Below are 68927 nucleotides of genomic sequence, written 5' to 3'. Positions count from 1 at the left end.
CCACTGACTGGAATATTGTACCTTATGATAGGAAAGATTCAGTTATATTTAGGAAAACCAAAACAAGCTCTAGAACCTTTAAAACGAGCCAAGTCTATTTTAATAATAACACATGAAGAAAAACATACTTTGGTTAAAGAACATTTAAAACCTCTTCTTCATCAAGCAATTATGGAAGATTTTTGAAGTATTGAAAGTTGATAATTAGTAATTGTAATAATAACTAATTTTATTATTTAAATATATATAACTTCTAATTTTTATATTGAAAACTATATTTTTTTATTTGTTTAAAGCTTATGAAACTTTTGAAATTACCGCTATTACTGTCACAGACGAAAATCGTATGTTAGGAATAGACCCAATAGACCTATATTAACCGAAGAATAGTTGGCACGGAATATTAGTATTTCTTAACAACTTTCATCTTAAAAAATTACTCTCGATTTCCTCCCTCGGAATCTAAAATATCTCTTCGACGTTTAGTCAAATATAGTTGCGTTCAAAAACCTTCCTTTATAACCGAAAAAAAATTGATCAAAGAAAAATCGATTTTCGATTCTCGGAGTAAAGAATCGATTCTCAGAAAAATCGAACAGCAGAGAATCGATTCAACAGATCGATTTTTTAACCAAAAGAATCGATTGTATAGATATATATACCGAACAGTGTTAGAAATGGTTAAATACCAACATTACAAACGGAAAATAAATAGAGCTGCCAAGTGACAGCTGCTTAAGTTTTGTTATATCTGTTATCCATTTGGAATAAGTTTTTATTTTCTACAGAAAATTTAGAATAACATGTGGTAAGCAATGTAATAATCTTCTATTATCTTTGAAATTTGTTATAAATGGTCGAGGCGAGGTATTTAGTTTGCACAACAATTTTTAAATATTCTCAGATATGAATATGGTGTGTAGCAATTAATATTAACATTTCTTTTAATAAAACGTTTCTGCATATTTTTTATATTCGCAGATCTATGTTATTGTCATATTCAGATGTTTGAGTGCCACACTGTTCTATAAGTTTTTTTGTTTGTATTGTTGTCTGAAAAATATAAAAAATCGTTTTTTTTCCTTTATATTCTTACATAATTTACTCTGTATTACTGTGCATTTATTTTACAAATTATGTGACGAATATAAAGAAGTCTAATTTTTACACATTTTTCCACTTTAGATATGTGTTTTAATATTTTTAAGGAAAATACATTTTCCTAAAGTATTATTGGCACAATTGAAAAAAAATAGGTGAACAATGTTATCTGCATTTAAAAGATTAGCTGTAAAGTCTGATGGAGTTGGTAATGTATCTCCTAGACCGGCTCATCAGTCTATGCCAACAACATTACAGAGAAAATTTGCCAAAGGTGTACAATATAATAGTAAGTATATCTTACTAAGTTTACCACAAATATAAGATATTTTTAAAATGAAATATTATTTATTTTCAGTGAAAATTATTATAAAGGGTGATAGAAATGTGGGAAAAACATGCTTATTTCATAGACTTCAAGGCCAAAAGTTTATAGAAGAATACATACCAACGGAAGAAATACAAGTAACCAGTATTCAATGGAATTATAAAGCTACCGATGATATTGTTAAAGTCGAAGTTTGGGATGTTGTAGATAAAGGTCGACGTAGAAAAAAATTTGAAGGTTTAAAAATGGACAATTCACAGTCTGAAAATATAATTGAAGAACCTGCATTGGATGCAGAATTTCTTGATGTGTACAAACGGACCAATGGTGTTATTATTATGATGGATATTACGAAATTTTGGACATTTGATTATGTACAGAGAGAACTTCCAAAAATACCCAGCCATATTCCAGTTATTGTTTTAGGAAATCATTGTGACATGGCTCATCACAGAACTGTTACAGCAGATCACGTGACATACTTTATAGATTCGTTACATGAAAGATCAGCGCAAGTAAATTTAATGCTATTATTTTATCATGACTATTTGAATAAACATGTTCATTACTTTTTGTATACTTTTATGTTCTACAGGTAAGATACGCGGAATCATCTATGAGAAATGGCTTTGGGTTAAAACTTTTGCACAAATTCTTCAATCTTCCATTCCTTCAGTTACAACGGGAAACGTTACTGAAACAACTTGAAACCAATGAGGAGGAAACACGTTTAACAGTACAAGAACTTGATCTCTTTCAGGATAGCGATGATGCCGATTACAATAAATTTTTGGATAATCTTGTCAACAGGAGAAGAGCCATTGCTGACTCTGTCTCTGCCAGTACTCTAGTCCCTACTTCTTTAAGCAATCATCATATATCTTCTAATGGTAACATAAACGCAAACGCGGAAGTTAGAAGATCAATTTCTATGCCTGGTCCCATAGGAGGAGGAATGCCCATTCCAGTTAAAAATATAGATTTGAAATCGCCACTGAAGAAAGAAAATATAAGTACTTTAGAAAATCAAACAGTTCATAGTAAAAACCTGCAGTCTACATCAGCATTATCCATTGCGCAAAATATGTCAAAAGTAGATCCTAAAGTGACTGAATTTTTAAATAGTAATTCTGATAAAAGAGACTCAATTAGCAAACCACAGTCGCTCATGTCCAAGATATTTGGTAATAAGAAAGAAGATGAAATTGACAAAGTAGCACATAATACAAATACAAAGGTACCCTTAACTAGCGTTGAAGATTTCGTACCAGATGACGGACTTTTAGATCGATCATTTTTAGAGGATGGAAATCAAAGTTCACCACAGAAAGTACAACATCAAGAGCTAGATTCTGAAAGGTATATGAAGTTGTGTTAATAAGAAATATTCTGTACAACTTCAACTACTTTTACTTATTCCTTTTTTTTAATAGCGACACTGAAACTGCGAACCCTTTAGTTGCTGATTACGAGGATGATTTATCATCCACCGAAGAAACGACACCACCAATTCAACCGAAATTGGCTGAGAATCCATTATCTAAGCAGAAACACAAACGAGATTCTTTATCAAATACGGAAATGAATCCAGAAAAATTGCGACCGATTGTTAAACGTGATTCCGTATCATCCATAGACCAAGAATTACAAATATCAAACAATTATGATTTAAACGAACAACAGGAGATTAGTTCTGATGCTTCTGATAGTTGGCTTCGACGTGATTTTCAATGGAGACAAAGTCCCGAAGGTGGCGAGGATCTGAGTAGTAGTAGCACAAGAAAAGACAGACTAGAATTGAGCGATAAAAGTTTAGATGTTAGCGTAACTAGTTCTAACGTACATCTAGAACTACTTGACAATGCTAGTGTACGACATAATATGAGTTCTGATGGCAGCAGTCCTGTGTTAAAAGAAAAGAAGAAACACAAAGAAAAGGTATGAGTCAATTATAAAGTATCTTTCGTTAAAGTTTTACTTTATAGTACTATTATATTAAATTGAATTCATTTTAGACTGAAGATAAAGAGAAAAAGAAGAAGAAAAAGCCTAAAGATAAAGAGAAGGATAAAGAGAAAACAGATAAAGCAGAAAAGAAAAAGAAACGTTCTTCACACCGTTCGAGAGACGAAAACAGGGAACGCGATGAACTCGAAGAATTTCTAAATGGTTCTGGACCCAGGATTGGTGTTGATGTCGCCTACGAAGCGATATAGCGATCTACGCGAATAATGTTAAACTTAATTGTGTCACTAATTAATAATGGTGTCTTCTGGCAAGGCATGCAAATGTCCCACAATAATTAATATTTGGAACGGAAAATGAGATTAAAGCTTGCCATTAATTTTGAAGCAAGTTACGAGTGATTTCAGTGTTCTGTTATAAATCTTTGTATGATAAAATGACTACGAACTATGGCAACGGACAATTTCTATCGAAATGAACGTAATCCAATATTTTTAAGTTCAAACTTTTAATAATTTGTTAATATATTATCAAATTAGTATTCCATTACCATCTCATGTAAAACTGTGTACGATATTCATTCAAATATAAATGTATTTCATTGTTGCAGTCTGGAAATATTTATCATCTAATGAATTTATTTTACATTGATACTTACAATTTTCTCCGAGTGAATATTTTTAAAAATATTTTATATATACCTTCATATCAGTCATTCACTGACGTTTATTGTTCTTTATTGTTTAAAGTGATTTTCATGTTAACACTTATGTTAGTTAAGTAATAATACATCATCATTATTTTTTGTCAAATAAAATTATAACATCATCGTTATAGCTTCATGTTAATATGTATATATAATTAAATACAAAATTGTCATACAATCTGACACTTAAGTTTTTCATTGTAACACTTTTCCATTTTTTGTCAAATGAAAATTTCAAACTTCGCACTAAACTACACGCCCTCTTTCGAGCTAAAGAGGTGTATGTCTAAAAAGTTATCAAAAGAGTGTTTAGAAAGAGCCTGAACATTGCCGAAGGTTGTATAGGGTATCATGTTAAGGCCATGCCGACATTTGCGCTTGTCGCACATTATGTTATATTGTGTATAATTGAAGAATATTGAGTATGAATCAGTGAAAGAGAAACATTAAAAGATGTCCCTGTGTTTACGTAATCTTCCAAATAAATTTACACCTTTTGTTAATACACGTAAACGCGTAACGAAGATTGACCGTCACTTACCAAAACATGTTAAATCGTCTCAGTTTTTAGAAGAGGTATATGCCAAATCTTTTTTAAGACAATCATGAAGCATTAGAATTTGAATTTCCATTTTGCCTCTGGACAACTAAGGTCTCCCTGTTATGAACTGTTGTTCCTTTCTATCGTCGCATAAAATCGCCGGACAAAATTAACCTTAAAATACTTATATAATACATTTTTTATTTTAATATGTATATATGTTGTTATTTTATAGTAGTCGTCTAGATTTAACTGAAAATTCTGTTTATTGCCGGTCCTTTTTATTTGTTCATTCTCTGGATTGTATGCAATACATAATTATAATAATTTTAAGTATAAAATCTGAAGAACAGTAATGACAGGTATTTGTTATAAAATTTCAGTTTTTGAGTACACCAGCAGTAACATGCGCAACAACAAGCAGTGGAGACAGAAGTCTCAATTCTGTGTTTCATACGACAAGTCAATCTTCACCAGGAAGTTACTTTGATATTTATGCCGAATGGTCAGATCTATTTAATAAAAAATACAATTGGAATCAACAGCAGCCAGTATGGATGCAACAGCATAAACAAACAGATACTCAGATATTGAACATTAACAATATCGATATTATAAATGAATCTGTATTAAATAATAATGGACAATGGTCAGAACAATATGCAGATTGCAGTTGGTTTTATGCAAAAAACCAATCTTGTTTGTCTCACAGAGTACTACTCTCAGTTGATAGAAATTTAAATATTATCTCACCTAGTGCTGATAAGCAAGGTTTTCTTTATACAAATATTTCTCCTAATGTGCAAACTGTAGAAGAGAGACAAGCATCTGAGAATCGTAAACCATCTCAAGCACAATTGCAATATGTATTTGATACCCTTAGTAAAGAAGTATGTATCTATTTTTGCATATACCTTATTTAATCTTGTATAATGTTTAACAAACTCTTTGTATTAAAACATGTGCTTTTTCCAGTTACCCATGTTGTTTGTTAAAGCACTGGATTATAAATTGTACACACAGGATATATTATTTATAAACAATATTAGGGGAACTGTAACCACGTGAGTATATAATCTAAACTGTTTTTTAAACAAAAATTTATCATTGAAAATGTGTGATACATATTATTGACAATGTTTTGCAGGGGAATTCTTCAATATGTGAAGCAAATAGCATTTTTAAAAATAATAAGTCATTTAAGATTTGCTTATGTCAAACTAGATATTTTAAAAATAACTATGCACCCAGAAGATAATAGTATTAAAGTTCGTTGGCGAATAATAGGTATGTCTGGTACACACGTATTTCTTACATTTTGGAAACTCAGAGTTTGGAATATGAAGAAACATTTAAATGATACAAAAGCGTAAGTAAATTCAGTTACCCTTTTATGTAATAAATCATTTATTGTATTTTGTAATATTATTTTAATTATAAACATTTATTAATAGGTGGTATGATGGTTTCTCTACTTTTTATGTTAATAACGACGGTAAAATATTTAAACATGTTGCCGACAAGATGATGCCTGATCAAGATGAAGTACCAGAAAAAGTGAAGGCTCCTGTCGCGGCTTTATTTATACCGCTATTAGGTTTGGATTATTAGAGCTTACTTAAACATTATTCAAAAATAAAGTTGCAGTGAACTCAAATCAAATAAAATAAGCACATAATTTATTCTGACATAGTGTTCGAATATGTCTATATAGCTACACTTGTAAATGAACACATGCCATGAAATGTTTCTGTAACGAAAATAAACTGATTAATTTGCAAGATATTTTTGTTAAATTGCTACTTTTTGAAAGAACGATGTACAGGAACTTCATCAAAGCTTCGTAGAAAGCTTTATTTTGTATATACAACTCATTGCTATTAACATAAGCATTTAACGAAACAAATAAAGTAAGCATTGTGTATTAAAACTACAGCATTTCATAAATTGTACTTTAGTTGAATGATCTATTATTGTTAAGTAAATAATGTGTCTTAATTATGATTTTCGTACATTACATTTCCTATAATTATGATGCACAGTAATTTGTTTATTTTATGAACCAATTTGACCAGCTAGTTTTGTCGTGTTTGAATTAAATTGCAATTCTGCATGTATGTAAGCAAACTTTGTTTAATTGTTGTGTGCAAAACTAATAGAACGCTTTAACGTCGTAGAATATTAAACCAAAGTTAACGCTTGAGAATATGCACCTAATGCGTTTAATTGTTTTGTATGAGTAAATTGTATCACCGACTAACCTAATCCTAGTTCAATGTAATATAGAACGTGGTTTTATGAGATAGATTCAAAGTTCGCAGCCATTAGCTCGATATTGTCTTCAGTTTACAGTACTTTACCGATGACAATACCGATTGCCCAGGCCTCACCACGAGGAGGTTGCTGCGAGTGGAGGCCCAAGGCAGGTAGATGGAATCACAAGTTCCACATCTACCCACCTTTCACAATAAACCTTATAAATTACTTAAATCTTAACTATCTAATACTACCGATACTAAAATCCCTCGGCGGATGACTTCTTTCTTGAGCCTAAACCTATAAAAAACTAAGTTCCCTCGTCGGTTGTCTTCGTTCTTCAGCTTAGAACTAATATTATCTTAATATTCTAATTAATACGAATTAATGCTAGTAATACGAAATAACAAATTTAACGCAATGTAGTCGCTAATACTCAAACGAAAGAGATAGACGGAATGGAAAAAGTTCCATCGATCATTTCGTTTACGCACCTAATATACCAAGCCAAAAATTAATTCTACGATGAACCACGTTAAACTACAGTATGAACAAGTATCGCGATGAAAGTGTTGTCGCCAGAACCTGGTTTAAGAAAATAGGAAAGACGGGCGCAACCTCGCAAACCCGAATCCATCTCTCACTTTCCAGGCCCTTTGGGCTGGTCACGTACGTACCAGACCCGAGCACAGGTCATGACCAAGTATGGTAGTGCAAGCGAGATCCCCTGTAAAACAGAGTCCTTTTACGGAGCAGACTCCCGTCTACTCCGTAGGCGGGTACGTTGTACCCAGGCGCGCACGAGCCTTTACTCCAAATCCTACTTACCAGGCAAAGACTAAACACGTCCGATATCTGGCTTCTCAATAGAAACCAGAGGGATCGGCAAACAGTCTTAGTGCACAGGCCCACTGCCCGTACCATAATAGGTACAGACCCACTGCCCATACCCCAAGTCTGTGTAGAGAAATCAACGAGCAAAATGAATTAATAATAACTTGGTATGCACAATGGCTGATCACAATTTAAGTCTATTAATAGATAGACTAAAATTAATAATAAACGATGTGATGATGAATATGAATATAACAATGAATATCGAATTATGATTTAAGTTTAACTTACAGTAACTTAACGCAGTGGTAGACGCACGCTTTGAAGATGTAGACGTTGATCGATGTCTTCTTTCGATGGAATAACTGTTTGGAAAAATATTTTTCATTATACAATACACATAGAATACATAATATGCACAGTAAATAAATCACAGTAAATAAGAAAATAAATATCGAAGCCAATGGTTCTCGAACATCTGTAACATACAAGGAATTAGTAACAAGAGAGGGGACACAACAATATGCACAGTATATAGATTAGTAACATGCACAGTAAATAAATAAATAATATGCACAGTAAATAAATCACATTAAATGAATCACAGTACATAAGAAGATAAATATCGAAGCCAATGGTTCTCGAACATCTGTAACATATAAGGGATTAGTAACAAGAGAGGGGACACAACAATATGCACAGTAAATAAATTGATGGTTGTCGAATGCCTGCAACAAACAATGGGTTAGTAACAAGAAAAGACGAGTATGAGACGCGCGACCACCCTCCGCGACGGTTCACGAGAAAGTGAGGAAGCAAGCACAGACCTGCACGGGATGGTACGACCTTGGTACACGACGTACACGGCTAAGTCAATAAACTGGGTGACGCAACTCACTGGCGCGTTGGATCGACGGAGAGCACCGATACTCGGCACGCTCTACCGTACTCTCTCGCTCGCACACCTCCCTCCCATAGACCACCGAAATTCCTCGGCACCCGTCAACACCGACGGAGAGCACCGATACCGCGGCTCGCTCTACCGCTCTCGCTCGCACGCCGTGACGTCACCCGATTCCCGGAATCCCGCGGCCACGAGATGGCTCATTACGGTAAGACATTTCAGTATAAAAATTGCAAAAATAGATCCTCCCCGGCGGGGAATCGAACCCCGGTCTCCCGCGTGACAGGCGGGGATACTGACCACTATACTACCGAGGATCGGACGATAATGTTTCTTAAATTGGCAGTACATTAGGCGTCACATCTTACAATCATTAATATTTTCAAAATTTCGACATATTACGAACATGTATGTCATTAATTATTTTTCCCCCGCTTTGTTTCTGGATTTTTTTTTATAATTCCTTTCGTTTACAGTCTTACTATATTGTTGGAAATACTAAAAACAGATCTGAAGAAATACTCTTCACGGTATGTCATAAACAGGCCCTTTTAGACTGCGACGGTTTAGCAGTTGCGACGCACAGATTTATTTGTGATTGCATCTTCTATAAATTGTATGCAACTGTAAGATAAAAGACTGCAACAAAATAATCGTTCCAACTATACGACAGAATAATTTGTAATATATTTAATAAAAAACATCGCTGATGTGCGATGAATGTCATCCCGGCGTCGCAGTTCTTAACGTGTTTGTCGTCTCGGTCTCGACGCAGTTCCAGGAAAGGTTTAATTTATGACCCACTCAAGTGTCAATCGCGTTCCCTTTGTTAAGTTTCACGGTGACGACGGCTACAAAATTCATTTATTAATGCATAAGACGACGACGCATTAGCCAAGATCGTGTACTCTATATGGGTAATAATATACTGAAAACTATGTTCTCAATTGAACTATTTTAAGTTATGTATGTACAAATATGTACTAAACATCTTGTAAATCAAATAGCCTTATGCTATTTCACTTTTATTATATCCTACAAGATTTAACAATTGTAAGCACTCGGCACTGCATAACCCGAAGAATAAGAATAATGAATGCCTTATAGAAGATGGCAAATATAAGAAAACAAGAAATGACACTGATGTTACGGCACGAAAACTAATACTTTCGATGTACCGTTGTTCATTGTTAAAGTCTGTAGCTTACCCAATTAATGCTTCCTCGTAGGTGTCCGAATTTTGGTTTTGAAAAAACACATGTTCATTAAGAAAAAACGAAAATTATGAAAATGGTACTTTATTTCAAACAATCGTCAGACTACTTTGGCGCAACCGCGCCAACTGCTGAACTGAACAAAAAAAGCGCCTACTAAAAGGTACCTAGGTAGCCTACTCATGGACACCACTGTTTTTCAGCAAAAAATTTTTACCATTTCAAATTGAAGCCCTCTAACATCCACCACGAGAATCAGTAGCTGTTCGCCACCTCCTATCGTCTAATTCGAGAACCATTTTGCTACGACTTATTTGATAAGCAGAGTATAAAAGTCTTTCTGAGTGTATCTTGCCACAGTGTTGTTCGTGGCGAGTCGGCGAAGAAGCAAGGCTCGTTCCGACTTCGCCGGAGCCGCAAAATAGTTGTCAAAATGGCGGGCGAAGGTTCTGCAAGTGCGAATCCGAATTGCGAGGTCGTTCGCGGACAAACGTTCGAGGTCGGCCCGCGGTACACGAATTTGTCGTACATGGGTGAGGGTGCCTATGGGATGGTCGTGTAAGTGTCTTCGAGTCAATTCTGTTGGTTACTGGTGAGAACTTTCGCCCGCGTATCGACTGGCTGACAGGCCGAAAGATAAACAATCAGAAATACAGTTGTCAGCGGAATCGCTTGAACTACGGCTGGATTCTCGTTCTACGACACGTATTTATGGTTTTAATTTTGCCCCGACACCGTGTGCACCCGCTATTAAGCGCTACTCATCGTTATGTGTCGTTGTCTTTTGGCGCCAGTTTTGAACGGAATTGTCACACCCTTTCAGACTCTTGCTCACTTGCGTGTCAGCGTCATGACTTCCTTGTTCCCAGTTCCTTATCGCATGTTTATCGTTCTTATCATTGCGCCGTTAATTATTAACAAAATCACGATTACTTCCAGAAACTCTGTAGCCATAGCGAATTTCTTTTTCCGTCGAATTTATGGTCTCTTTGGGAAATATGTCATTTCTCATTTGACGAGAGTCACATTGTTTTTGACAGCAGAACATTGTAGTATATTTTTAATATGTCATTAAAACGATGACTTTTTCATGTTCTATAATTGTTGCAGTTCTGTTTTTTCTCTATAATATTTAAGATTTGCAATTTATCATTTTGCTACTGTTAGGAATTACATTGAAAAGACTATTACAATTAATGTAATAAGAGTGGTTTTTAATCTTAAGCAACCACTTCCTGTAATGTGGTCATTGTTTGGGGCACATTGTATTTTATGTTAATATTCCTCTATTAAAGTAGGAAAGTCTATCTGACAAATTGATAAAAATTTTGTTTTTACAGATCTGCTTATGATAATGTAACGAAAACAAAGGTAGCTATTAAAAAAATTTCACCTTTTGAACATCAAACGTATAGTCAGAGAACTTTAAGGGAAATAAAAATTCTGACCAGGTTTAAACATGAAAATGTGAGTGTCTAATAATTGATTTGCAATAAGGACTTCTCAATCCACGTTGACTTTTATAACATCTTTTTGCAGATAATAGACATAAGGGATATATTAAGGGCACCTACTATAGATCAAATGAAAGATGTATATATTGTTCAATGTCTGATGGAAACTGATCTCTACAAACTTCTTAAAACACAGGTTAGCGTAATAATATGGTCAGTTGCAACTGTTTGAAATGGTGATACATTTAAATCTCTTTTAATTTTAGGCTATTAGTAACGATCATATATGCTATTTTCTTTACCAAATACTACGAGGGTTAAAGTACATTCACTCTGCGAATGTGTTGCACAGAGACTTGAAACCGAGCAACCTCCTCTTGAATACCACATGTGACCTTAAAATCTGTGATTTTGGTTTAGCCAGAGTCGCCGATCCAGAGCATAATCATGCTGGCTTCCTTACTGAATATGTAGCAACAAGATGGTACAGAGCTCCAGAAATAATGCTTAACTCCAAGGTACAAATTATCTTAAGCATTAACTTACAACTAAGACATATGTAACTCAAGTATTTCATCTTATTGTTCCTCTTCTCAGGGATATACTAAGTCTATAGATATTTGGTCAGTCGGTTGCATACTTGCGGAAATGCTTTCGAGACGAGCAATATTTCCAGGCAAACATTACTTAGACCAACTGAACCATATATTGGGAATTCTTGGATCACCGTCTACTGAGGATCTTGACTGTATTGTTAATGAAAAAGTATATATTGTTTTTTTGTATTCATTTATAAATTCATGGACCATTTTATTAATTGTTATATATCCTTTATTATAGGCACGAAATTACCTTCAGTCATTACCTTATAAGCCAAAGGTTCCATGGACGAGTCTCTTTCCGAATGCTGATTCACGGGCTTTGGATCTTTTAGACAAAATGTTGACATTTAATCCCAACAAGCGAATCGTCGTGGAAGATGCGCTCGCACATCCTTATTTAGAACAATATTATGATCCCTCTGATGAAGTACGTATTTTTCTAAATTAATTTTAACCAAGAAGAACTTAGTGATATAATAAGTGGTAAATTATTCCAGCCTGTCGCGGAAGAGCCATTTAAATTTGACATGGAGTTAGATGATTTGCCGAAAGAAGTTTTGAAACAATACATCTTCGAAGAGACCCTCCTATTTCAGAAGAATCATCAGGAGAACACTATGTAGTCTATTGGTACCTACGCTCAGCTAACTCAAACAATTCCACAGTGATCAGCATTCAAAGGGATAACAATAACACGTTTCAGCTGCAGCAAGTGTGGCAGAACGACCAAAAAGGGGGCGAAGATGTGGCGTCATAATAACAGAAGTGTACTTCATTTACAGTTGTTCACTCGATCGAATGTGTGAAGGAAAGGAGAAGCTCCTCGAACGCGAGACACTGATCGAGAAGACAAGGGTCGATCCAGCGGTTAACGGGCGATAATGGGAGCGGTGAACGAGGTAAAAAAAAACAAACAAAACAGTAACAGAACAAAAAAAATACGAAAAATCGCAGTGTCCGTGCAAACACACTTGTACATTCGCATGTCTCTACCGGAAGGAAACAAAATACAGTGTTTTTTTTTTGTTACATGGAATGCATAATATTAATTTGTACAATATAACTTTTATTTATCCCGAATTTATATAGGTAAACGCTAGTTGACGATTATATATTGTTAATCACCGTCATACATTGTCTGTGATTTAATTGCCGAGTGAGAATGGATGCGGTGGTCGGTGTTCATGTGTAGACTCTGAGCCACGTAGAACTGCGACCGATGAGAAAACCATATGAGCGAGAGAGGGGAGAGAGAGAGAGAAAGAGAGTGCGAGAGTAAGAATATATGCATGAAAAGAGGAAACTCGAAGAAGCGTGTGTTTGTCCATAATACCAAGAATAATACAATGCCTCTCAATGCCTTGTATTGTCATTAGGACTGGTGTTTACATGAAAACTGTAACACCAATTGATCAAATCTGAATCACTTTATACGAGTATTAATATGATCTTTCAAAATAAATAGAGTGCTTCGTGACTGGTAAGACAATTGGATGGAACACTATGTAAAAATAAATTCAAAATTTCGAAGAATATTTTATTTATTCTTACAAACAAGGAATATCTCATGTCTAGAAACACTCTACATACAAGTGAAGTATTAGATTGAGCCGCGAATAACTTCTGTTTGTCTTCTTTGAATTTATTTTGCTTTACAGCACTGTATAATTAACATTAATTTATTATGTATACTCCACTCTTATTATATGTTGCTATAATTATTACGATAATTATTTAATTACTATTTAGTTACGCTTTTGCCACATACGGCGGAAGTTATTTATGACTTAATGGCATCTTCGCACGATCTGCTTAGTAACAAAACATTATTCATTGAGAGACATTGATACAACGTCGAGAGTGTACTGCAAACCAAAACAGCCATTGAAGAAGAGTCACCGAGAAGTATTTGTAAAGATAGTTTCGTTGCGTTATGTAATTCAGTGTCATCATTCTTATTACGGTAGTTGCGTACCTTGCAGAAAATGTTTTTCTGCCTTTTATCGAACTTCATAGCTTGTGGAGGAAGGAGAGAGTGTGAGTGAGTGAGTGTGTGAGAGATAACGCTAGAAGGAAGACGGAAGGAGTGACAAAATGAGAGAGCGCGTGCGCGTGAGAAAGAGCGAGTGAGAGGTGCAGAAAAAAAAGAGGGAAAAAAACACGATAATTCATAGTTAATTGCATTCGATGCAGCTTCCAGTTCTTCTGAGCCGTTTAATTACGTCTTATTTCACAATCTACCGGTATTATTACACTGATAAACTGCCAGTATTGTGCGAAGCGCATGGTGTTTGTTTGAATGATATCTACGTGTATACTTTTCTATACTTTTTTTTTTTACACTTCCAATCCATTATACACAGTAGAATATATATACGTCACACACTCCTTCGTTTTTCTTTTTCATTCTTTTTCTATCGAAAATGTTTGAGGATCGCCGCCGCCGCGCCGTTGCTTCAAGTACGTTCCGTTTTTGATAATCATTTTAAAACCGACGTCCATCTTGCACGCGATTTCCGGGTATTCAAACTCTCACCATGTCGGTTAGATGTATTGTAAAGAAGAAGAAAAAAAAGAAAAAAAAACATTCTTATTTCGACTCGTGTTTCTTCGCTCTAAGTGTACGTGTAAATTCTAACGATTAACTTGTTTGGATATTCGACATGCTCCTGACTAACGCCGTGGAAAATCGGACGAGCGGATACAGTTGATTGCGCTGTACAATACACGAACCTGTCGTCGACGATTAGGAGACAAACCAATCTTATCCGATTGTGATAAAGAAACGTACATGAGAAATCCATTAATCGGGACAGGAAGTGTATAAGATGTGAAAAATTGTACGTAAAACTCGTTAATTTTGTTCGTCTTGAATTAACGGGGTATGAATGCTGCAAAATGAAAAAAAAAAGAACTGGAATCTTACTATATCCGTGTTACACCGGCGACGAAGTATAATCAATCCCAAGATGGCAATGAATCAATGCAAAATTGAACTAACATGGTCGAAATTCGTGGTTTACTTAACGCGTGCGTAATTTTATTTAATTCTTTACACCTAATAACTATAGAATTCTATAATAAAGGTGAACAGATCGATTATATAGATAAGAAATGTTCACTATGAAACGAACGATAAAATATTTCATATTACAATATCGCTTATCTGTGATGATTTTGTTGTTGTCTAAGACGTTTGTAGAGAGCAGAGGTTCATTGTCGGCAACCATAATTAGCGTGGTTCGAAGAACCTTGCTAATCGATGACAATCGGATGACGAGGGTACACGCTTGGAACGGCTAAAGAACGGAAACACTTTATTCTTGTCTTTGAAATACTATGTATCGATGTATTATCGTAAGGAAAAGCGATTGTAGTATCGATAGAAACGGTTCGGAGACCGTGAAAGCTTGTTACATAGCGAGAGAAAGAGAAAGAGTGCAAGGGAGAATGATACAAAGCGGTAGACTAACAGGAGCGCAAAACAAAAACGAAACGATTCGACGAAAAATTCAATGTGAAATACTTTGCATCCCCTCGAACTAATCAGATATCTGACGTTCTTCGATGCAACCAAAATAAAATATTCTTGATAACACGTCGATGATGTGCGTGGATTCGTACTTCTGTTCCAGATGTGGGCAAAATTCATAGCTCGATTCCGAGAGTTTCGAATAACGGATAGACGGTGGAAACTTTTTCTCTTCGTCTGTTACGTACATATACAAATTTATGTACCGGTTTCGATTCGTCGTTTGCTATTCGAATGAAATTGTGCCTATTTCTGTTTTTCTCGAAACGTCGACGCGTTTTCAATGCACATCTCTTGTTATATCCATGGAAACGTTTGGTGACGCACGGTTAACGCTTCGTTTGTCACTGAGATTTCGTATGGTATACTTTTTTTTTGGGGGTGACTATAAATAGAAAATACCGAGACAGAATATTGTACACTTCCCTCGCGGGTGTCCTCTTCAATTTCTCAGCGTTGTTTCGTTTCACCAGAGCCCTTGGAGAGTATTGGATTATTGATTCAATCTTGTTATTGTTTATCACCGGAACGCATCAGAGAGAAAGTTTTTGTAATCTAGTACACCAGAAGAGATTGCGGAATAATAATAATAATAATAATATGGATCGTAGAAGATGGAGAGGAACGTTTTAACGGATTCATCTGTTTCTTTTTCTTTCTATTCTTTTTTTTTTTTTGGAATTTATAAGAGCGAAACTTTACCAATTTCGTAGCAATCGGAAATTCTTAATCCATAATTATGCGAGTAAAGATCGTAGGATTTGACGAAGTGTTCTTAATATGTTTATTTTGTTTTTCCTTGTTTAATTATTAGATAGAAAGAGATTCATTGTTTTTACTTTTCAGAAGAGTACAGACAACGTACGCGTTCCAGCGGCAGCAAAGGATCTTAACTCGTGTGTCTTTTTATACTTAGCGTGTCCTTGTTACTATAATCGTATCGTTGACGTCGTCCGGATTTTTAGACGGTGATTTCACCCATGGAAATTAGTAATCGACCGATTATGTGGAAGAACGACGCGCGTATCATTTCCATAAGATAAAACTCCACGCGAAGACAAGACACCTTTCCCGCGCGGAGCAATTTAAGAGGACGCTCCGCCCATTTCCAAACATTATTTTATGTATACGTGCCATCTCGTTCAATTCTTGATGTACGAAATATCTTCGTTCGTATTTACAAGCTCGATGGTACTGAATGTTTATGAAAAAGAAAAAATGTCCGAAGCATTAAAATTGTTTCCTTTTGTTTCTCGATATATAGTTCTTCGATCTTCTAATCAATTGTAAATTCAATTGAAATTTAATGTATCAGTAATAGTAGCAATTGACAAAAGAAACAATGAAACAGTTCGGTACTTTCGAGTATCTCGAATACGAATTCATTTAAAAAAGAACACAGAAAGAAAGTCTGGAAAGAAAAAACAACCATAAAAACCGTTCAGTTGTGGTAATTCTTCGCTCTATATTTTCAATGCAATGAAATATAATAACGGGGCGCAATAAAATGTTTCAAAGATATATGCTAATACACATTTATCGACACATTCAATTATATACGGGTATTACCGAACTTCAACCAATTCTCCGGTTAATATATAGCTTAAATGTTATTTCGATTCCGTTGTAAGAGCAATAATCTGTGAAGAATTAACGATTAGCGATACTTCTTTCTTCCTCGTATACTTCCACAGTTTCTCTCTTTGGAACCTCTACATCGTATATACGTATATGTATACAACACATAATTCGTGGGAATTTAAAATAACGTTGAACGTTAAGTGGACTGATTTCCAGCGAGGTTTATTAAATGTTCAAATCTTCTTTCTGCGTGTACACTGGCCATGTAAAGCGTCGGATGTTCCGTGAATAATATACACGTGCATATGTGTAATTTAAAGTTAATCCAACAGTCTCCTGGTAGCTTTTTAAATCGCGCCAAAAACCGTCGAGGACGATTAACACTGCGAGACCATGTTTGCCGAATAAATTTTCACGAGCTGCCTCGCCAAACCGAGGAGAGAGATTATCAGGCCAATCGGCGGCTGACTCCACGATATCGGTGTTCCGAAATTGCCTTTTCAAGTTGGAACGAGAAACGTTCGAATATTTTGCAAATATGTGTATCGTATGATATAGGGTGAAACGCTAGAAAAACGAACAATCTGAATATTCATTATGGATTTGAGAATGTAAAAGATTGCACACAGGACGTAATTTCTTCCTTTTTTTCTTCAATTACTATTATTGATTTACAATTACTATTGACTGCAAAAGTATCGAAATTCAATGGTCAATTAATAATTCGAAGACAAGTGTAATCATAGATGAAATTCTACATCTATTGCCGATGAAGATATATCAAATATCGTGTTCTACCGTGAATGTACAAAAACCTCATGGAAGTATATGTCTTATTGCTTAAGGATTGTCTATTTAATTAGACCAATTGGAACACCCTTATCGGGGAAGCAAAAGGGGCAGAGAATACAAGTCGAATGCGAACAACGATAGTTCGTAGTGTTTAAAACATAAATTGATAGAAATCTAATCAATATCATCAGGCCTAATATACTTAACGTTGCGTGTATTTGTTGTTGTTGCTGATTCATATCTTATATATCCAAATATTGAAGAAATATTTCGTCTATGGATTTTCAATGTTATACGTCATTTATGATAAAAACAGTGAAGAAAAAAAAAACAAAAAAAAATAAGAAGTGAGAGAGTAAGCGAGAGAGAGAGAATGAGAGAGATAGCGCACAGTGAAAAACCGCGTCGTTTCGATAAAGACAGAAACAGTAACTAAAGGACAATTTTAACAGTTTTTATGTAAGATAGAAGAAAGACATCCACCGATATCTTGCACGATTGCCTTTTAGCGAACGAGACTGATATTTTTGATCCATAGGCAAAGATGAATAAAAAGTAGTACCTATAACGAAACTAGGTCGCAATCAGGTGTAGTATATAGAACTGTTGCAATTAATGAAATATATGCAAATATAGAGGCGACATTAGAAAATTGATTCACAGTTAGTGATGGTAGTTAGAGGAACTCGTTTTCAATATTCTACGTCGTTTTAAATGAAGCACGTCATATACATATAATATAAAATTGTACGACCGTTCAATGGCATCAAAAATATCGTATCTCGTTTGTTAATGCATTGAAATAACTTCGTGCCTCCAGCTGCATTCATAAAAAAAAAACTTACTATCCTCGACTTGATATTACAATTTGTTTCTAGTCGATAAGCACTTTTATGCATTTTGACATAAATTTCAGACGACAGGAAATTTCATTCAAAGTGTGATGCAGGTCAAATGTTCACGCAAAGATTCGAAGTAATGGTTGCGTAAGGATCTATGAATGCGGCTAAAGAATCATATTCCGATAATCCACTGTGTTCTTCAACGGAAAAATCTTTCATTTTTAAATTAAACTTTAGCTATTTCTCCGAATAATTGTTATTCGTGTAAATGATCGAGTATATATTATACATATATATATCGTAATTATCAATTATTGTATTTTAAAATGACTATTCAAAGTATTATTGTGCTAATATAAAAGCGGCTTTATTGGTCAATTATTCGGAATCGATGTCACAGTTATTCTTATACCCTATTCACTTGATTTCGAATGGTTCGTTGACTATTTTTCAGTCATATTTGGATATGTGATGAATTACATTAACAAAATGTTAGATGTACTTTTGTTATCGAATCGCACCTTCGTTTCATTTTTAAAGTACACGTCTAAGAAATCACAGATCTCGAAATATTTCATTGTTTGCAAAATACATAAGGAAAATATACTCTAAATGCTCTGTACGTATCGTATTAATCGCGTAGAAGTTTATTTTTTATTTACAACTGAGTATCTTAGGGTTTCACTTCTTTTTTTAGTTAGTTATACCAGTGAAATTTTTCCGAAGAAAAAATAAAGACTAAAGTTACTACGCTGTTTCGATGCACAGTTGATTAAATATTCGTTTGTATTGTTTCCTCTACGGCAGGATAAAAATTTATATTTCTTCGGTCTCGAAGTATCCAAAAATATTTTTTTTTTGGACGAAATATTCATTTAATTAAATGTGATTTTTCGTCAAATATTTTGCAATCGTACAAACGAATATTTAAAAATACATTCTATTACATACATTTCCCTGTACCCAATATGTTAACGAAAATTGATTTTTTTTTATTATCTATGCTAGATAATATTTACACACATGTCAGGAAGCACTCATTACTCTTTATAGTATTTCAAGAGCAGGAAGATGATGTTTAATATAAACCTTCAATGTATGGAAATGACGTTAAACTCGTATTATTAGAAAGCCAATTTAAGAGATGTGGGAAGATTTGTTTAATATAAATATGTACATTAATTAAATATTATTTTAGAAGGCGAGTATGTAAGAGCAGTAACATAAAACTTTTAATTCATCTACTGGCGGTAGTATAAGATTATTGAAACATCTCAAGCAATTAACTGAAGCTTGCAAAATTTCGAATTCCATATTTTACAGTAAAGTACAAGCAAACATCTTTATGTTTCATTAGAAAAAATGAATTTCATGCAATCATTATTTACCCAGGCTACTTGAAAATTGTCTGATTAATATTTTCTGGTAATTACGTGAGTAATGAGTGCAATTTCTATGTTTTTATATACCGATTATAAAATTCCGCACCATGCTGTTCATTACTGAAATGTAACATCACAACCGTGTCTCGCGTGTTTATTCGTTTCATTGATCAACAATTATTCCGCCTCACTTCCTTCCTCTGTATATTTATCGTTTTTTACTTCTATCCTTAAAGGAGAACGTCCTCTTGTGTGACTACCGATACGAGATCGAAGATCACCGCTTTTTAGAGTACTTCTTAGGTCCCGTACTCTTGATTGCCTTTAAAAACGTTATTGTATTTAGAACTCGGACAGTAATTCTTTTGGAATTTTAGTAAGACGAATTAAGCAGAGTTAAAACAAACATGCAATACACTCATAGAAAACTAAATTGAAGCTTTCTTGACTCGATCTTCAATATTTAAATATTAATTTGTTAAAATTATTACCTGTCTTTGACAGAGCTGTCGGTGACTTCGCTTTTTACTACATTGTTTAATCTTGCCCATACCGTAGAAGCAACGCGGGGTTTATTCTGAACCACTTTTATTACACTGCCTTTAGGGCCTTGAACTTCTTTTGCTGGTCTATCGCTATCTTCATCGCTATAATCTTCCTCTTCGTCTTCTTCTTCTTGTTCTTCCTCATCGGATTCTTGCCACTCACCTTCCTCCTTTTCTTGACTTTCGTCCTCCTCTATAATCTCACCATCTTCTTCCTGTGTAATGAAAAGGTATTGTTAATATTCCACCTTTGCTACTTATTATTTGAAGGATAAGTGAATTGCAATGACTACCTCTGAGTCGTTAGCTTTTATCGAATTCATCTTCGTTGCATTCGTATTCGTCACAACCACTTGGATCGCATCACGGAACTGCGTTGCTTTCCTTGATCTACCAAGCCTCGACCGTAAATCATTACCCTTGTCGAAATTATTCAACAATGTCTAGGAGTAAATGTGAATATTTAAACACATTATCTGTGCACGTGAACAGTTTCATTGATTGAATGTGGTAATGAAAAATCTACTCACTTGCTGTCGAATTTTCGCGCGTCTTTTGTGGATCTTTTCTTCCTCGTCATCCGCATGCATCCGCATCCTCAGTACTTTACTTCTTTTGCACCAGTCATTTTCACTATCGCTGCTTTCACTGGTTTCTTTTTCCTGTACAGGCGTCGGATCTTTTGAAGGATACTTTACACCCAGTCTCTCTTTAACACTGGGTCCTTGATCTTTGTGATCATTTGTCGTCCCAAAATCATCTTCTACAAAATCATTCATACCCCAACTTTCTGACAATGCACCCCATGGATTCTTTGCCCGTTTCTGATTTTTCGAATCTTCTTGATCCTCCTCTTTGAATCTTTTCTTAGTCTGTCTAATTTGTTTGTACATTCTTTTACGAGATTCAGTTAAGATTCCTTTGATACCTGCAAAGATGGACTTTTTAGGTTTCCTGTGTTTAGTATGTAATTAATGCAGTCTACAAAACTCTTGTAGTGTTTAGTATTACCTCCAAAGTTAGGATTCCCGTATTTCTTATAATATTCACTCATCTTCTCTGCATTATGCTGCTTCTTATCAGCTCTACTAGCAAACCTAAGAAATATTGCTTTTGACTTGGGATAATCGATACCCTTCCTCCATGAACCAGGCGGCAATGGACAATTAATATTTTTGATGTTAATACAATCTGTTTGTGATGTATCGTTTGTACTATCATTCTCATCCTCCATTTCTACTGTAGAGTCCTCATTAGTTACATTATTTTCCTCATCTGGATTATCGTGTGTTTTAGTACTTTTCTGACTTGCTTTTTCTAAACCCACAATCCTTTTCGACAATCCTAACATAGCTCTAGCTGCTGATACATTATCTAACCATACAACATTGCCTACAATACATTATACATTAGTGTTGGAAATTGATGTACATCATAAGTTATTCTTACATGAAATATCATTGATCCATTCAATGGATGCCGGAGCATAGTCCTCAAAGTATTTGAACACATCTTTGGTGCTCATATCTTCAGTTCCTCTCATGTGTATCACATTTAGTCTGACATGCTTTGTATTCTCATTGTCTTCTATAATACCCATACTAAAAATCAAGACATCTTACACTATACCGTAATTAATGAATCATTGTATCCTATCTATCAAATAAATATCAAACAAGATCTTCACCTGGAATACAAGTCTTGCTCTTGATTAGACAAGCTATTATTTATCTTCTCTGTCAACCCAAAACGTTTAGCTCTCTCTTCCATTTTCAACTTCTCCTCTTTGCTGAATATATCTATGCCTGTGGTGAATGTACCACCACGATTCTCATAACGAGTCTCCACTTTCTGTATTTATAAGATACATATTATTATGAAACTGCAGCACTTGTTGCAGTTTCAAAGTTTTAGTTAGCAATTAGTTAAGAAATGATATTAACATTAGAAGCACAGGTATTAATATTAAATATATAGAAACAGTAATATTAAAATTTTAGATGCTATCGTGATTTCATCGAACCGAGGATTCAGGCACGAAATACAATGATCGGTGCTATATCTTTACCTCAGGAACTTGATTGTTTTTCATGTTAAATGCTTTCTCAATGGTTTGGTCCGAGTCAACAGCTTTGCTGTCATCCTCAATAGGGACCATTTCCACGTCCATGGCCTCCATAAGATCGTCCATTTTTCAAGCTCTCGCGTCCGCTCTCTCACAATATTACGGGAAACGATGGGACAAACATGAAACGTAGGTTCCTGGTATCACTATTTACGGAACGCAGAAGAAACAACAAGATAGGTTATGGTACACAGCTTCAACTATATAAATATCGAGGTTACGTATTCTACAGTGTCTTTAATGACTCGAGCGCCTCCGCGTCTTTCCAGGGAAATTTGAACCGTTCGTCACGTAACCTATAATATTGACTATGTAACCGCAGATTTCCTGCAATTATAGCTTATAGAAATTGATAAAATAAGCAACATAATAATATATAATAACGTTTTCAGTTTACTTTAAATCTACGGAAACTCTTAACGTCAGCATAGTTGTGGCAGATTGTGATTTTGCAATTACAATATACTTCATCAATGTCAGTATCGTTTCAGTAATTCAATAATTTCTTTTAAATTCTCGTTGCAAGAATAATTTATCATATAACGAGGACTAACTCTAGATTAAAGTAATGACAAATTATGCATTGTTTATATTACACACGATCCACATGCTTGATTAATTTAAGATTACATTGAACCCTGTTTTTACGTATTTTGTTTTTTACTTAACAGAGTATAAGATAATACCGTAATAAACTCTAGAAATGGTTCGACTTTCCATAGAGTTGTAACAAGCACATTTTATCACGAGTGCAATAAAAAACGTGTCTTTCGAAACTATCAATATTTACACTAAGAAGAGACTGTTGCTGCAAGAATGAGATTTTATGGCACATTGTTGAAATACTATCAACGCTTTACAAATAGAAAACTAAGTCATAAAAATTGATCCTCTCTACCTAGGCTCATTGTATTACGTTTAACGGAGAGTTTCGTAGTATCTATATGGATTTAAACTTTCATTTAGCAGTTTCTTAGAACGTGTACCTTTTGAAAAATTTCCTAAACTCTGTAATACGTTCGGTTATACAGCCCAGATAGCACATGACGCATTAAAGACGACCCATTTTAGGTTTAAGGCGCTTTTAAGCCAAAATGTGGACAGAATAATAACAAAATTTCATAAGGAATAACAACACCAGAATAATACCAATATTATCAATAATATTCCGATGGTAGTAAGCGATCGATAAATCAACGGTAGATCATTGATCCATGTAACGGGGTTACTGTTGTCTAAAGCTCTATTAGTACCTTTAGGTTCGATACCTGGTCGAGCTATAGATAATATTATTTTTATCAATGAACCGTCTTATACACGTGAAATTCTCTGGCAGCTACAGGCGTGTTTAGGCGAGATTTAATTTTACGTCCTATTGTGCACGGCGACGATCATTATTCAAGAAGTACAGATCGACCAGTACCTATTATTATAATAATTGCCACGTTTGTCACGAGTACCATATTATTTCCTGTGCATATAAATATTACAGTTTGCATGAACACCCATCGAAAAAAAAAAAGAAAAATACATTTCATAGACAGTGTATCATCCTTCAACGTCCTTCCAAGAGCCGCAAGAATGTTTGAGAATCTCGGATCGATTCTCCAATCGTCCTGTGACCCTCGGTTAGACGGGGCCAAGTGAACGATTTTTATTATCGTCAAGTAGTGACAATTCGATCGTGAATGTGGAGGTACAGGTACTTTCCATCGGTCGAGAATTTCGAACGGAACTGAAAGCGCCCCGTCGTCTTTAAACGGGGATTTAGTGATAAATTAAGGAGCGATCGCGTCTATTGACACAGTTCGTTCCTAACGTCGGCATAACGCAGATGTTCCTCTCGTTTCGGAGTCTCGCGCGCGCAAAGACGACTTCCGCGATAATTTTTCCCCCGATCCGTGGAAAATCGTCGGTGAAATTTCATGACGATTCGCGACACGTTCGACAGTTCCGTTGCCAGATATAATCTTATTGGAACGATCACGAAGCCTCGAAATGCCTGAAAACGGAGTACAGATGACCGAACTGGTGAGTAATCGAGAATAATGTTGTTTAACAAAATTGTTTCTTACCCTCTGACCGTTAATAGACGTTTCTGATAAATGTTTACGAGCCGAATACGAATCTGCCAACCGATTTTGTCCCCAGCACGTCCAGTTTCTGACAAAAACCAATTTGAAGAAAATTGCAAATTTTCAACTCTGGACGGGTGTTGTGCTTTTGGGGTAATAGTTATTCAATTACTTTTGTCACGAAATCGTTCCCCGGACTCTCCTGAAGAAAATTATGTAAATTGTTATTATTAGATTTTCTCCTAGACCCGTAGTTATTGAAAGAAATTGAAGAATATCAGGAAAAATCGGTGCGTTTCACTCTGGCCGTTATTTAAATATATTTAGATGTCTATCTTATAATAACAATGTACATGATTGTGTTCGGGAGAGTCCAGAAAATTATTCCGTGTGAAAGGCAACTGAATAATTACTAGTGTAAAAGCACATTACATCTGTAAACTTGAGAAAGTGCAATTTAAAAAAAGATAGACTTTTTGTGTTGAACAGTGTAATAGAATCGGCGTACAGTGGAAATTTTTCACCGATTTTCTTTGTCGTAGGTTCGACTGTTAGACTCTATTTACATGATTATCTGTTATCTGTGATCTGAAATTGTTACCGAGTCATTTTTAATACTTCCTTATATCGCTTTTGTTTATGAATAATTAACTCTTGGACGACGAACCTGAATCACTTGCGAGAACTGTTGTAAAGTCGTTGGAATTTTTTCAGAGATTTTCTCTTAACAATCGTCGTCCGTTAAACCCTGTAAACATGATTATCCGTTATCGATTCTCTCGAACTGTTAAGAATATTCGATGTTGAAAGTGCATCGAATAAATACTCGTGCACCAGACCACCTCACAATAGACCGGTCCTCGTTGCTTTTGTATTTATAAACATTGTCAATGTCATGGCACACGATCGCGTCAGTTTTGCTAACAAACATTTAGTTTCTGTCGTTCTATCGACACAGCTACGTAGGTACTGCGATCGTAACAGTTAAAAACAGAAATATATTATTCGTGCATTCGAAGAATTGCGAACAGAAAATACTCTTTCTCAAGCAGCAGTAGAATAATCCAAGCTAATCCACGTTTCGTGGGTCCACCCTGTATATTTAAATCGTGATTAGATTCGTAAGAGAGCGAATATTAGCTGCACAGTGTACTCAATAAATCTTGGTATCCCGGTTAAGTATTCGAGATTAAGTGATACGTGTGTACACGTTCAACTTCATCGACAAGAAATAAAAAAAGTCCCAACACGTGTCTCGACAATTACGCTTGCCCGATACGCTCCAGTGTTTTGCCACAATGAAGGAAACGCCCCTCTATTATATTAGATCTTTATTTCATACACATTAATCCAAACATCGAATCTTCGATTTCAAATCAACGAAAGAAGAAGCGAAAGTTCATCTCCATTTTCCTCGAACCATCAATGAATTTCCTTATAAAAGTTTCGGTGATTACTATCATGGAAATAGTAGAATTCGTTGGATTATTAACTATTTCCATAATTTCATGCTAATTCAATGGGTCGACATTACTCAGCGATCGCGAACCGTAAAAATCCGCGGATAATTCCTGGAAGGTTTGGATTCAGATCGAAGTAATTTGCATAAATTACACTATCCAGATTGTCCAATACGATTTTACCTGATTATGTCCTTTTTCATGCTGATTAATGCACCGTGGAACGCGTGGTAACGAGTGATACAATTTATTCGCCGCGGCTTGGTTCTCCTACACGTAATAATTACGTAACCGAGCGTCTAATTACAATAACAAATAATTTTACGGGCGGGGATGGTGTTCCGGTATTTAGCTGCTCTAAGAAAATTACAGAACCGTGTGCACCCTGTTGTTGTTTTAGAGGATAGAAAACTCAAGCTTTTCGTCGCAGGAGAAGAAAATCGACGATGGTAAAAGGGAGACCAATCTAACGTACGGGATCGACGACGTTCCGCCATGGTACCTCTGCCTGTTCATGGCTCTTCAGGTACCGTTTGGAAGACAGATCGGAATCGATTGTAATTGTTATGAAACAATTAACCAGAATTAGTTAATTAATAAACAACCCAAGTAACCGGTAACTTTACTGTAAATAACTAATCCACGAAAGAACGTATTTAATCTTGACTCTCAAAATTCAATATAAATTAAATAATTCAAGTGCCATTGAGATTTTGTAATTCTAAAATATTCATCTGTAACGATGATCAGCACGCTGTTAAATCTGAAAGTGGAATTCAAAGCCGGTATAATTGATTGATATATTTTCGAAAATGGTATAAATGGACCCCCAACCTGTGTCGTTTATCTTGATAAGATATTCGAGTGTAAGTTTATTCAATCGTAAAACGATTGAGATTACTATAATTTTCTTACGTACTTGGTGGTCGATTCCAATTGTAGTTCTTCCGTGCACCTTTCGTGGCGCCAGCTTTAATTAAATTAGAACCATCAACAACCAATATGCTTTTTCAGCACTATCTGACCATGATAGGGGCGATCGTCTCGATCCCTTTTATTCTAACGCCAGCTCTATGCATGGCGGAGGACGATCCATCGAGGAGTTACATAATCTCTACCATGATCTTCGTTACAGGACTGGTGACACTCTTGCAGACCACATTCGGGTGCAGGTAATTCTCAAACGGTGTTTGACTTATGGTTATCAATACGACATTTATTTAGGCACGTGTCCCGATGCAATCGCCTTTTACTCTGTACGCATCCCCTGATTCATGGAATGGTTAACAGTTCGTTAACAACTTATGCATTGTATACAGTGACTCACTTTGTTCGCGTTTGATTGACCGAATCACTTACCAAACTGCAAATTTTATTTCAAAATTCACGAGAATTTCTCAGAAAAGGATGATAAAAAGACTTGGAAAATATATAAATGGGATTACAGTTCTCATGCTTTTAAAACAACAATTAATTTCAAAGATTGTTCAATTAATTATTGTTTCAAAAGTATTCCAACGATTGAACTGTAATCCCATTTATGTACTTTCGCAGTCTTCACTTTTATCTTTCTTTTCTGGTAAATTTTCGTGAATTTTGAAATAGAATTTGCAGGTTGGTAAGTGATTCGGTCAAAGAACGTCTTTCGCGCGCAAAGTGAGTCACTGTATTTTCGTTCAATTCGAACCTTTCAAGAAAGTATCGTAGCGGCTCGTTCGAGCCCATTAAACCGACAAGTGACGCTTCATTGTCGGCGATCTAATTGTGCGCCAGCTTTAGCATTGCGCGTCACATATCGTCGCTCGAGTTCTTAACTGTTCTAACTTCATTTGTTTTTCAACAAAATTTAATCGAAGATTTATGCAACTTCTTTAACGGTTTGTCATTGTTAACGACAATTACGTCGCTGCATTACGTGATGTTAAAGTAACGGTAAATATCCACTGAATAATAAGTTTATAGGTTCTTCGAACAAGAAGCCAATTAAAACTGAGAATAATTAGGGAATTTACATGAATTTGAAATTCAAGGAGATGCAACCAGGTCTCTCCCTGCATGTTTTGCTACCGCGTCAACAACGTAATCCACAGGACGTTAATTTTCGCGTCTTTATTGCCGCGTAAAGATCGTTTTGTACTTTCGTTTAGCAAGATTTACGGATCGTTAGCGATACTTGATAGGTTCTTGGAAAGAGAATTAGCATCCGTCTTTTTTCTTTTATTTGAGATTTTACAACGCGAAACGGGCGGAATTTCACAATTCCAATAATTGAGTCACGTGGAAATTGTTGTAGACTTCCGGAACTCGTAACTGAACCGACAGTAATCAGTCGGCAACAATTGCAACGGAAGGATTACGCAAATATTTTTGTTAATTTTCTTCTTCTTTTTTTGCTGTTCTAAACTTTTCGTTTGTCCTTTAGAATTCCATATACTTGTATATTGTACCAAAAGGTTCATAACCCGTTCATAAATAAATATTATTATGATTATTATTCATTTTTATATTCCAAGTAGATAACTTTAATACTAATAATAAATTCTTCGTGTTCCGCTTTCGGTCCGCCATATTGAATTGTCTCTGGTCTTTCAGGCTACCTTTGGTGCAAGGTGGAACGATATCATTTCTGGTCCCAACCCTGGCGATATTAAATCTTCCGCAATGGAAATGTCCGGCGCCAGAAGTGATGAACGAAATGTCACCGGAAAATCGTACCGAATTGTGGCAAGTCCGAATGAGAGAGCTCTCGGGCGCCATTGCTGTGTCCTCGTTGTTCCAAGTGGTCGTTGGATTCGGAGGTAGGTATACATATATGTAGGATAAATGCACCAATAAATGAATACTTAAGAGATTTTCTAACTATTAAAGCCAAGTTTTAAACGATCATAGTATTAATAAATATTTGACACCTGAAAACTAGATTTTCCAATATCTACACCATTTTATAAAGTACAGATTAGAATTTGAAAAATTGTAAAAAAGTAAAGAACATTACTTATTTTAATAACATAATTTACTACTTTTCATATATAATATTCATTTATTTACTGGTGCATCTGCATTATTTAATGTGTCTAATCAGAAGCATACGAAGATATGTTTAAAAATGCGCATACTTTTTTCTTTTAAATAATACATTATACGTTGTTGTAGGTATTATCGGTTACTTGTTGAAATTTATAACGCCACTGACGATCGTGCCGACTGTCTCACTGGTCGGATTGTCTCTGTTCGAGAACGCAGCGGACGCGGCATCGCAACATTGGGGCATCGCGGCTGGGTACATTTCTTCGGAACGAAAATCTAACGAACAATAAACCAACGAGAGTCGTAGAATCACGTGTTTATTGATCTTTTTTGTAGAACGATACTAATGTTGACGCTCTACTCTCAAATATTGGTCAACGTGCCGTTTCCCATTTTGACGTACCGCAAAGGCGAGGGGATACAAGTTGTGTGGTTCGAACTGTTTAAATTGTTTCCGGTAAGGATGTCGCTAATTCAATTGGCTAGAAATATAGGTGTAATTCTGCTTTGCGTTGGCTAAAACTTCGAAATTTTTTCACACTTCCAAGCCGACGAATCGGTACGCTGTAAACTTTCGAATTTCGTACATGACTTTGTTCCTACCGCTTGGTAAATTTAATACAAATACCGAAATAAATGTTAAATTGAATTTGACGTAAATTTCAATAATTCCCGAGACCAACTGTTATCATGTTGATATTTTATATGATAATTTATCGTATCTTACATATCGATTATTTCATTCTATTTATAAAAGAACGTTGTGCGTAAGTGATACAGCAGATTTTCACCTAGTGAAATTCTATATGTAAACGGGAACTCGATTAATAAATTATACCGTGTTGGGTATTCTTTTATCCACGGACTCATTCGTCTGCTTCAGGTGTTGCTGACTATAGTAGCCATGTGGATAATCTGCACTATTCTAACCGTCACAGATGTTCTACCAGTTGGGCATCCAGCGAGATCCGACAGCAAATTGAAAATCATCAATCAGTCCCCGTGGTTCAGAATACCTTATCCTGGCCAATGGGGCGCGCCAACCGTGACTCTGTCGGGTGTGCTCGGTATGCTTGCCGGAGTGTTGGCGTGTACAGTGGAATCAATCAGTTATTATCCCACAACGTCCAGGATGTGCGGTACGTGATAGCAAATCGATGACTCTAGACGTACAGTTCAGACCTTCCGAGTTTATCCGATAGAAATGTACGGACTCTTCTCGATTATCGTCCCAAACTCGGGTCCACGCCAGGACAATAATCTTGTAGGGAGAAATACTTCAGACCCTCGTAAATTTGTTTTTTGTCCGAAGCCTCGGAAACAAAAGTGGAGGAGCAACAAAGTATGTACTTGACAGATTCCACGACCTCCCCCACTCCAATGGTGGGTATAACTCCTGGACAATAATCGTGTAGAACAAGCGAGTCGATAATCCAGAGGAGTCTCTATTAGATGCTTCCGAAAACTGTATCCATGAATTCTTTATACTTGATAAAACTTTCTTGGTGGATATAACAGCTGATTAAAGGTAATTTTCTGATGGAAACAAAATGGCGGCGTAACGGGAACTTCCTAGTTCTCCGTGACTCTCGACTGGCGCCATTATGAAATCGTTCGATTGCAAACGGTTGACCTTTAAACGAAATTAGAAGAATGAACTAAGCTGTCTATTAGATATAGGAATAGTTCTGTCAAATAAAGAAGATTGAAATTATAATTCTCAGGTGCTCCTCCGCCGCCGGTTCACGCGATTAACCGAGGTATCGGTATAGAGGGCCTCGGCACCATGTTGGCTGGTCTCTGGGGCAGCGGGAACGGCACCAACACATTCGGAGAAAACGTTGGAACCATAGGCAAGCATTTGCGTGTTACACTTCTCAAAAAATGGAAAGATTCTATAATTTTTCGATTCATTCGATTGTACAAAATTCGTCTAAATCTGTACAGGCGTGACAAAAGTCGGCAGCCGCAGAGTCATCCAATGGGCTTGCGGATTAATGATACTGCAGGGGTTGATCAGCAAATTCGGTGCCGTTTTTATTATCATCCCGGAACCTATAGTCGGCGGAATATTCTGCGTGATGTTCGGGATGATTTGCGCTTTCGGTGTGTGTTAAACGTTGCTAATATACTTCCATCGTTTGAAAACAGAACGAGCACAGGACTTTGTATATATTCGTGTCTTGCAGGTCTTTCCGCGTTGCAATACGTTGATCTAAACTCTGCAAGGAACCTTTACATCCTCGGGTTCTCGATTTTTTTCCCTTTGGTAAGTTTGTGTTTTTTTCTCCGGAAGTCTAATGCAATTTCTTCTGTATAAAATAAAGATAAATAATTTGGTAAATATATGTCTGTGAATGTCGTTCAGGTTTTGTCGAAGTGGATGATTAATCATTCGGACGTGATACAGACCGGAAACGAGATAGCCGATGGTGTGATCACGGTTCTGCTTAGCACGACTATCCTGGTCGGTGGCATAGTAGGATGTTTGCTGGACAATATTATACCTGGTACAATATTGCAATATTGTTGATCACTTTATATGTTCGTGAAAAAGTTATTTATCATTCTTTTCGTTGAACCAAGGTACCCCCGAGGAACGTGGACTCATAGCTTGGTCGAAAGAAATGGAATTAAATGTCGAAAGTGATGACAAACAGGACCAAGGAGAATATGTACCTAATACATTCGATTTTCCATGCGGAATGACACTTTTGAGAAGGTAAACGAAATGGTAAATTCTGTACTTCCTGTGAAGCGTGATACCAAAATGGCGTCACGATAGTTACAGCTATGTTTTGCATAATTCATTCTAACTGTATTTGTGGTATGTAATTTTGTAATGATGCTTCTTAAGTCGGCCTATACGTTTTATTTATATTTTCCTTTGGTATGAATTTCGTGGATCACACTTGATTAATTTAACTATTTACAGATGGAAGTGGACTAGTTACGTACCATTTTTACCGACATACAAGCCAGGAATATACTCCCGCGGCCTGAAGAAGCAATGAGTATTTATTTCGATTCAAAATTATTGAACAATGTATTAACGATTTGCGTGGAAGTCACATTGTAATGCAGTTGTATGAACGTCGAGTGAATCAGTGCAGTTGAATATTGTACTGAAAATGAAAATACAATAGTTTTTATATAAAAAAAGTCATACCTTATTAATTATTAATTTACTTACCCGTTTAGTTTCGAAAGTCGCTGTCTATAGCATTAATAGAAATACTACTGTAAATTGTATATTTTCTTCAGATTTTTCAATAAAAAACACCCCCGGTGGAGGCGCCAGAGACCCCGTGTGATGAGAACGGTGGGGTCATAAAACCCCCGGTGGAGGCGCCAGAGACCCAGTGTGGTGAGATCGTGGGGTCATGGAACCCCCGGTGGAGGCGCCAGAGACCCAGTGTGGTGAGATCGTGGGGTCATGGAACCCCCGTGGAGGCGCCAGAGGCCCCGTGTGGTAAGAGCGTGGGGTCATAGAACCCCACGGTGGAGGCGCCAGAGCCCCCGTCGGTGGGAGCGTGGGGTCACAGAACCCCTGCAGGTGGCGCCGGAGACCCCGCGTGGTGAGAGCGTGGGGTCACAGAACCCCCGGTGGAGGCGCCGGAGACTCCGTGTGGTGACAGCGTGGGGTCATAGAACCCCCGGTGTAGCTGCCAAGAACCCCGTGTGGTGAGATGTACCTCCCTCTGCGATGTGCGAACAAGAGAGAAGTTACTCTTGCGCTACTTTTATCCTTCGGTCTCGCTTCATCCCTACCATAAGACCGCGTAGTTAATTATATATGGCTATGGTTCACCAGGTAGCGAATATATAAACGTGCTTGCAACATTTTCTTTCGTGACTGAATACATTCAGCTGACACTTCAGAGTTTCTTATCTAGTTATCTTACTCGGTCGATGAGCAATGATCGTTTATTCGGTACATATCGTACATATCCATCCACCTCGGTGTCATGTATTCGTCTGACAAAATTTTGTGTCGCGTGTTTGAACCGTGGAATTTCATGTAGGTAATTGTCAGTGTTTTATGTCAGCGTTAAATAGGACCTCATAGAAATGGTGAATATAGACACGATACAAAAGAATTATCCGCTGCACTGGCTCATATGGAATAACAACTATGTAGAACTGGAAGAGGAGTTATTTTCGAAGCTGGTTCGTAGATAGAATGTCAACTGATTATCAATTAACCAATTAATCGTTGTCGATACTAACGCGATATCTACTCGTTGTCGAGCAGACGTAACGAATAAAGCTGGAAAACCGAACGATCATCGATTGCCAGCTTTTCTCTACAAAACGAATGTGATAAATGACATTTCTGTTGTATCCTTCTGGATACAGCGAGATAATTGGGTAATAGTAATGATAAAACAGAAGAAAGAAATCTTTATTGGTACTCGATTAAATACTTTACATATGTATTGTTCAAAACTTTGTTATGAACTATTGTATGTAAATGAGGGTTACTGTTCCCTATATATATATATGCATATATACATATATGTATATATATATATATATATATGTATATGTATATGTACAGAAATTCAGGAGAAGGGAAAAGATTAATTTTCATTTGTATAAATGAATTGTACACTATATAGTGATTCAAATATATCACTCCGAATAATGTCAGAGCTTTATGAGTGAAACCTCATGTGTGTGGGAAACCATAAATGTTCAATGACATGTAACTTTTGATATTATGCTTTGAATAATAACACTGATCGATTTGATACAGCTTTTTGAGTAATTGTATCAGAAATTTTAAATCTGTTTCATTTTTAATCACTGGAGTATTACAAAAACTAAAATAGCTTAATGGAACCTTTCCTTTATAGAAACATTTCAATCTGTTGGCAAATTTTATCTCAACTGATAAAGTGGATAAAAGGATTACAGTATTATTCCTCTCTGCAATAATGTCTGAACACATAGAAGTATAAAAGAAATATATAGTTCAAACATTATTCATAACAGCACTTAATAAAGAAATTAAGAATTCTATATTAGATATTTGTAATTAACTTTGTTAATTTAATGTTATGTTACAGCATGATGTAGAAATGCCTGACAACAGAGGCAGAACACCATTAATGTTAGCTGTTACTTTGGGCCATAGTGAATGTGTTGGGATGTTATTACAACATGACGCTAATGTCAACACAGAAAATACTCAAGGGTGGACTGGTAAAGAAATCACTTATTAATCCTCTATGTTACCTTTACACAGCAATTATAATTTTTTATTTTTCTTCTGGAGTGGTCCAAGAAGCAGTTGGAACAGGAAATCCTGAACTATTGCAGATGGTGCTAGCACATAGGGATTATCAAAGATATTGCAATCGGGTAGCCGGTATTCCAGAATTACTTCATAAACTTAAACAAGTGGGTGTCTTAGAACAAAGCAGAAAGCATAGCAATAGTTTGAAAAATGTAAACCAAAATCAAATAATATTTTCAGGCTCCAGATTTTTATGTAGAAATGAAATGGGAATTTACTAGTTGGGGTAATTCAGACAGTTTATGTGTAATTATTGTCGTATTTAAATACGAGCGTTGTACTTATGTAACTTCTTGTTATCAGTTCCCCTTGCATCGAGAATGTGTCCTAGCGATACGTACAAAGTATACAAACAAGGCAGTAACGTGAGAATTGATACAACGTTACTGGGATTCGATCACGCGAACTGGCAACGCGGAAATCGTAGTTACGTCTTCAAAGGACAAAGTGAGTATTTATGGTCGTTGCCGTTGCATGGATACCGACACTCGTAAAGTTTCTTTTAATCTTCAGGTTCTTTGAGAGTTTTTCATTTTATATTAATAGTAGAATCTTTTATTTGTCCTTTAATTGTATATATTAAATGCAAGCTGCATCAAATGTACCTGTGGCAATTAGATGTGAACGGAGTTATGTGTTCAGTATGATGGGACAAGAGTCAGGTGACAGAAATACTTTTACAATTAATGTGGCATACAGGATCATAGAAAGTATTCATTAAGTAGAAAAAGCTTTTACAATAGACACAATATGTACATATTCTTTTTTGTTTCTGTTCGTTATTATTTCCACTTTCTTTTTTATTACATTTAAAATGTCGATACAGTAAATTACGGCCATATTTGGTAAGTGCGTATACTATAAACAATAAACAGTATGATCGTATTTTAAATGCTACACAAGTATACGAATACCTGTTTTGAATACTTGTTCGTATGTACTTTTGCGCGAGTTAATTGAGAACAAATTATTAGATGTCTATGACTAGTAGTAGTAAAGCTGTTTTACATTGTAGAATAATTGTTTCAGTAATAATTTTGTGATGTATGATTCTATCATTGTAAGAATAGAACTTTTATTTCTGCAGATGATGGAGCAACAATGATGGAAGTCGATCATGAAACAAGAAAAGTATATGTCGAGCATATGAAATTGATAGATGTGCAGAATATACAATTAATGGAACCCTCCGAGGAAGGTGTATTAGCTCGCCTTACGAATCCTATAGTTACTACGTACATAGACACGGATAAAATTAGTTTCGAACGGTAATTACGTTTCCGGTCTTCATCGGTACGCAAATATCCTTCTCTTAATGTTATTTATGTTTGATTAGCAATAAGGCTGGTTTGTGGGGCTGGCGGTCAGACAAAAGCGAAACAGTAAATGGGCACGATTGTAAGGTGTTCAGTGCGAGTAATGTAGAATTAATAACGAAAACTCGATTAGAACATTTATCAGAGCCAGATAAAGTAAGGGCTCGAGCTCCTCGTACGCCGCTTCACTCGTTTCTTGGCATAGCGGAACAACAACCAGAGAATTGTATTAATGCAACTACTAGTGTAATTTTCTTCTTTAAATATTTAATACAACGAAATGTATTTAAATTTTGCAAACTGTTAGCTCATCGAATTATTTGCTTCAGGAAGAATATAACAATGTTGGAAATCCTTCTAACATCACGGCCGAAGAGTATTTTGATCCAGATGTTGATCTAAATGGAAGGGATATAGGTAGACCAAAGGAAGTTAATACAAAAATTCAAAAATTCAAGGTATGTTAAAGATTATACGGTACGAAAACGCAATTTATGAATTAACATTTATAATTGGTTAAACAAATTTACAGGCAACTCTGTGGCTTAGCGAAGAATATCCATTGAGCCTTCAAGAACAAATAATGCCGATCGTCGACCTGATGGCAATATCTAGTTCACATTTTGCGAAATTAAAAGATTTTATTCAAATGCAGTTGCCGGCTGGATTTCCTGTTAAAATTGGTTAGCTCTGAATTACATTTCTTTCGTATGGAAAAAGGTATCTAGTTTAATTAATCTTCTCCGTTATAGAAATACCTCTGTTTCATATATTAAATGCGAGAATTACGTTTGGAAACATTTTTGGCATGGATCAGGAAGTACCTCATGTAGATTATTTGCAAGAAACTAACAGGATGACTTGTTTAGTCGATGATACTTGTTTTGAAGTACCAACGGGCTATGCAAAACTAGGTAATCATAGCTTAAGTAACTGTTGGTTCATTGAAATACTTAGGAATATTAAAACATACAATTTTTGTATAGGTGCTGAAGTTCGTACTCAATTCAGTACTGAAGAAGAAGACGATCTATTACAGTTTGCTATCCAACAAAGTTTATTGGAAGCTGGAAGTGAACGTGATGAGGTATGTAGATTTTGACCCTTTTCTAATCATAATTTCGTTCATATGTAATCTAAACATTTAATCAATTTAATTTAAGGTCGATATATGGGAAGCATTGAAAGCACAGAAACCATCTCGACCAACAACACCCAATATGACTACAGAAGAGGAGCGGCAGCTTCAAAGGTACAAGTATCTCCTACTCGTAAGCATGTCGATTCGGATACTTTGGTTTCATTTAAAAAATTCTAAACAATTTATTTTGCATGTGTTCTTTTCTTGCCCGACAATTCATATTCAAGAAGGTGGGTGAAGGATACCTGTTACAAATCTCGGTTTCACGTCACGATCATGTTCGACGAGACTTGGCAAAGACGTATTTTCTTAGTCCTCATTTAGATAACCATCTGCGAAAGCATATTCTTCCATGATATTGCAAGAAGACGATTGGCGCGCGCGTTAGAAGAGAAATAGTCTCCCGATTTGTTTAGAAATCATCAGTTTCCGTGCACTTAAGCCAGTCTAGATTTTTGTAAGAAATCATTTCTACCGAACAACGATAAACATTCTGTTTATTGTTTAACGCAGAGCCATTCAGGCCAGTCTGGCGCTGTACCAGGAGAGTACTGCTGCGTGTGCGAGCGGTCGAAGTGATACCAGCAGAACTAGCGACGGGGAGGATCCTGACGCGCTCGAGGGCACTGCAGAACAATTGAGACTGGCATTAAGATTGTCGGAACAGCAGCAACTCGAGGAAGAGCAACGCCGGTTGCTGGAAGAAGAAACATTTCGGCAAGTGTTGGAGCTGTCCCTTACAGACAAGTGAACTGTACAATGTGTAATAGTCTTCAAATGAAATTCGATCAAGTTGTACTTCCACGACCACGAGAAATCTTCCGGCCGCGAAGTGTCGAGACTGTGGAATAAGAAGTATTTCCTATGACTCATGAAGTGCATCATTTGGCAGCGATTCTTGTTACAGAGAGCAGTATTAAGTTCCATCGGCTATAAAGTAATCAAAGGCACGATCAGCCGTTCTTGAATAGTTAGTGGAAAAGGTATTGTATAGTCGTAAGATCAACTAATAATAGCTAAAGTACTCGTGTTTCGGGCGTTGGGGCAGAAGAATTGGTTAAAACATAGCTTCCATTGACTATATTATTTAGCCGAGAGAAACCTAAGTCATGTTCTCTAATAAGAATCGCTACTAGCCATTGTATATTGAGAAATAAAACTGTTGCTTGCAACAGATATTTGTTATTATGGCAAATAGTTACAGCATAAGGTCGAATGGTGAATAACATATATAATATTAACTATGAAAGTAAAGGATTTAACTTATGTTATTTATTTCTTAGCTACATTTTATATGAAAGGAACGGTTTAGTAGTATACGAGGATCATGGTATGTAACAATAAGAAGTCTTGAAAATTACAATCGGTCTGGTGGAATATGTCGGAACATTTTTCTTCGAGTCTGAAATTCTATCGTTATTCAATCAAATAAAACTCACTTAGTTGAAAGTACGTGCTGTAAGCTACGACTGTCAATACGTAAAATAAAAGCTTGTAATTCTCAAGTCTTCAACAGTTATTCGTTTTATCCTTTCTCCTAGCATTAGATTCTCATTTTTCGAAATTTCTAGTATCAAAGTCTAGTAGTGTTCATCGAATTTACATGTATTTTAATTCTATGCAAAAGTATGCTAAAACTGCCTCTCTTAGTGTTCAGGCAATTAAAAACTATTCCAAGTTCCTTTTTATACCCGTGATAAAAAATAATTGTAAGTAGCGTTTCAATTTATTAAAAATAGTAATAATATAATGAAAGTTTATTATTTATTCTTTATAGAATATTCATTGTAGATGAATAATTTTGTTGGGATATTTATTACGAACTTGTACGGAATTAGGTACTATTATTAATTGAGCTGTTGTTAGTGTATCGCAATTTATTTCGAGAATCAAACATACATAATTGTACTAAAAGTTGTTGCGTTGCAAGACTTTGAAAAAAATCGTAATGGTCTATAAATTCTATGATTGGTAAGAGTGTTTCAGGAAGAATATTTTGTTCTGCAAATATATACAGGGCTAAATAGACTTTGTCTACATAATCAGGGCCTGATCAGGGCTACCCTAAGTAAAATATAATTTATAAAAATTGAAACTTGAGTTTTATTACTTATGCTGTTTTTTTAATTTTGACGAAACAAAATGGTTGATATTATCAACATATTCAAGTTCCTAGTATACAAGGAAGACTAAATTCACACGTCCTTCGTGTACGACAGTGAATCATTATGTTTGATTCTCGACTGAGTTAGGGCATCATTGGACATGGACTTCTCTAAATAATTAATAAAACAATAAAAATCTTTAATGAAATCGTCAGGAGCCGAGTCAACAGGATTCTGGTAAAGTAAACAATCTTTAAAAAAAACTATAAATGAACTAATTTTAGGTTCAGAAAGATCTGTTAGTGGAGTGCGTTGTCATTCGTCTTCCCGCTCGGAATGTTGATTTAATAAACGTCAAATAATTTTGACTAGCAGTTTGTTACATTTACCGGAAATACTAGATTTTCTATCTTCTTTGACACTCTCCGCGGCAACTTGATTGTCCTGTCATCTACTAATGGAGCTGTATGTTAGATCTTTCAACTCGAATCATATCAACGTTCTATAAGAAGTTTTATTGGAAATAATTCTTGCTTGTCATGTGATTTCTTTACTATACAAACAACTCGAAATATCATTGCGGTATATCAAATAAAAAGATATATTTCTACAAGTAGTATACAGCAGGTATAATTAAGGATATAAAATAAATTGTGTGTAGAAAAACGACAAATACGTTCCATGCCGATCAAGCAAAGATTCTGTGAACGGAAACTGACAGTATCAATGCTGCCATGGATGGGTCTATTCGAATTCCGATTGTGCCCTGAAACAGAAATAATGTTTTTTAATAATAAAATGTGTTTTACGCCACGAAAATCAAATCCGACGAATATTTTTACAGCATCCCAATAAAAAATTCGATATATTCCTATGAATCATCGATATCACACCTCTTGAAAATAGTGTTCAGTATATTTGCACTCTGTACAAAACGTTGTTCATTTTTATGAGCCTGTTGATACCACTTTTTACGTACTGCATTCCAATGTATTCTATGTTCTCTCAGCAATGTTTCTCGTGATTTTAGGCACAGTCCGTCCTAAATACATTATGAATCAAATATATATTTATTATGACTGTATATTTATTGTACCCTCATATTAAGAGGATAAAGTATGCATATTCATCTAAATATCTTACATAATCTAAGTTTAATTCTTCCTTCTCCCTAGATATTGGTGAAGGTATACGATTCCTAGGTATTGCTTCTTCACAAGGCAAAGGAGGTGGCAAATAATAGACATCTTGAACTTCTCCATTTGTGTCCAGTATATTATTACTTATATTCACTTCGTTTATTATTTCTGGACTCGGGCTACGTATTCTAAACGCAAAATGTAGAATTATTTTTTGATATTTGTATGTGTTATCATTTTTAAATACTTGCTACACATAAGCATACATAAAAATAAATCAAGAATATTCAGGTATTTCCAACTTTAATAACTATTTCTTATTATGTACTCACTTTGGAACAAGATTGGGATTTCTAGGCTGATTAGCCATCCAAGCTCTGCATATAGGATAAAGTGGTGTATCTTCTTGAAACTGTGCTAAATCGACGCTCCGGTCGAACAATTTCATTACATAAGTATGATGAAATGCTGTGTCCAATTGTACTTGTCTCCTGCGTCTAATTTTTCGTGGTTGTTGGAAACCCAGTGTCTTTGTCCTATACATGTTATCACTAGAAGTTAGATACCTATTATTCAGAGTAACATAAAAAGTAATTGTAAATGTTTGGTATCATTACATTTTCTTCATTTGATGTTTATAATCATGTGCAGAACTTTCTTCACTTGAATCTGCTGATGAACCTGTATCACTGTGCTGCAATAATTCTCTGAGGGCTCCTTTTAAACGATCTCTTGCAACAAGCACATCATTATCTCCTGTAAGAAAAGTCATTTTTTGTTTGAGGAATTTATGCAGTCAAGAGGATTTGCATATCTATGTATACTATTACTGTGCTACAATATACAATTACTATTAAATAATTATACAAGAATACTATTAATTATTATTACTTTCTCATTACCCAATTCATCTTTAATTTCTACTTTCACACGTCCAGGAATAGGTGTAGGTGTTGTTTGAACATTCCTTTTCTTTCCCATCTAAGACAACAAACAATTCATTGTTACTGCGATTACTATTTGTTAACGATAGTCAACTTTAAACATACCTTGTTCAAACAAATCTATATCATCGATACGTCAAACGAAAGAGTTTTTTGTTTTATTAAACGTAAAAGTGCAGAGGAATGTCGTTGTAAGTAAACAGTATAAGAAGTTAATTAATATGTATTAATTTGAAAACAAATGGAATTCCGTAATTTCAAAAGCGTAAGGTTAAGGTATAAATTGTCCAATCCAGTGGTGACAACGAAAATGTAGTAGTTTGTAATTGCGCTTTCGTTTTTACGTTGATTTTTACAACTAAAAGTTAAGTCATATTATTTGAATAATGAAATAAGCATTGAGAAGAATCACGAATTAAATAATTCCGAGATATTCGAACATTGATGACACTGAACCGAAACGTGCTGAACTTTTTGAAGATGGAGTTGCAGCTCATCATTGGATCATTTTATCTCTGACGATTTTTATTGGTACTGATTGGTACATTATTACTTTTTTTACGTTTTTCAAACGATTGTAATGTACATACTTTCATTAAATTACTTATATACTCAAAGAATTATTTTTTCATAGAATATAAATCTTTAACATTGAAAGTTAGTGGTTGTTACAAAAGAATGTTTTCGTTATGACCATACTAAATAGAGAAAAGGTTAAATAGTTTTAAATATGTGTACCTAAATTCCTATTGAAAGTAAAAGTATTGCAGCAAGGTGAATTGTTTTATAATTTGCTGATTATTTGTAGTATTCTGACCTGCTAAAAACTTTTGGTATGTTTTAGATAATTATCACAAGATGCAGCAAATTTTACTTATCCAAGTATTTTTAATACTCATTGCGAGTGTACTAGTTTCATTTGCACACAATTGCTTTCTGCACAATAAAGATTATAGATGCAAGTTAGGAACAAAGACACCGTACAGATTTATAGCTAATTATGATGATAATCCTCTTGAATACCCAGGTACAATAACACGTATTCAATTACCATTTACAGAAAATGAATACACAATTGTTTTCAGGATGTACTCCAAAAAAGATATGGTTAATCTTGAGACACGGTACAAGATACCCTAGTAAAAAGTATATATCAATTATGATTGAAAAATTGTCAAAACTACAACAGATTATTATAGACAATTATGAAAATAAAAAGACAAGTTTGACAGATGAAGATGTAGTTCTATTGAGAGATTGGTATGTCTCCTTCACCAAGGATGATATTATGCGACTAGCAGGAGAAGGTGGAAATGAGATGATTGATCTTGGAGAAAGATATCAATCGAGGTTCCCTTCTCTCATGCCAGAGGTTTATAATAATGAGACTTATAGGGTAAATAAATTTTTCCCTTTAAATGCACTGTACTATACCCATTAAATAATTCTGTATTTTTATTATAGTTCAAATACACTGCCACTCAACGCACAGAGGAAAGTGCAAGAAACTTTGCCACTGGTCTGTTCGGTAGATACAATAGTAAAAAAGTGTTGTATCCAGAAGCAGAACACAAGGATCCTGTATTAAGAGTAATTTACTACCATCTAATTGAATCATCAGTTGACTTTTCGTTATTTAATCATTTTATTTCAAGTTTTTAGTTTTACAAACGCTGTTTGCGTTGGTTATGCGAGGTGGCCAACAATCCATATGCACAGATGGAAACAGAAAAGTTTCTGAAGGATGAAACGTATACCAGGATGTTAGAAAATGTTTCTAAACGCATTGGTCATCAGATTGATCATGGTTAGCACAGTATAATCGAGTATAGAACAGAGAACAGGGAGAATTTGTATTATTTATAAAATAAATGCGTTTCAGAAACTGCAAATTTGATGTACATGATGTGTGGCTTTGAGACTGCATGGAAAATAGATACAGAGTCTCCTTGGTGTAGAATGTTCAGTTTAAACGATTTTAAGGTAAGCCTATAGCATGTTATACCTAAGCTATCATAATTTTAACAATCAATCATTTAATGTTTCAGGTACTTGAGTATGCTGAAGACTTAAAGAAATATTGGATTGATGGGTATGGTTACAAACTGACTTACGAGCAAGCATGTCCTACATTGAGGGATATGTTTGATTTTTTCGCGTAAGTTCACGTATCCATGGATTCATAAAATGTTATACAGCATAAATTCCTGAACTTTTTCCTTACAGATCTGATGATGGGCCATTGGTATCGGCATACTTTACGCATTCCGGCACAATTTTAAAGTTACTAGCTTCATTAGGAGTCGCTAGAGATGACGAACATTTGACTCACAATCTCTTTCATTTATATGCAGATGATAGAGCTTGGAAAACTGGGGTCATCGATAGTTTTGCGTCCAACATAGCGTTCGTCTTATACAAGTAATTATTAATTGTCATTTTTCAAATGTAAAATATTTTAAAATGCACTACATTTGTATTGTAATTTCATTTCTTTCTAGTTGTTCGTCTGGAGGCCCTAGCATACTTTTTATGCATCAAGAACGACCACTCTCTCTACCTGGGTGTCCTTTACACATACCGTGTCCATTGTCCATCATGAAAGCACTGTACCCTGATCACGAGGCAGAGTGTCGGTTCGATGAAATGTGTGAACTAGATCAAACCTCATAATTATAGAAAAATAAAGGAGATCGAAAGACAGATTAAATTCACGTCAACTGTTTATAAATACCGTTTTATTATATTTATGAAATAAATTCTACTAACTTCTCAAATCCAGTCGGAATAACGTTGCATTCCCTTACACGACAAATAGTACGTTCCTCGCCATTAAAACAGCGACGAGAATTTTCAGCGATCGTTAAAAGCAGTTCGTCGTCCGATACGCGTACTTTCAGATAGTGTGGCTTCGCATAAAATCCAGAAAATAAAAAGGAAAAAGTACGATGTTCATCGCTGATAGTGCATTTAACGACTGAGGGAGGATGAAGTGCGTTCGTTCGGTTCAGAAATCTTCAATGGAACAATAAATATGGTCAAACGAAGATCGGTTAATACCAGGAAGCAGTTAATGTAACAGTTAATTCTTCGTTTCAACCGATACGGGGAGGACCTTATGGAAAATCGAAGCGGTGGATTGCGCTCTGGGCGCCCATTTCTATACTCTGCTAGCGACCCTGCACTATTTTCTTTTGCAATCGATCTATGTAATAACGAATTCTCAATCTCGTACAATTCTAGCTAGCACATAACTGCTCAAACAATAGGATTATTTTTACAAAGCAATCTTCACTTCTATAAACAAATATAGTTTCTTTCTATAGGCTTCACCGATTGTTGCAATTTGATCTTCACGTTAAGGTGGAGGTTCTTCGGATACGCCCTAGGTAAGTTGAACGTTACAACTGTACCATAAATATTCTGTACAAATGGAAGGCCTTGAGGACAGGAAGAAGGGTGCTCCAGAATCTGTCCGGCAGAACTATACCGCAGGGAACCACTCGCCCTGTCGTACAGGATTAACCACGCGAAATGGGTAAAAGTAAGAGAGAAAAAGAAAGAGGGAAACGAGCTGCAACGTGGCTCGAACGTCCAAGTGAAATACCATCGACGTCGGACGTGTCAAGCGACCGCTGAGCGTGGCAGGCGAACGTACGATCCTCGTCCCATTATCCGACGACGCGGTACCCATCCGCGACGGTCTCCGTGATCCATGGAAATCGAGGGCACGGCTTTAATAATACCGAACGGTTTGAGAAACGTGGAGCAACGTCGAGGAGAGGACGGAAGGAAGAAGGAAGAAAAAAAACCGGAGAAAGGGTTGGGAAGTTCAGCTTCCTCTTAAGAATACTCCCGCCCCGTCCCCCTCGCCCTTACCCCGCCCCTTTCGCCCGTCGTCGTGAGCTGTCCGTTACCCCAGAATTGGCTCCCACCTTTTTTTTTTACGAGGATAAACGGCCCGACGACGGAGGACTCTACGATTTTCCGTAAATCGATCATAGTTCGTCCGCCCGTCGATCTAATATCGAGTAACGCCCGACGGAACGTTTTTTTTTCTTTCCCCATTCCCGGATAGATCGTTCGATCCTCGCTTGCCACGGGATCGATCAACCTTCTCTTCCAACCGGGAAAATCCAACGGGGGAACTGGGATTAGTTTGCGGGTTTATCAAACGGGTTCTTGGAAGGGGAGGGGCGAGAGGGGGGCGTGAGCTCAAAGGTTAAGGCGGGAATATCCTATTTCGAACGGGTCTTTCACCTCGTGCCGTTCGAATATTTCTTCTGTGCACGCTTCGAGCCTCGATTTTTTTTTCCGAAGAGACGAAACGGATCGATGCAACGTACACTCACGACTCTCACGAGTAGTAGGGGAAAGGCCTCCTACCACTTGGTTTTGAAATTTTCTGAAATTTATGCCAAATTAACATTCGGTTAAACATTTAGTTCAGTACTTGAAATAAATTTACCAAGTGGTAGGACACTTTCCTTCTACGCCACTTTTTCCCCTCAGCGGAAGTTGAGTTTGCTCCACGAGTATGTATACCAGAAATGTCGTGGTCCCAGAGACTTGGAGACCTCGGATAACCCGAAGGTAACGTGCGAGTATCGTTCCGTTTTCGGTGAGACGGCGGTCCCCGAAACGTGGTCCTGGGGCCACGTCGTCGAATCGTGGACACGTAACGCGGGGGCATAAATCTGACAGCCGTAGGAATCTATGAACAAAAGTGGGAGCCACTTACATGCGGGTGAAGTGAAATTTATGGAAGGTGTGGGAATATAAATGCGCGACGTATCATAAATTCCGGTCTCGGACGGTTGAAGAGCGGAACGGGGGGAGGGGCGTCGGAAAGAGGTGGGGTATAGAAAACAGAAAATACCCGTCTGGGGGAGGAGTGAAGGGGGGTGGGAGGAACGGAGAAGCGAGCAGCCAGACCCCACGACTCGAAACTACTAACGATATTGTTCGGGGCGTTCGCGGGCACCAGGTTCGTCCTACTCGAATTCTCAAGAGGAAACAACAATTTATTTTATCGGAGCCACGGAAATACCCGAAGGACTACTCGCAAATCACTGGCTGCGCGTTGCTTTACGACGGAATTTCTCCTGTCTCCTTCGGCACCAACCCCTGAGTCTCCACCCCCTCCTCGTTCCTTTTTCCCTTCGCTCTCTATAACTTTCAACTCGGCCGTCGTTTTTGCCCTTTCTACGGGCTCCTTTCTATTTTCGAAGTAGTACCTGTAAATCTAGGTCGGACATCATTCCCGCCTTTAATCGGGACCGAGACACAGACCGAGAGAAACCGGAAGGAACCTCTGGAAATGGCCTCTTTCATATTTCCTCCGGCGGATATATCGCGGCAAACGGTGTGTTAAATACCTTGGAAATTAGGAAACGGGAGCACACTTTGGAATTGATGTTAGCACTTCTGGCTAGATACGATGAATAGGGGATGCCGGAGGGATTAGGTACAGAGAGCAGGAAAACTGAAGAGGATACTCGGCGATCTCATTACCATTCTTGGTACTTCGGGAAGCAATAGTATATACTTTCTCAATATGTTAGGTGTCATTGTGTTACATGTTTGCCTAAGGATTCTGGCATGTAATTTGTATTATAATCGTCTATCGTGGCGCTTCCCCTAGAGTTTGCGGGGTCCAAATACCCCTTTCACGTGGTAGCGGGTAGAAGGTTAGCGAAAGGGTTGAAGATAATTCGAAGTCAATATTCCTCCTATTCTGCGGGACACGTCGAACAGTCACTTATAGCATCGGAAAAGAGCGTTGATCCGAGGACAGGATGCATACCGGTCCGGTTGACGAAGTGATCACTCGCCTCATCAGGGGGGGGGGGGTGAGGAGCGACGCATTCCGCCTAGCCTGAGGTAAATTGAAATTGGACGCAGTGACGCGAATTATTATAATCCCGAGGCAGCAACGAAAAACCCCGCCGGCGTTTTTCCCGGCTGCGCCGTCTCCCTCTCGCTCCTTGTCGTCGGTTTATATAAAATTCAGAGAACCGAACCGCTTTTCCATCTGGTACCGCGGACTCATCCGGCTATCGTTCCGGCGGCGACTATCATTCGGGTGCACGCACCAATGATCAAACGGATTTCGATGGTCCGTACACCGCGGAACATTATCTGGAACAGCGTGAAACATTCGATTAAATATCTTGATTCCTTTATCGTGGACACCGTATCTGTATAAGGTACCTTGAAATCTCCTAAGCACCTGGAAAAAAGTTTTGGTTGTTACTTAATTCGTCGTTTGAAATGCAGCAACAGACCCGTGTCCGGTCTATCGATTTTTCAATCCCCGACGGCTCCTTGTGATGCCTCAATGTCGGGCTCAGAAGCGGTTTAGTCATTCGGTGTAAATGTTCCCATTAGGCCCCTCCCCACCCTCCCTTAAGGAGGGGAGAGGGAAACGAGGAAAGGAGGAAATCCTGGAACGATAAACTACCGACAGGATGAACTAGCTGCTCCACCAACCACCCCCCGTCCGCGCGTGTTGCAGTTTAATGTTCGATGCTGCTAAACTGCATGTACCAAAGCGTGACGCGCGTTCTACATTAGCGGAGAAACTTCCGCGATCGGTGGGTAGGTACACGTTCCTCCAAGGATTTCTGGTTCGGTTTTTACGACCCCGTAAAATCACGAAACTTGTCGCGTCGCGACGCTGCTCCCGCGCCCTTTCCGAGATGCATACAGACTCTCGATTATTGTCCCGAACTTGGGGCCACGCTGGGACAATAATCTTATAGGGAGAAATGCTTTAGACCCTCGTAAATTTGTTTTTCTTTTGCCCGAAACAGAAAAATCTGGAGTAGATAGTACTTGTCAAACGATGAAAAAATGTCCTAATAAATACGTGGGTCGGAAAATGAATATTTAAAATTTTCGGTTGAAGCGAGTGACCTTCTCGCCTCGAGAGCTACCGTATCGTATGGAAACAATGAGGATAATTGTAACTAAAACAAATGAAAATTATAGAAAATCTTCTTCAATCAGGAGATTAAGAAATGATTAGGTAATCCATTGTTTCCATATGGTACGATAGCTCCCGAAGTAAGAAAGTCAGTCGCTTTAACACCGAAACAAAAAATTGTTTATAACTTTGAAAATATTAATTTTTCGATCCACGTCTCTCACGACTTTTTTTTCATCATTTGGCGAGTATCTACAGCAGAAGGTTATGAACCTCCATTTTTTGTTTCATCCTGTATATGTTTGGCTTCGCCTCTTATTTCACGAGTGGGTACATTACGCGCATTGGTACGCCGGAAATTTATTTTCCCGCTATGAATCACACGGAAACAGAAAAACTGGTATTTTTCATAACAGCCGGACTTTCGTCGGAATCTAAACCTGGGCGAAATTAAACTCGCTAGCTGCCGGTGTGTATTCTCCGCCGTTACATTTAATTATCTCCGAGGCAGCCGCATTTAATCGCGGGCAACACGTGTTCTACGGTGCAAAACGCAGAGTGGAGTCTCTACGATTTTCCCCGTGATTTTCGCGGGGTGCAATCACTTTAATGATCACGCGGCGCGTTCGCTCGCTCGCTCCATTAACAAAGCGTCCCGAAGGGCCTGAGCGCTTTCTAAACGAATGCACATCGCCGAAGGCACACCCCTTCCCCGCTGACACATCGTACTGGACCCTTTTGAACGATTTTAACCCACGACAAACTTCCCCTGTCTATGCAGGGGATGCACGCTCGATAGTCAAGGAGGGAGGGCGACAATTCTTGTGTAATTAGGAATGTCCGATTCATTTCAAAGAATCAATTCTGTAAGAATCATTCTAAAAATCGTAAAAAATCATATATGTATATGAATTTCGAATGTTTAAATAAATTATGTTTAAATAAATAAATTATTCTAGTTTCGTCAACGAGGAACCGAGTAATAATTTTCTGCTGAACCACCCGTTTCTAATTAAACCGAACCTTCCACCCCTTTTCTCGGTCTCTTCCGTCGTCTGTCCCCTCCCTGCATTTTTTACCCCTTTTCGCTGGTGTACCATCGCCGAGGATCCGAACGAGATAATTGGAGTCGTGAATACGGGGGGAGAACATCTTTGTTCACCGAGACGTCTGACAGTTCGCTGAACATTACAAACTTTCTCGTACAAGTCCGTCATCCGGTTAAGTACGAGTCGAGAGCGTTATTCGGCCATCGTCGATTTTTCCCTATAAATTAAACGACGCCGCGGGTACATCCGAAACTCTCTGTTGCTGCGCGCCGGTCATCGGACTGTGTTCACCGGAAATTTTATATTATTCCCACGAAACAGGACCGACAACATCCCTTTATTAAATCGCTGAACTTCCAGGCGCAAACACAACAATAATTCCGGGCGCATTCTATCGCGAAGAGATATGCGATTCTATTATCGGATTCTCGCGTGAAAGTTAAAAAAAAAAAACAAAGCACAAACAAACAGGCATTTTATTAAAAACATTTTCCCCGTTGTTGACATATTTTCGTCGGTTCCGCGAGCAAAGCGTTATTGGAAAATTTCACTACTCCCTGACGAAGGCTCGTGTTATCATCGTCTATGTGTGAAAATATTGCTTTATACTTCCCACCATCCCCCCCCCCCTTCCTTTCTATTTTATTGGGAATTTTATTGAATGTAGTCTGTGTATTTCGGCGATGTTTTTGTTAATATGTCGCAGTCGTTTGTTTAATCGATCATGAAAATAATTTATGTACATATTTACCGCTTTGGGGACTTCGAAACTTCGAATGAACTCTCGTAAGAGACTCGCGCGTGTGACAAAATGGCGGTCCGCGGATCATCTCAGAGACGCTGGGTCTGCGCCTCACCGACGACTCCTTAAGTTTCATAATGCATCGCACGTGCATCGAGTCAATGCGGTTACACGGCTCAACGGAGTTAAACACACGCTCCTCAGGCCCCACATGGGATGACGTTTACGCATGGTCGCGTCCTGGCTTATGAGGATTCCCTCTCGATCGAACGTGTTTCCAACTCATGTCTAGTTCCGCTAATACCACGGCGTGCAGGCTGCAGTTTCTTGGATAACATGTAGTAATTTACATAAAGTTCAAGGAAGTAATCTTCTTTTCTCCTTTCACTCAGAGCCCAGATAACATATGACGCGAAATGACGTCTTGAAGATGACTTAAAGGCGCCTTAGACTAGGAGTATTATCGACCGGGACAATTAATCAATAACAGCTGATCTTTGGGTCATATTGCAACCTTTCTTTATAAAGATCGTATGGAACGCTGGCGGAAACGCGCGCGATTTAACCACGCCGAGTCTCCGCGGCGGCCGAGCGCTTCCATTCGCGGCGGCCGTAAATCCGTTTTTATGGGCTTTCGATACCGGTATCCGTGGAATCAATGATCGCCTATAAAAAGGTATCTTTCTCGCCGGCATACGTTTCCGTATTCTCCCGCTTAAATACGGGCATCTATCATCCGGTAACATTGTACCGCGATATCGAAGAGAGGGGTGCAAGGGGGGAGAGAGCAGGGCGCATCTATCAGCCGAGCAATATAGCTTACACGGCCTGGGTAAAGTTAACCGTATCAGCATATCGGCACGAATCCAATGGGCGTCCATCAATATTATTTGTTTTACGAGCATGTCGGAGTTTCGTTCGTTTTTCTTTATCGGCCGTGTATCCCGACAGTCCCTGTGTTCCCCCGATAAACCAACGATTTTCTGCTCGGCTGATTGATATTAAATGGCGGCGGATTGAACACTTTTTGCTGGTTGCCTTTCGTTGGTTCCAGGTTTCGATTGAGGATACGCATTTTGTTTTTAGAAGTCTGATATGTACGGTCTTTTCTTCATGGAAGTTATGCTACCAGCGACAAATAATCGAATTTCTAAAAAATTTATCTTTTGTAATTCTTAATACGTTTCTCCTATTTAATCCCACGAAGCAAGGACGCAGGATACGCGGGTACCCCGAAATTAACAGAGCAATTTCTCACCAATTTAATCGCCAAAGCATACTTCATCCTGCTCATAGTAGTCCAGATCCATATTCCATTCCCTAGTCCATTAGGTAAATGGACAGTGTGTGCAGGACTAACTACTCGGATCTAGTTGATTATCACCTCTGAAGTGATTTGTAATATTATGCTGTTGGAGAACGTCTCGTGATGCGATTGAAATTGACATTATAACGAACAGACCTGTTCGAATTATAAACGCTACACGGACGGCCATTTTGTCCTGACTTTTTGGTCCATGGAAACAGGTCTTTGGGGCTGAAGAATAAATCAAATGTATCAATATTTCTCGAGATACTTAATCGTTGATGCTTAGTCAACAACAGAGAGGTTCTAATTATATTTTCAACGAGACAGAACTTACCCTTCAATCCTCCCCGTTTCGATTGTACTCAAACGAAACATCCACCCCGCGAGGGATTTCAAGCACCGTGGATCGGAAACAATGAGACCTCTCAATTACTTTAATTGCGTGCTTAAAAAAAAAAAGAAAATCCTCGTCGACGACCAGACAACGATTCTTCATTAAGTTCTCGACTGGATTGCACCGCGATTCATCCCCTCATGTTTACCCCGCCTCTCAGGAGGTCTAGGCTCTTCTCGATCGACGCAGGTGCGTGTGTACGTACCTACGCACACACGGGAACACGGTTCATTATTCCTCGCACGACATTATATCCTGACTCCACAGAGATTCTGTAATTAGGAACGTATTAACATGGGAGCTCCGTCCTTCGCAGACGATCGATGTTACTCTTATTATTCATTAAATTGAAGGTTTCCTTTTTCATAGACAATTGTGATGCTTCTCTTTTAGCTCAGTGAGTACTTGCAATTATTTATTAAATTAGTGATCTCTTTTATACAAAATTATTTTATTTATTTTATTTTATGTACACTATGTATATTAAAATCTACCCTCGAAAGAGTATAAAATCTGGATTATTTATTTTCGAAGAAGAAGATCAGCGAGCGAGGAATAATCGGTACATTAATAAGGAATTATAACTCATTAGACAGCGTGGGTTATTCTGTTACCGTGAATATTAGAATTTTATGTAAATATTGACGTCATTAATATTGATTTCACATATTTACCGATATATTAATGTCGATAAGATTATATTGAAATATATAACGCATATTTTACAAACATCGAGTACATGTGATTATCAAAAGTGTTCCCTCTTTGTGAGGCTCTAATCGTCGGGTATATAAAAAACATAAAAACACGGAAAGCACGGCATTGTTCCACAATTTAAAATTTCGATGAATAATAAGTATGAAAAGTCTTCGCCATCCATCTACTAATAAAAAATTCTCATCTACATATTAATACGAATTTTCCATAAAACATTCATTACAGTAAGAATTATCGCACTCGCTCATCGAGTAACTGTATTCTTCTTCATCCGTTCATTACATGTAATGTAATATACACAAAAATATAACAAAATATTTCTTCTAAAATATATTAATTTTTAAATAATTCTGGAATGAAAGGGTTAACCCCATCTCCTCAGAAATAGTTTAGGAAATTGTTGACTGTTCTATATATTTTTTCCTTCCTCCTCATTATCTCAAACGTATAGCTGAACTATAAACATCGTGGAAGGGTTAAACTCCACGTAAACGAAGACTTCCTGTTCCTTATGAACAAATTAAATTCGTCCACTCGAGATGTGAAAACTCCCCACCAACCCCAGAATCTCCCCTAGTGAAAGATTCCCTTTAAGCAATAAGACGATACGTTCGAGTAATCACGAATCGTCTGCATGTGTGTACGCGGTTGCAAGGGGGTTGTGCGTTAACGGCTGCGTTGATGCACCGGCAGAGGCATCCTCCCCATCCACTTGTCAGGTAATTGCGTTATGTATTGACTTGGTTCACCGGGGCGGACTAGGAAGGTAGACGTAAGGGACGTAAAAGGGAGGCGGCGCCGCCGACGAGTTGCATATTAATTATCTGATAATTTCAAGCTTAACGAGTCCCCCTACATCCAACGTTCTCTTCGTCGTCGAGGGTCGCGATTTTTCACGTTCCACGGTTCCGAAGCGATTGTTCGATCGCTGACTACCACGGCGCAGTGTGGTGAAAAAAAAAACCCAACAAATCGGAAATAATTCTAGAAATGGACGGTTAGTGGTGTTTTCGATGTTTAGCGATTATTGTGTGCGATTTATAGATTATGTGATAGTTTCCTAGAAATTAAGTTAATAATTAAGGTAAGTAGACTGCGGGTGTTTATGTAAATTCAAAATTTGAGACATTAATTTTTAAACATGAAAATCAGAGAGAAATTTAGTTCCTGTAGTAAATGTCATGTTATGCTGCTGGTAATATGCAAATATCATTTACTTTTATTAAAATCTTCATTTTACTTGTCAGTATTCGTATAGTATTCATTTTACTTCATTTTGCTTAATCTTTAGAATTTCTTAATTCATCTTTTATCTTTTGTTCCGAAATATGTTTTTTATTGTTTAAAGTAGTGGAATTCTTAACTAATTCGGTGTGTGAGACTTCGAAGCATTAAGGCAGTTACGCTGAAGATTTAACGATATTAAATGATGAGCAAGTTTCTTTTTTTTTCTGCGAATACGAGAATGTTCCGTGGATGTTCATGCGAATCTACATTTTCATAGGTGAATTCGCAAAAACAAATGGAGAATTATACAGAGGAACGTGGTCTTTTGTTAAATTTTCTGCGGAAATTTTACATGGAAGCTCCTCTCTTTTGTAATATTTGAAAAACTCGTGTATATTATGAACGCAGTCCAACAACCACTGTGTACCGTTAATAACGTTGAAAATTAAGCGAGAACATCGAATTTATTTTCTGTTCTCGTATCAATACATGTAGTCCGTATTCCACTCGTGATTAATCGAACAGCTGAATCGCATTCGTTTAATATGTTTCCAACACCTCGCAATCACTGTGTATGAGCTCACTTTGTTAATAAGTTATGATTTTTTTTTATCATTGGACGAGATTCTGCGAAAATATGAACGTGATCGATTAAATATCGGATATTGCAATTGCATGGTGTATTTTTTTGAAAAATTCACGACGATTCATTGAAATTTCCCGACGCGATTAACATCGACGATATGAAAATATAAAAAAAAGAAAATACACCGACGTCATGCACTCAAATGTAACATAAATATGGAGACGTGTAACGGGCGGTTGATATAGATCAATAAAGTGAGTATTTGATTATTTATTTTGAATATAATTGGAATTTAAAACCGATGGCGTACACGTCCCGTGGTGTCGATGGATTCATGAAATTCAAATACATACATACACTTCGACATTGGTCTCGCGACGACTCCATCGCCGGCAGAGACAGAAGTGTAATTTCGAGGTGTATCCGCGTCTGAAGATATAGCTCTTCAGGTTCGTATTTTCTTGCAAGAAAATTCGCGATATAACGGAGATCAGGATGAAAAATAATATTTTCCTTTTATATCAAGTACTTCGGTCAGGGAATAAACCAAGAATTTTTATCGCTTATTTAATCGTTGTATTTTACCTGACAGTGGATTTTCAGTTGTAATATTCGATGGAAGGTGAACCTAAGGTATAATTATTATTCAAAGTAGTGTTCTAACTAAGGTCGGTAGATTCGGTGGAGAGAATGTTCCCAGTGAATCGTTTATCAGATCGACGACAGATTGTCACCAGACACGGAAAACCGTGTGCATTAGAGACACTAAATTTCAATGATATTCCATTGAACGTGTTCACGTCGACTGGATCATAGGCGTAATGCAAGAGCGGTGATTTATGCGGACAGACAAGGAATTAGTTACGTGCTCCGCAGACGATCGTCCAAGACTATTACATAACGATTACGCAAGACTGAAACACGATGCTTCAAACACTTCGCAAGAAGTGGAAACTCGAAAATATCGTTTAATTTGAATTCGAGAATCTTATTCTAAGTATCATAATTGTCTCTTAATTTCTCCAAATTCTACTCACCCATATGTGAATGACGTAGTAGTCAATGTTGTCAATGTAAAAAACCCCCCCGCCTCTATCTTCGAACACAGAAAGACAAAGCTTTTGTTACAAGAATCCATTTCACCAACACCGAAGATGTCAACATTCAAAAATAAAGAAGTGGAAAAATAAAATTTCAAAATTCACGCAGTTTGCATGTCAAAAGTGTTCAAAGAGCGGTGGCTCGTCGTCGAAATTTCGCCCGGAATAAAGTTCCACGGCGATGAATAATGGTGGGTGGGTCCGTGCGGGTCCGCGAAGAACAATGTGTCACGCGTGCCCTGGAAATCCCGCAACAATAACCACATTTTACTAATTCCTTCGTGTATATATATATATATATATATGGTTTTTTGTTGTTGTTTTTTTATTTTTGTTTTTCGGTTTTGTCGCGACGGGTCTACGAACCGGCGCGGTTGGGTACACGTTTCAGGCCATAAACAACGAAGAAACTTTTAACCAGCGGTGATATACAACGTGCTTCGTGTCATGGAATACTTTATGCAAAATATAGGGCCCGTGATCCGAACGAGGGTGGAGATCGAAAACAACTGTTCGAATGGCGTTCTCCATTTTTTTTCCAAATTTCTGATGATAATTTAGCCTTTTGTTGCATTTCACAGTCTTATAGGCAATACAAAAAGGGGTTACCAGATCACCGTGCATCCAAGTGGAACAATAAATATTCGGGAAACAGAAAGAGTGACCGTCGACGAAAGGACAAATGAAATCTCGCGACAACGAACACGAGATTTTACGGCGACGTCAGGAATTTCCAAGTCCGTTACGAAAGTTCTCAGGGACGTTTTTCTTCATTTAACACGCAACAGGAAGCGAATGCAAATCACGGGGACGGGAGCGAGTTTTCCACCGGGTCCGGAAAAGTTTCACGATGACAACCAAGCAGTTCCTTCCTGGACCGTGGTGATATGTATCTCCGTGGAAAGCTCCCCACGCTCTTAATCCTTTAATTAACCCCGATTCGAACCGATTTCCCCGTCGAGCAGTTCGGTTCGAACTCTGAAACGAAACTGACACTGGCAGAGCGGTGTTTTTTCTTCCGACGAGACGATAATTCGAAGTTCTGGAAGAATGTGGGACAGAATTTGGCTGAACTGGATCTGAAATGTGCGCCACACACGCGGAAATCGTTGGAATATCGGTTTTTCGGAATATTCAGGCGAATAGCAGTCAGAGGTGTTCGTAATAAATAGCGGCAGGAATCGTAACAGCGGAAGTACCGTCTTTTGTTCGCAGCCACCACGAAGCCACCCATCTCGAATTCTGCCTATCGAATTCGAAACGCGTAACGTGATCGTTGCACAACCATGGGACCGCGGTTGGCTTCAATCACATCGTAGATATATCAAACTGCCCTCCACATCAACCTTTTAACGCCCAGACCCTTAAATCATTATTTCAAAATTATGAGACTGATATACATATATGTTGTATCTTGTTAATTAGACATCAAAATTATCGATATTAAACAGACATGTGTTTTGTCTCATTTTTATGTATTTTTGAAGGTAGTACCTGAATTTCTCAATTGAAAACATGGAGATCTACTTCACATCAGTGAAACTACGGATCCTTGTTGACAAAAGGTAGATATTAATCGGCCACAGAATTTGACGCACTTTTAAAACGAGTTTGAAATCGGTGCAACACTGCATGTTAAAGGGTTAAGAAACCCATCCCTATGGATAATGCATGGTAATCAAAGGGGTTGTAATTATGACAGTCACTTTCGTTGTCCCTCAACCAACGACAAGTTACTTCTCCGCCCCTATCCCTAACGTTCTTGTCTTGATGTAGATGAACGTGTATATCTAGGGAAAATGTACGGGCGTTCCGCGCGGAAACTTTTACCCGAGTGTAACAACCGTGCAGTTTTAAAAAGGAACAGAAGTCGTAAAATTGTGTAACTTCCGGCCGCCGGGAACGAGTTCGATGGAAGAATTACAGGAATAACTTGGGGTGGGGGGGTAAAGGAGGGCGGAAGTGTGTCGTTTGAGAAATTGGAAAGGCTGGTAACGGCGATGCAGTTAAAAACTGCTTCGAATTTATTGCTTACCTTTCCCGCTGCCGGATAATTCCCTTCCTTTATGGTTCAGCTAGCTGCGGGACTTTCGTTTTTCTTTTCGGGGAGTACACGGAAAGAATAAAGGACCGATCGAGTCGACACGGTGTGGAGGCTTGGCTCTAAAAGCGGTGACACAGAGCTTAAACTTGGTGTCGTTAAAATTTAAACTCTGAATCGTATTTTTTTCCCTTTGTACGATCAGGGACTGACCTATTCTGCTTGTGGCTTGAATACAGTTTCTGGGTCTGGCTATACATAGCTGGACGGGGTCTTTCACTTGGCTTGTTTGAACAGGAGCCTTCGTTTCACTTTGAGACTGAATCAAGTGTACTGTATGTCTGACTAATGATGGTTTAATTCCACTTGTTTCTCCAGGGTCGGCCGTTTTTCTTATCTTTTCTGAAACAGCTTAAAAGTCGACCAATTAGGAACCGTAAAACCTCAGTTCATTTTCCCTTATGAACTCGAACTAACCACTATATTTTACTTATGTCTGACTTGTTAGTCCAGACTACACACACCTTTCGTGTGTCATTCCCGTGATTTCCCTCTGATCAGAATCGGTACATTTTCTCTGCTTACCAGGGATAATCTACTGTACGACTCATGTGTGATAAGGCCCAGGTTCCATGTACATTCTGTTTGATCGCCAACAATTTCAAGTCTACTTGTTGTGTAGGGTCCACGTATTCCCTGTCTGATCACTGACAATACCAATTCCACTTGTTCTGCCTGGGAACAGAGTCATCGTATCTCTTGCCTGATCATCAGTACTCCCAAGTTCCACTTGTCCGATCATTCTCCATCCACATTAAGAGCTAACCCAGGAATTAACCCCCGCCTCATCTGTCCAATTAGAAACAGCACCAATTCCACAAGTCTGTCCAGAGAGGCATCTTATTCCACTTCACCTGATCTTCCTCTACCTGCCACTGGCTCGACCCGACACCGTGTACCGTTCCCTTTAACTCAGACATCCAACTACGACCGGTCGTTATTCTCGATGCGTAACCATCATGTTTTCCGTCTCGCCCAGTTTATTCTTCTTCATACTTTAGCCCGTCTCCGTTGCGGTAGCTATCCACGGCGATCTCCCTTTCCACATACGTGCCGCACCCATACAGCCCTCGTTCTTTCGCAGGCCTGGGTGGTACGTAGCACACGCACAGAGGAAGAACGTGATATCCAGGAACACGTAGAGACTGCGCGCGCTCATATAAAGGTGAGAACGCAGGGGATTCATCTGCGGCAGTTGGTGTGCGCTCGCGCCTGGGTCCCGGAGAATACTAGAAGGGATTTAGCAAAGTCCGGCTATAAAGAGTAAATTACGATGTCGGTCTCGCTTCACAGTTTTACGCCGTCCCACGTTCCCGTTGTCGTCGCCGCCACCGTTGTTGTGCCCTGTTCATTCTCTCGTATTGTGAACACCCACGGCCAGTTTCTGACGCCGAATAAACTGAGCCACGGGGCTCGTGGATATCGCGCTGAAGCTAGGCTGGAGTTCCTTATTGCAGGGCCTGGTTGAAAGGGTCGACGTCGGTTTTGGTACATTTTCTAGAGTAATACGCTTCTGGACGCGACGTGTAGGCTTGGGAGCTACGGTGTCCAGGAAAATATGTAGCCCTGGAAGAATTGACGGGGACAAATTATTCCAGAGTCCAGGAGTACAAGTAGACCTGGGCGATTTGATTGGGACAAATCATTGCAGAGGCTTGTGACCTTGTTCTCTAGTTGTCACACAACCCTTATTATAATTCCGTGATGAATTTAATTCGAGAAAAAAAAACATTGATTCCTAAATTCTTCCATTTTCCGTCAACCTTGGAACGAAAAAAAATAATCCAAAGACGAGCTCTTACACGTCGAAAATTAAAGCGTGTGAATGGTACAATGAAAAGGAAGGAGAAGAATAACGAGGAATTAATCCACCACCGAGCACGGCGTGCCGTGAAATCTGTAATTCGAGGAATTCACCGCTCAGAAAGCTGCCCTTACGTTGAATTCGGATACTTTTCACTGCTAATTCTCCGGCGCCGCCATTAAGTTCTCTCTTTAAATCCTCGTACGTCTATTCCGTTGGGTCGATTTCGCGTGGCTGCCATTTTACGCGTGTAATTAACCCAGAAGCCGAGGAGTGAAAGATTGCAAGACACGGTGAAATTATTCTGTCAGTCGCATACTTGACGATCGAGAGCGTTCGCAACCGTTCACTTTGTGCCGTCGAAACAAGTATATAGACGGTCCTCGCGACACGGTGACGGATCGAACGAGGTTTTTAATTGAAAAACCCCCGGCGACAAAACAAAGGAACAAACAGGGGGCGATTTTCTGAGGCCCGAGGATCGTTTTGTTCCCGGGAAGAACGCTCGACCTCAAAGCAAACGAAATACGCTTCGACGAGGATCCCGTGAAAGCAATCAAGACACGATTTTCAATAAAACGCGAAACGACTCATTTCATTCCGACGACAATAACCCTCCTCGAGTCGAGCTTTTATCCACAGCTGTTTGCATTCTGCTCTTCGCGTTGATCACTCTGTTTCACGTATTTCGTTTACCCCTGGCTGATTGAAGTTTAGCCATTCAACGGGGGGTACACACCTTTCGCGACCGTGAAAAACAGAACTTTCTTTTTTCACGAATTTAGGTAAAAACTAGTCGTTGAATTGATTTGCTATTTTTTGTTAGCAAAAAGAGGATATATCGTAGCTTATTTTTGATGAATTATCGAAGTTGTGTATGAGCAAATATGGCCGATAAATTAGCTATTTGCGTGCAGTATGAATGTATAGCACTATCGGCTAGGGATGTTTGATTCCGATTCAATTCCCTTTGGTAACACGTCACTGCCATGTATAATATACATATGCACTAATGGTATGGGATCAGAGTTCCTGATCGATGGAATAGTAGCTCTGTTAAGGAATCAGTAAATATACAAATCACTTCCCATAAATTTTAACATGTCACAGTTCATTAAATCATTGTGGAATAATATTTTCCTCTTTCTTTAATTATCAGACCTGGTCCCATACTTTTGGGCAGTTAGTGTACGTGTTATACATGGCAGTGACGTGTTACTCCAGAAAATCGATCATCTCAGGAATCGAACATCCGTATTGTCGAGACGATTCGAGTCCCCGTAACGATCCCTTTTGAAAACGGATGGAATCTTATTAAATTTTATCATATTATCTACAACCTGTCGAAGGTCGATTTTTTATTATTGAATAATTCAGAAAATAATATCATTTTAACGACAGAACGATATTTCATCTAATAAATTTGCTGTGTTATTAGTGATCCAGTTCTTTCGTCGTTGGTCGCAGAAGACAAGATCTCGGAACCGGAAGTCGCGTTCTCCGGTTCGCCAGAAATGGACGGCTTCACTTAAAATCTTAACGAGTATGGAAACACGGCTGTGTTCTGGCCACTTAACCCCCAACTAGGTTCCACGCGTTGTGTCGCCTCGTTATGGAAAACGCGATTTCTCCCGGAAGTTACATACTCATTGTTGTCGTTCATTCCCAGCTGGGTAACTCCTGTCCGACCACACTCCTGCGACGACTAAAATGGCGGCGACTATTCAGGGTGGTACGATCGTTAACACGAACGACGATTAAACATATTTCTGGTTTGAAGTGCGATTAAACAATAATACCGACCCTGTGTGGAGCATTGTGCATTGTGTCGCTAGGAACAGGCACAGTTTTCTCTAATTATTCGCGACTTCGACCGCGAAAATTCATTCTTCGTCCGTTGGTTCTCTTTCGACGACGGTAATGAAACGAACGATTTCGCTTTTATATTCTGGGAAATGTTTTCCACGTTCTATTTAAGATATTGTTTTACTCATTAGTGCTTACGCACTGGTACTTTTTTTTACAGATGCATGATTATTTTACGCCTCAATATGTCACGTGTTGTTCCATTCTCGGCTCGCTGGTATACCTGTATAAGGGCAACATTGAAAAATGTATGAAATCTATTAAATTACATTGAAAACTGGTTAAATACGAGTCCCGTTCACCCGGTGGCGCGAACGGCGATCGAATTCCGTCGTGACGAAGGGGTTAACGAGTAGAAATCGCGAGCAGGCGACAGGTGACCGGAAATGATTGGCAATTGCGGCAAAAGAAATTAGCCGGCGACAGAATTTTTCACGGATTTTACCGGACACCGTGACAACGAGGGGGGAGAAATTAATTGCTTCGTCGATTGATAGGTAGAGCCGCCAGAGCTCACGAACCGTAAACGCGAACGGAGGGCGCGGCCTCGAATCGATTGATCTCTTGTCTTTGAACGCTAGACACTATTTGCTTCTGGAGTGTATACGTAGTTAACCTCGAAAGCTTTGGCCGGGTCAATGCATCGAGAATTCGCGGTATCGAGTTTCGAACCCCCGGCATTCGCGACCATTCCACCACCCCCCAACTTCGGTTTCCCGTATATTACCGACCTTGTAGAACGCCATCCTCATAAACTAAGGGATGCAGATAGGTATTCGTGGGCAACAGTTCCATTTCCTAACGCGAATACATTCACCAAAGTAGGGGTGAGGGGTGGCACATACAACGAATGCACCCACGGTGTACGAAACTCTCGGATTTCACCCATTTGCATCCGGCGACGAGATATTTGCGAACTGATTTTTACCATTTCTGACCTAGTTCCTGAACACTTAGGTTGAACACCTAGTAGCTGAAACATTTTTTGCTACGAGTAACAATAACGAGAAAATCAAGATGTTAACATCGGGTGAGACAGCCTGTATATAAAAATAAATTATAAAACATAAACATGAAACAAACACTTTGAGAAAATATAAATAATAGATTAACATTGACCTCGCGGGTCATAGGTTGCCGACGCCTGCTTTACAGAATGGTTGGGACTTTTGTGTGTGTGTGTGTGACGGTATCGACACTCGGATCCAGGTGCATACATCGCCGGTGTATTCCGCATTGTCGTAGGTACGGCACGTCTGGGGTGCACGCAGAGGGGTCGTCGGTGTTGCGGTGTGACGGACCATTGTGCGGTTTCCTATGGCAAATATCATTTGTGTGTGTGTCTGTGCGCGCGCACGAGCGCACCCTGGATAAACACAGACGACGTGAACGTGCGCGCAGGTAAGTACGTGGTCACATATATGTTGTATCACCACACATACACGTTAGCGGAACGACGTTAAAGCACCGTTAACCAGACCGTCGACGTTCGATCGGAGCCGACTGACTTGCTTTGTGCACGGCAACCTCCTCGAGCTATATCGATCAACCCCATCGAACGGCATCGGACACCTTTGTCACTGGACCGTTCACCCTCGAAACCGATCTTCCAACCCAGACCCAGGCTTTCCGACTCCGTTTCCATCCCTCTTTCTACGTTCCTTTTGCTTCGGGCAGCACCTTGCTGTCTCCCTAGTCAATGGACATTTATGGAGAGTGAAATGTTTTGGAATTCGACGTGACGTTGAGGTTCTGGATGGTTGGTTGTGTTTCGTACATTTTGTAGGTCGGGAAACCTTCTGTGTATGTTAAGCCTGATTCACACTGGTCGAAGGTACGGTTAGATCACGATTAATTACAATCTAGACTACAGTACGTGGGATAAATATTTAATCACCTTAAAATTTTTAATTATGTATTGTGGTTAAAGAAAAAACAAACAAAGTATGCCATGTCTGAAATCGTGGTGAGAAATAATATTTCTCCAGAAGAGGATATAGATTATGTTGTATCAGAAAATTATACCAAGATCTCGAACAAACGATGTAGATGAGAGACAATAACATATACATAACTGTTTCCTGGTGTTAGGTACAAGCCTGGATCAACCACAGATGTAATTTGCACGGAAGCCAGACCTAATCCAGACTTAATCCGTGTAGACTGCAGAATCCAACCTAACAGAGATCATGTTGAATCTACCCGAGATATAATCCCTGTCCTCTTCGAGTCTGTCGAGACCTTGACTTCTCCCTTTTCATGCTATGCAAATTAGTTGCAACCTTTTTCTTTCGAGGAAGAATTGCTTCGAAGCGACGCAGTTCACGGAACGATCTCCAAGAGGAAAGTTTCGGTGGGAATAGAAGAATGGGGTTAAAGCTCGTCGGCGACAACGCGACCGACGATCGCTACTTCGCCGTTTCGGAGAATAGACGAAACGGAGCCGGGGTGAAAAGAACTCCTAAACGGCAATGAAAGATCGAACGGCGAGACTCGATGCCGATAATCCACCCCCCAACCATTCCTTCTTCTTCTAGCTACCGTGGAAAAAGTTCCGAGGGCTTCGAACACGTGAGTTTGATCCTCTTACGTTTTATTCGGTTCCCTCCAGTTTGCTTTGAGCCCGTCCAGAGGAATGTGGAAATGGACGTTCGATCAAACTCGCTATCGGGGAGTCGAATGTTTTCCGTCGATGCGCTTCCAAACAACTCGGATCGACGGAATTTTTTGCTCTCAACCCCTCGATCGCGTCCATTGGGGGATCGAGGCGTAGTGTAAAGTTTCCTAGTTGAGGATACGGAAACGGAATAACATGGGGATCCCCACCCCCCACACCTTGGTTCGATCGCGTGAATAAAATTTATCTGTAATGAGATCGATCATTAGCGGGTTTCTGAAGACTTTCGTGGCGTATTCCTTTGGCTACTCTCGAAGACTCGATGGTAATTAGTAGCTAGTTCGTTTTTATAAAAGTTCTTAGCGTTACGTGGCAGATACAAAGTTACTTGTACAATTGTTCCACGTGGCGGTACCCTCTGACTGTTTTGTGTACTATTTCTGAGAACTGTTGGTAAATGTGTACAGTGAATCGTCGATGAGTTTTCGAAAGCATTTATAAGGAAAAGACCGTCCTACTTCGATATAGTTTGTCGAAGTTGTGTTGGCGAAGTAAAACGAAAATATTTCGATGAATAGGAACCTTCACATAAGGTTCTTATAACAGTTCCCATATCAATTCCATAACCGTTATTTTTTAGCTTCTATGTAAGTTCCAAATCGGTTATAGAACCAATTCTCGTAACGATTGTACAGTTGTTCCGTTCAGTTCTGTCTCAACCATATTGGCGGGACCCAATGGAAGGTTAATAATTGAGAAAACAAAGCCTCCGACAGAATTTCGTAAATCTTGATTCTCCTCTCCTTTCGACACGTATAATCGCCACCCTCGAAGTTTCCGACACAGCCGAACACCCTGTACAATGAACACAATCGAGATCACCCTGAATTGATTTCCTTGAATTAGAACCGGTTCCCGTGGGTTTCGAGCCGATCAACGGTGAACATCGTCCGCACGAACAACTTCCAGATGTCTGCGGCCATTTAGCGGCGATGGACTCCAACGGGAGCCAGGAAATTGTCACGGGGGAAACCCGTTCTCCGCGCATCCCACGGTCCCTCGAGCAGCCGAAACCGATTTTCACGCGCCACGTAACAATCCGCCAACGATTCGCGACCGAGCCGGGGCTAATTTAAACAGCTGCTCGAACTATTTATGCATGCGTATATGGACTCGGTCCAGCTTGCCCTACAACCCTTTCGTAACTCCGTGTTCCCATCGCAATCGTTCACTTTCGGCCCAAAACGTTTTGTGGTGATACGGTTAAGGGGTGTCTGACCATAGTCGTACTCGATCTACTTCCAACTGAGAAATTACTGTTCATCACCAACTTCGTTACAGACCACCGCTCATAGATATTTAATCTGGCTACTTTTGAGGTTGTGTGCACGTTGATGGAAGGTAATCACTGATTAATACAGTTAACTATATTTTCGGGAAGATTTACGAGAATAAAAGCTACGCGGCTTACGAAACATTTAGGGGCACACTAGTTTATTATTTAGACGACTTGTAAAACGTGTTGAATTATCGCGTAAAAGGTATCGGAGAATCGCGTGTCCGCGTTCAATTGGATATTCGATCGACATCGCTCAACGACATCACGAAATCCGTTCGCGGCGCGTGTTCTCGCAATTTCGAAAATGAGGGGAAAAGCCAGAGTTACGCGGCAGCACCCGAGACTCCTCGTTAGACTTTGATCCGCGGGAAGCTCGGCTCGACAAAGCTGTGAATGCAGCTTTCCAATTTACCAGGGGATGTTCTCGCGCGCGACAGGCTCAAAAGAACGGCGCGGCAGCAAAAATCATTTTTCGCGATGGTGTCGGGCTCTCGCGCGGGCGCTGTTGTCATCGCTGCGAAGATTTCAAAAAGGTTCACACCGACGGAATTGTTTGTGTTTTCACCGAGTAATTATTAGACTGCAGATTTTTATGAAAATATCAATATTTAAAAGTTTATTCAAGGGAACTGGAAACAAGCAAAAATTTCTTCACTGTATCAAAGAGAGGAGAGTAACAGTTTCTCTTTTTGCGTCTGTAACTTGTAAATTATGTAGAATCTGCGCGAAGAGGGGTAAGAAAGGTAAACGGGGACTGTTTTATTGCCCCTTCGCAGAGCAATTACTAAGGTACGTCCAAGCTTCGGACTCCAAACTATCCTATGGTCAACGCACAAAATAAGTGCCTAAAGTGTTATTTTACAACTAGACTTATTCCTATATATAAGATCCACAGTCACGTCATGAAAACGGAAATAAATTTCCGAAAAAATGTCCGAACATCTCCGAACGACTTCTGTCGTGTCAGGTTCATTTCTTCCAGTCGCGAAGAGATGCAAGTTGGGTTCATCGAACGCGTGGTAACTCGAGCTCGTGTGTCTTTCGACTTAATTACCGCGGCTCGTCGCCCAGTCTCCGTCGTTCCGCGGTGCACCCGTTTGTTCCGGAGCGCAATTACGTAAGCGGGCATATTCATCCGTCAAAGGAGCAACGGAATTGGCCGTTTCCCGGCGGTGGTCTCTCGTTGTCCCAGTTAGGAATTTTTTTTCCCACGAAACCCATCCCCCCCTTCGCCTAGGTGTGCGGAGCAACAGGAAGCGAGAACGTCCGCGAACAGAAACGGGAGTAATACGCTCGTTAACACGGTCATCTAAATGCAAAAGTGTCCACGGTAATGATACTCCTTGCGACTTTCGCGCAGCAATTTTAATTTAATTCCCGCGAACGAGCCACCCCTCCTCCACCCGAATGGAACGGGGGAGGATTCGCCGTTGGCGGGATGACTTTCGTTCCCTTAATCCGTTCGACTTAAACGTCAATTAACCCCTCGTGGACGGAACTTTCATCGTGAAAGGACCGAAGAAACTTACCATGCCACGCGACTTTGGATCGTTTAATTCTTTCGATAAGGGCGCGGTTAAACAAGCTTCCAAGAGATAGTTGATTTTTATTACGTTTGCGAACCATTTCTAGACGTCTGTCACATGTTTGCATCATTCATGGAACACTTGAATATGTAATAGTATACACACGTACACGTGAAGACGTAAAGTTATTAAGTCCGTCCTTGGCTTCGAAACGACTCATGGTGCACCGTGAAAGTTTTGAAGTGGAACTGAGTTTCAAACTCTTATGAACACCTTAATTGAACTCGATATGTATTTAATTTATCAGCAACTTCGTAATTTTTTATGTAGGAATAATTTGTAAGCGCAAGTTTCTGGTGCCGTTTTTTCCCGTTTTCGTTCAAGATCCTTCGCGAATTCAACATCGTTTTTGTATCCTGTGTTACATCAAAGGGACTAAGCCTGCGAGCGGCTCGCAAACGGGAAACGCTAATTAGAGCTGCTGCTAAGCCGGGACCACTTTTAGCTGTTAGACAATAATTATTGCGAGAAATACCGTGGTCGGGAGAAACGGTGCCGTTTTCAAATGCGGATTGTAGCCACCAGGCGAACGTTTTAACAACATTTCCAACTGTCACCCGCTGGTTATCCTGGAGAATCTTCTTACGTAATTTTTATAGTCTCGAGCGAAGAAGTGCGGCTTTGATCTTAATCGCGAAAAATGTGCACACTTTTAACGGATTATTCTCTGTTGAGGGAAAAGAACATTGTGTCGTTTAAGGATTTTTGTTTATCGACAGAAATGTAGTGTATTTTATTGCGTACAATTCTATTGTCTTCGAATGATAATGAGTTTCTATCGATTCTTTCTACCGTCGGTTAATTATAGTTTGAAACAAACACACGATTACGCCGTTGAATACCGAAAACGATGACGGTGTATCCTGTCGTTCATTAAACGAGCAGAGATTTCGCGGTCCAGTTTCGGAACGACGCGCGGCGATCCCCAAAGTTTTGCAGCGCGACGGCGCGCGGCCAATTGCCCGGAAAATGAGAAACGTCGACTCGCGCTAATTAGGGTCGGTGTCTCGACTTTCGACCCCCCCTCTGGTATACATAATAATTATTACGAGGAATCCCCTTTAATCGCGGGGAATCTCAAAACATACGCAACACAGTTTCCCGTTAATAAACGATCGCAGTTTAAACACGGGAAATTATAACTAATTAATTATCGAGCAAACTCCGAAATTCTGGTGGGAATTCGATAGTCCGTTCCTCTTTTCACGCTTTTCGGAAAAACGGTTGACTGCGTTGCCACTGGAAATTCTTGAAAGTCTTGAAAGACTCGGACGTTATTGACGGCTGAAACTTTCAAGGCTTTAAAGGCATTCGAGACATTCAAGACTTAAAAACTTTTAAGGTCTTCAAGACTTTCAGTACTTTCAAGATTTTCAGTACTTTCGAGACATTCAGTACCTTCAAGACCAGATTTTCAAGAATATTTAATTTTGCTTTTGCAGAACAATGTCCCCATGTGTATAGATGAGCGTGGGGGACAGGCGTTTGTTCCTCGTTAAGAGCCCTCCACCTGTCTGTCCGTGTTACCCTGCCTCGAAGAACGAATTCACTTATCGGCAGTATCGCATTACGAATACATCACTATCGGCGCGGGCGACGCGGCGGCGGCAGCGTTATTCGAAGTTTGTTCAAGCAATTCGACACTGGAGGGCTTTCGGGGAAATTGATTCCCGGGAACCGGCAAGTTCCCCGTCTGCGCGTGTACACACACCGACTTCCTCCCTTATTTACATTATTAAACCGGGACTGACTTAGCCGAGTAATTTTGCACGCGGTGTTGACGTTAATTGCGATTATCATAATCACCGGCGAGACACCGTGATTCATCGTACGATCTCGATTCATCCGCGTCGATAATTCGCCGGTGAAACGGATCGTTGCTTATTATCGAATTGTAACACAGATCTATCCTTCGTCGAGGCAATTTCGTGCGGAACACAGATCAAGGTCAAACTTCTCTGCATCCCCGAATGGTGGTGCAAGAATCTTCACAATTAGTGAATCAACGATCCTCTCTTCATCACAAATACCAGAAACATTTCAATTTTCTTCGTCAGAAGTCCCTTCCACAGTAGAAAAGGAAGACTAACTATTCCGATCAACAATCTCGTAGACGACCCCTCCCCTTTTCATTCGCCTGACGCGAAACAAAAATGATCGCAACATCTACACAATCCTCAACCCCACTTTCGCAATCACATAATTCCCAGGATCTACCCCAACCAGAAATTCACTGTGAATTGTTTTTCCCCATTAGGAAGACGAAATAAAGTCTGACACGATGGCGAAGAAGCTATCGATATATTCGTCGGAGAATCCACCGTGGATGGAATCGGGCCGAACTGTCGT

At 38.5% G+C, this 68927-nt stretch overlaps 9 protein-coding genes and 1 non-coding gene across 14 annotated transcripts in view; 7 read left to right on the top strand and 3 right to left on the bottom strand.

Annotated features, from left to right (window-relative positions):
- The window catches only part of LOC107187885 (histone-lysine N-methyltransferase SMYD3), a 1775-nt gene extending 1589 nt beyond the window's left edge, over positions 1–186 (top strand). Inside the window, exon 6 of the mRNA XM_015576072.1 lies at positions 1–186. This exon is cut by the window's left edge and continues 22 nt beyond it. Within this exon, the coding sequence (XP_015431558.1) occupies positions 1–186 (186 nt within the window).
- A 1077-nt stretch (positions 187–1263) lies between these two features.
- On the top strand, positions 1264–3847 carry LOC107187870 (rab-like protein 6). Its single transcript, XM_015576058.1, has 5 exons — positions 1264–1390; positions 1460–1944; positions 2025–2788; positions 2863–3367; positions 3445–3847. The coding sequence occupies exons 1-5, from the start codon at positions 1264–1266 to the stop codon at positions 3643–3645; spliced, it is 2082 nt and encodes a 693-aa protein (XP_015431544.1). The 3' UTR covers positions 3646–3847.
- Positions 3848–4450: 603 nt separating this feature from the next.
- LOC107187874 lies at positions 4451–6461 on the top strand. Its single transcript, XM_015576062.1, has 5 exons — positions 4451–4676; positions 5025–5531; positions 5617–5705; positions 5789–6010; positions 6096–6461. The coding sequence occupies exons 1-5, from the start codon at positions 4554–4556 to the stop codon at positions 6250–6252; spliced, it is 1098 nt and encodes a 365-aa protein (XP_015431548.1). The 5' UTR covers positions 4451–4553; the 3' UTR covers positions 6253–6461.
- A 2419-nt stretch (positions 6462–8880) lies between these two features.
- Positions 8881–8952, bottom strand: Trnad-guc. Its single transcript has one exon. It is a non-coding gene; the product is annotated as a tRNA-Asp (tRNA).
- A 1330-nt stretch (positions 8953–10282) lies between these two features.
- LOC107187827 (mitogen-activated protein kinase 1) lies at positions 10283–13287 on the top strand. Of its 2 annotated transcripts, none has more exons than XM_015576002.1 (8): positions 10283–10407; positions 11190–11316; positions 11389–11499; positions 11570–11821; positions 11901–12068; positions 12144–12332; positions 12403–12535; positions 12688–13287. In XM_015576002.1, the coding sequence occupies exons 1-7, from the start codon at positions 10283–10285 to the stop codon at positions 12526–12528; spliced, it is 1098 nt and encodes a 365-aa protein (XP_015431488.1). In that variant the 3' UTR covers positions 12529–12535; positions 12688–13287. The 2 variants fall into 2 exon arrangements, with proteins under 2 accessions (XP_015431488.1, XP_015431487.1); XM_015576001.1 differs by having other exon boundaries at positions 12609–13287.
- Positions 13288–20146: 6859 nt separating this feature from the next.
- LOC107187865 (nuclear cap-binding protein subunit 3) lies at positions 20147–23412 on the bottom strand. Of its 2 annotated transcripts, XM_015576052.1 has the most exons (9): positions 23391–23412; positions 22648–22850; positions 22267–22430; positions 22029–22180; positions 21591–21971; positions 21110–21507; positions 20873–21022; positions 20526–20794; positions 20147–20356 (listed from the first exon to the last, which is right to left on the bottom strand). In XM_015576052.1, exons 2-9 carry the CDS (start codon positions 22768–22770, stop codon positions 20212–20214), a joined length of 1782 nt encoding a protein of 593 aa, XP_015431538.1. In that variant the 5' UTR covers positions 22771–22850; positions 23391–23412; the 3' UTR covers positions 20147–20211. The 2 variants fall into 2 exon arrangements, with proteins under 2 accessions (XP_015431538.1, XP_015431537.1); XM_015576051.1 differs by lacking the exon at positions 23391–23412 and having other exon boundaries at positions 22648–22928.
- A 920-nt stretch (positions 23413–24332) lies between these two features.
- Positions 24333–32411, top strand: LOC107187842 (solute carrier family 23 member 1). The gene is made up of 13 exons (XM_015576019.1): positions 24333–24735; positions 26640–26765; positions 27254–27411; positions 28832–29037; positions 29393–29519; positions 29603–29723; positions 30150–30405; positions 30991–31119; positions 31214–31372; positions 31456–31535; positions 31635–31776; positions 31853–31988; positions 32202–32411. The coding sequence occupies exons 1-13, from the start codon at positions 24703–24705 to the stop codon at positions 32278–32280; spliced, it is 1752 nt and encodes a 583-aa protein (XP_015431505.1). The 5' UTR covers positions 24333–24702; the 3' UTR covers positions 32281–32411.
- Positions 32412–33332: 921 nt separating this feature from the next.
- Positions 33333–38475, top strand: LOC107187849 (ankyrin repeat domain-containing protein 13D). 2 transcript variants are annotated; one of them, XM_015576029.1, is made up of 13 exons: positions 33333–33436; positions 34339–34474; positions 34548–34672; positions 34749–34794; positions 34872–35015; positions 35656–35836; positions 35905–36130; positions 36214–36342; positions 36417–36567; positions 36637–36798; positions 36871–36971; positions 37048–37136; positions 37539–38475. In XM_015576029.1, the coding sequence occupies exons 1-13, from the start codon at positions 33338–33340 to the stop codon at positions 37774–37776; spliced, it is 1827 nt and encodes a 608-aa protein (XP_015431515.1). In that variant the 5' UTR covers positions 33333–33337; the 3' UTR covers positions 37777–38475. The 2 variants fall into 2 exon arrangements, with proteins under 2 accessions (XP_015431515.1, XP_015431516.1); XM_015576030.1 differs by lacking the exon at positions 33333–33436 and adding an exon at positions 33616–33637.
- A 1242-nt stretch (positions 38476–39717) lies between these two features.
- LOC107187869 (protein lin-37 homolog) lies at positions 39718–41596 on the bottom strand. 2 transcript variants are annotated; one of them, XM_015576055.1, is made up of 7 exons: positions 41319–41596; positions 41172–41250; positions 40887–41025; positions 40602–40820; positions 40274–40457; positions 40024–40172; positions 39718–39896 (listed from the first exon to the last, which is right to left on the bottom strand). In XM_015576055.1, the coding sequence occupies exons 2-7, from the start codon at positions 41248–41250 to the stop codon at positions 39875–39877; spliced, it is 792 nt and encodes a 263-aa protein (XP_015431541.1). In that variant the 5' UTR covers positions 41319–41596; the 3' UTR covers positions 39718–39874. The 2 variants fall into 2 exon arrangements, with proteins under 2 accessions (XP_015431541.1, XP_015431543.1); XM_015576057.1 differs by having other exon boundaries at positions 40602–40805.
- Positions 41597–41736: 140 nt separating this feature from the next.
- On the top strand, positions 41737–43886 carry LOC107187881 (multiple inositol polyphosphate phosphatase 1). The gene is made up of 9 exons (XM_015576069.1): positions 41737–41744; positions 42058–42240; positions 42299–42609; positions 42678–42803; positions 42876–43020; positions 43096–43196; positions 43262–43371; positions 43440–43634; positions 43715–43886. Exons 2-9 carry the CDS (start codon positions 42072–42074, stop codon positions 43884–43886), a joined length of 1329 nt encoding a protein of 442 aa, XP_015431555.1. The 5' UTR covers positions 41737–41744; positions 42058–42071.
- Positions 43887–68927: the final 25041 nt, after the last annotated feature.

This window comes from Dufourea novaeangliae, unplaced genomic scaffold, assembly GCF_001272555.1.
Source record: "Dufourea novaeangliae isolate 0120121106 unplaced genomic scaffold, ASM127255v1 scaffold112, whole genome shotgun sequence".
Lineage (NCBI taxonomy): Eukaryota > Metazoa > Arthropoda > Insecta > Hymenoptera > Halictidae > Dufourea > Dufourea novaeangliae.
Note: the sequence above shows the minus strand (reverse complement) of the source record. Positions and strands in the feature narration are given on the sequence as shown.

Bases quoted from the DNA above. Each gene is read 5' to 3' on its own strand.
- LOC107187870 (XM_015576058.1), top strand. From the start codon at position 1,264: ATGTTATCTGCATTTAAAAGATTAGCTGTAAAGTCTGATGGAGTTGGT. The intron at 1,391-1,459 runs GTAAGTATATCT...ATTTATTTTCAG, and splicing joins CAAAGGTGTACAATATAATA to TGAAAATTATTATAAAGGGT. The intron at 3,368-3,444 runs GTATGAGTCAAT...AATTCATTTTAG, and splicing joins AGAAGAAACACAAAGAAAAG to ACTGAAGATAAAGAGAAAAA.
- LOC107187874 (XM_015576062.1), top strand. From the start codon at position 4,554: ATGTCCCTGTGTTTACGTAATCTTCCAAATAAATTTACACCTTTTGTT. The intron at 4,677-5,024 runs GTATATGCCAAA...ATAAAATTTCAG, and splicing joins CGTCTCAGTTTTTAGAAGAG to TTTTTGAGTACACCAGCAGT. The intron at 5,532-5,616 runs GTATGTATCTAT...TGCTTTTTCCAG, and splicing joins TTGATACCCTTAGTAAAGAA to TTACCCATGTTGTTTGTTAA.
- LOC107187827 (XM_015576002.1), top strand. From the start codon at position 10,283: ATGGCGGGCGAAGGTTCTGCAAGTGCGAATCCGAATTGCGAGGTCGTT. The intron at 11,317-11,388 runs GTGAGTGTCTAA...ATCTTTTTGCAG, and splicing joins CCAGGTTTAAACATGAAAAT to ATAATAGACATAAGGGATAT. The intron at 12,333-12,402 runs GTACGTATTTTT...AAATTATTCCAG, and splicing joins ATTATGATCCCTCTGATGAA to CCTGTCGCGGAAGAGCCATT.
- LOC107187865 (XM_015576052.1), bottom strand. From the start codon at position 22,770: ATGGACGATCTTATGGAGGCCATGGACGTGGAAATGGTCCCTATTGAG. The intron at 21,972-22,028 runs GTAAGAATAACT...AATGTATTGTAG, and splicing joins ATGGATCAATGATATTTCAT to GCAATGTTGTATGGTTAGAT. The intron at 21,023-21,109 runs GTGAGTAGATTT...ATTTACTCCTAG, and splicing joins GCGCGAAAATTCGACAGCAA to ACATTGTTGAATAATTTCGA.
- LOC107187842 (XM_015576019.1), top strand. From the start codon at position 24,703: ATGCCTGAAAACGGAGTACAGATGACCGAACTG. The intron at 24,736-26,639 runs GTGAGTAATCGA...TTGTTGTTTTAG, and splicing joins GAGTACAGATGACCGAACTG to AGGATAGAAAACTCAAGCTT. The intron at 31,536-31,634 runs GTAAGTTTGTGT...AATGTCGTTCAG, and splicing joins TCTCGATTTTTTTCCCTTTG to GTTTTGTCGAAGTGGATGAT.
- LOC107187849 (XM_015576029.1), top strand. From the start codon at position 33,338: ATGGTGAATATAGACACGATACAAAAGAATTATCCGCTGCACTGGCTC. The intron at 34,673-34,748 runs GTGGGTGTCTTA...TAATATTTTCAG, and splicing joins TACTTCATAAACTTAAACAA to GCTCCAGATTTTTATGTAGA. The intron at 36,568-36,636 runs GTTAGCTCTGAA...TCTCCGTTATAG, and splicing joins TGGATTTCCTGTTAAAATTG to AAATACCTCTGTTTCATATA.
- LOC107187869 (XM_015576055.1), bottom strand. From the start codon at position 41,250: ATGGGAAAGAAAAGGAATGTTCAAACAACACCTACACCTATTCCTGGA. The intron at 41,026-41,171 runs GTAATGAGAAAG...CTTTTCTTACAG, and splicing joins AGAAATTAAAGATGAATTGG to GAGATAATGATGTGCTTGTT. The intron at 40,821-40,886 runs GTAATGATACCA...TCTAACTTCTAG, and splicing joins AAACATCAAATGAAGAAAAT to TGATAACATGTATAGGACAA.
- LOC107187881 (XM_015576069.1), top strand. From the start codon at position 42,072: ATGCAGCAAATTTTACTTATCCAAGTATTTTTAATACTCATTGCGAGT. The intron at 42,610-42,677 runs GTAAATAAATTT...TTTTTATTATAG, and splicing joins ATAATAATGAGACTTATAGG to TTCAAATACACTGCCACTCA. The intron at 43,197-43,261 runs GTAAGCCTATAG...TTAATGTTTCAG, and splicing joins TCAGTTTAAACGATTTTAAG to GTACTTGAGTATGCTGAAGA.